Source organism: Cryptotermes secundus, unplaced genomic scaffold (assembly GCF_002891405.2).
Source record: "Cryptotermes secundus unplaced genomic scaffold, Csec_1.0 scaffold1277, whole genome shotgun sequence".
NCBI lineage: Eukaryota > Metazoa > Arthropoda > Insecta > Blattodea > Kalotermitidae > Cryptotermes > Cryptotermes secundus.
Window position 1 is genome coordinate 74,578 of NW_019741994.1, and position 68,017 is coordinate 142,594.

Genomic DNA, 68,017 nt, shown 5'->3' on the forward strand with positions numbered 1-68,017 from the left:
AAGTAAATCAGCTTGGCCTTTTTACAAACATAACAAAAACAAAGTACATGCGTCTTAATACAACTAAAGATGTAAATATAAGAGAGAGGAAATTATGTATTGGAGACAAAGAATTTGAAATGGTACAGAAGTTTAAATATCTAGGTGCAGTAATAGATGAGAAAAATAATATAACACACACCATACAAGAAAGAATACACACTGATATATTGGCTTTCTGGACTTTATCCATCGTCCTGGTTTTTAAGATAACAAATAAAAACACGACGTTTCGGAAACTGGATCTGTTTCCGTCCTCAAGTGAAGGAAAAGGGAAACACCTATTCTGTTGGGTCCGTTAGCCTCAATCACTGGACGATTCTGACGATGGTGTATAACACACTGATATATTGGGTTTCTGGACTTTATCCATCGNCTGTGTTATACACCATCGTCAAAATCCTATAGTAACTACTTAAGAAAGAATACAATCCAGCAATGAGGCATATTATGCCAACCTACAGTTATTAAAATCTAAGGATATAAATAGGAATACAAGCTACAAACTCCGCGGTTTTAGTCCGCAAGCAGACTATACTGACAAACTGAACAACCGCCACTTGTCAGCGAAGTTAATGCCAACTTTTGCAGATAGAGAGTGTTATGTGGTCAGTGCAACAGTTCCCCATGGCTGTTATTCTCGGTTTTCTAGACCGGAGTGGCTATTTCCGTAAAATAGCTCCTCAGTTATCCTCACGAGGCTGAGTGGACCCTGTTCCAGACCCACTACTTCTCTGAAAATCTGGTAGCGCCGGGAATCGAACCCGGATCTCTGGATATGTAGCTAGAAACTCTGACCACTAGATCACAAAGGCAGTCTGAAAATGAATATATATAAAACATTAACACACCCTATAGTAATATACAGCAGTGAGACATGGGTGTTAAAGGAAGAGGATGAAATTAATTTAAGAAGGTTTGAAAGAAAAAAGATTAGGAAAATATATGGGCCATTAGAACAAGAAGAGCAGTGGAGAATTAGATGAGATACTGAAGAAAGATGATATACAGTCAACTCTCGATTATCCGGGGACAGATTAACCGGTTTGCGGCTTAACCGGGGCTACTGAGACTTTTTTGAGGCTTATATGTTGTTTAATATTCATTCACTTTAGTTTCACATGGCGAGTTGTAACACTATTTTCGCACTAGTGTGAACCGAGCTCTGCATTCTTTGGTCCCGTTATGCTAACACAATGTTCTAGGGTAGGAGTGAAAGAATGCAAGGATTTGTGGAAAGTTTCAAGGACAGATAAATCGCCCCAGTTAGAATCTTTGTATCAATCTTCAAGTGTGTTAGCAAAATGTCAGGATGTAAAAGGAAGCGTGTTGTGTTAAGTATTCAACAGAAAAAGGAAAATGCCGCGAAAAAGTAAACAACAATATTAACTTTTTCTAAGTGTTAATATTCGTAAAAAGTGTTGGATGTTGTTGAAGACTGTGATTGAAATAACTAATTCATACTTCAGTGTAATGTAAAAAAAGTATTAAATAGGCCATGAGATGACATAAAAATGAGGTTGAATAAATTTAAATACAGGCAAGCCTACAATATTATGAAGGTACAGTATTACAGTACTACTTTTAATAAAATTTGTCTTAACCGGGTTTTCGATTAATCGTGATTTCCATCTCCACCATTATCCCGGATAATCGAGAGTTGACTGTAGTTAGATTTATAAAGGCAAGAAGAATCAACTGGCTGGGACATGTAGAAAGAATGGATGGTAAAACAGTGCCATGGAAAATATTGTATGAGAAGATCTATACTAAAAGAGTAAGAGGTAGACCAAAATTGAGGTGGTTTGATGATGTCAGAGAAGACCTTAGGATATTGAGAGTTAACGACTGGAGATCCATTGTGATGGACAGAGATGCTTGGAGCCTGCTGGTGCAGAGGCCAAGATCCACAAAGGGCTGTAAAGCCAGCTGGTGTGGTGTGTGTGGAGTGGACATACTTTGTTGGACCATAAAAAGAACAAAGAAATTATGAGAGAAGTACAAACCCATAAATCACAGAATTTACAGAATAATACAGATGAAACTAGGAGTATGCTGATAAACTCTGACAAGATTCCAAAATATCAATACAAGATTACAATATCAACCAAAAGGAAAAAGAAGTTTGGAAAGATCTCTGAAACAATGTACGAGTTCTGTTTCATAACATACATAACGGGTTTCAACAGACCTAATGCTAGAGATGATGATGATTGCTAGTACATAGTGATCTATACATTGACCTGCTCCGAACTTTTATGTTTCAAACCTCACTCTTACAAGCTGTAAATCAAACTTGAACAAAAATTAAAGAAAAATAAAGACATTCATTCTAGCAAATTATAAACTCCTGTCATCTGCTGTTCCTTATGTGAACTACCAGAAGTCATGTCAAAAAATGTAAAGAGCAAAGTTCTAACATTCAGCACACAATCATAAAGCGGTGGTAAATTTTTCAAGTTGGTAGCAAAAAGTTTCCACCAATTGGCTTGTACAGGAAACATTATGATGTTGGAATCCTTTGAACCCAGCCTTTGGATAATATGAATTCTTGTTTAACATGTTAACAGAACTTTTTTTATAGAATTAATTACACTACCGTATAAGGTTTGGATGATCCAACTGATGCATGGCTTGTACTTCCTTCACAAAGTCTTCAAACACTCCAGGCTGACTAAGAGCATCTTGCTTTAAAACTTTCACAGCTACAGGCTGTGATCGTCCACTTGGAGTTGTCCATTCACCTCTCCTTACCACACCAAATGAACCATCACCCAGCTTCACAGACAGGCTATAGAGAATAATGAAATAACTGAACTGACTTGAGATATGGCACTCCAACTACAATGGTTAGAAGAGAAGTCTTCTGGGCTCTAACGCCATGCAGTTCAACTTGTCACCTGATATTTATTTATTTTTTTTGGTTTCTTGGTTGCCTTACTCTTCAACCCTGAAGATTGAGGCACTACATCTCTATCATTGTATCAAAGTGGTATTTACTATACTGGTATTAAAATTTTTAATAAATTACCACTCGAATTAAAAGAGCTTGTACAGATGCCCAAAATTTTTAAGAGTTCCTTAAGAAGACATCTGGTGTTGCACTGTTTTTACAAACTGGAGGGATATTATTGTATAAATTGTTAATACGTTCTTCATTTGCATTCAATTTTTTGTAATCATATTCATTTTAAGGAGAAAGCTCTAGATCGCATTAAGTGGAGGAACTCGTTTTGGAAGAGACTGTGGACCTGTCGTCTTGACAGATTACAGATGAATGAATTTATTTATGTTCTATATCAATGTTATGTATATTTTACATTATGTTGCCTAGACTTGTTCCAACGATTAATTGGAACATTTGTTCTGATATGTGATTCATTCTATATCCAGTGGTTTGTGAATATACTTCTCAACCTGTATCTGGATCTGCTTGAATCTGAAATATATGAACAATGAACAATCCTTCAAGATGTCAGGCTCTCTTTGACTACATAGTGTTACAGCCCACAAGACTGTTTCTTCATAGCTACCATCATGAAAACTTCATTTTCTACAATGGATCCAGTTCAGTAATCAAAACAGTAATTTTAAATACATATTTGGTAAGCATGATTAACAGAGAAACAAGTGTAACTGTTGCACTTCTAGTGGAAATACAAATTTCCATAGTGTTTAAAATTAATCTGGATTCTTGCAAACTTCCAAATACATCACCATATTCATACACTTTTTAATTTTCCGTTCTGACCTGACATCTTTTTCCTGAATAAGACACGTCAGGCTTATAGAGGTGAGCCCATCATCACTGTGAATGCCTCTCCTGCTGGTTCCAGTCTTGCCTCCACCTGTACTTCCTGTTGCTGGGATCAGTTTTGTCAGGATATTTCGTTTCCACTGTTGTGTCCTGCGCTTCTTCACAGCCTCAATCAGACGCCTCACTCCAGGTTTACTCATACCAATTTTTTCTAAGTCTTCAGCTTGGACATAATCGAAATGGGTTAAACGAGTCACCTATTACAAAATAGAAAAAAACAAATTACTCTCAAATAATTCAAGAAATTAAAAATAAATTCCCATTCTCTTCCTTAACACAGCCATAAAAACAATATATCTTAGTGAGAGTTCTCACTCATACTTGGCATACTATAACTAGCCCCCTAACACCTCACGATGAACACAAAACCACTCTCTGAAACATGGTTTGGAAAAACTCAAAATGATGGACAATGTCCAACATAACAGCCACAGTTATAAGCACTAACAACATTCACTTCTCACAAATATGCATGGCCATTATGTTGCTGTTGATGGCATGGAGTTAAAATGTAATCTTCAAAGGCAAGATATTCGTACAAAGTTTCACAAAAATCAGTCAATCATTATCTATAATACTGTAGTCTGCAACTGAATCAGGGAAAAAACAAACAAATGAATAAAAAGATTTAGTTTGTTAAGAGGATTCTCAAGGAAGAAAACTGTTTCGCTGTTAGGACAACAATCATTTTTCACATTTAAACAAATTCTTCTTTCGCCAAGTGAAATCACCTGCAAATCATCTCTAATTCTTGTGAAGAACTGTTCCAATTGCACATCCTGCAGCAACTCGTACAGCCACTCAATGCCACCTTCATCAGCTGCCATTTTATAAAGTATGCATGTACACTTCTAAAACAAAAATAGAAATATACAGTATTAGAGCATCTGTTGTGTCTTTCCAACAGATTCAGAGGGGAAGTTCCACCGACACAACTATTGCATACAGCTGAACTGATATGAGAACACAGTATACAATTAATTCAGCTGTATATAACAGTGGCATTCCTGCAACCTCTCTATGCAAAATGAAATTATGATTACTTCTCAACTATACATCACTAGAACATCCTACAAAAAACATATCATACTGATAATACAAATAAATCCTGCCAACATAACTGGTCACTCATTGTTCCGTATTTCAAACACACCCATTTATGGCCAGATGTAAGTATATAATGTTTAATTTATGAACTTGTAGAAGTCTTTTGACTCTTTGTATGGCACACAGCACCTAGCTAAGCTGAAGACACCATTAAATTACACCATCAACTCCTAACACAATGATGAACTGGCTGGACATCAAATTGACATAATGACACTTGATTAGTTGCAGCACCCTGAATGAATGGAGACGTAAACTGCTGTACTATCACTGAGAACAGCCCACCAAGGTCAATTCTCACTGTATTCCAGCTAGCAGCAGCTTCCACATGCATAATCTGTTACTGAACTATAAAAATACCAGGTTATGGAATTGATTTGTCATACATATCAAATTCTAGGCAAGCATGCAACTAATAACTTCCCAACGTTTCTTACTTGAAAAGTACTAAAGTAAGGTGATCCAGTCAAGTTCCGTAATTCACTTCTTATTTATTACATCAACAGTAATTGCCCTTGATGCTAAAATGTTGAAGGAAAACATTGAAAAATGACATTCTATTTGCTTCAGTGTGAAACTGAGTCATTTCCTACACATGATGATAAATATCTGGCTTAAAACGTCAGACTACATAATGAAGTTTGACAGCAAGGAGTACAACTGGATATTTCATGGTACATGGAACATACGAAATCTCCTAGCACACATACAAAACGACGTTCCATATAACTTTCACTCAAACAAAAGCCACTTTAATGCACTCAGACACCCTTCTGTGCAAGGGTCTATACGCCATTCAAAATTTAAGTTTGCCATTTATAAAACGTTTAATGACGTTAATTCTGTCTCTTTCGATTTCCGAAAACCTCACTAACATCGTTAACCATCATTAACACACACTGCGATAATACAAAAAAAAAAACAGTTTCCCCTCTATGGTGCGCTCCGAAGGCTGCGAACCTCGTTACACTTCTGTCGTGGTACCCCTTCCCATCACATACGTCTCAGTATGCCTCATCCACTGCAATCTTTGACTACCTATACTGTTGCAATATCCGACTGACACATTTTGACCACAAACAAGCGATTATATACTCGTATTAGGAATAAATGAAAGCACTCCGATGTGTATCGATATGTGTATCCAGACATGTCAATCAGTTAGATGGATCATGTGGTTTCATGTCAATTATTCTTACATTTGTGTTAAACGCGAACGTGTTTCTCATATGTGCGAATTCTGAAATGTTACGTCAAATTTGCCGTTTTAAAAATTGTGCTTTCAGTATTGGATTTTTAGTTGGTGTGATAATAGCGTGCTTAGTTGTTAACAATGAAAATGAAACGTCTGTACAAACAGCTTGTAACGTTAGAGACGGTTCCAAAATTTCATACGAGAAATGGTTTTCGATGCAGAACTTGAAAAAGCGTTCCGTAAATTACTACGAATTAAGTCACGCAAAAACTTCTTCAGGTGGCCTAGTATCAGAAGCATCATATCTATATAGTGTAGTCCATGTGCATTGTGTCGTATTTGTGAAGAAAACAAGGAATGCCCTCACTATTGAAAATACATGGGCGAAACACTGCAACGAAGTAATATATTTCGGGTTAGAAAATAGCAGTGATATACCTGTTATCGTACTTCGGCCAAAATCGTCATGGCAATATTTATGTGACGCTATAAGACACTTATGGCAAAACAATAAAGAAAATCTTCATTGGGCTCTTTTTGTGCCTGATGACATATTTGCAATTCCAGAAAATCTGCGATATTATGTTGCATCGTTAGACTACAACGAACCCTATTATTTGGGCAATGATGTAACTTTCTGGGGAAAGGCGTATAATATCGGTGGTGCGGGGTACGTTCTAAGTAAAGGTGTAATTTATGCGTTACAAATGAAATTCAATTCAAGTGAGTCGTGCCTGGCAAGTGGAAAATACTGGAGGAACGAGGATTTTTACTTGGGTAAATAATATTATAACATGGATGGCCAAAACGTTGCTGGATAAACTGACCGTTAAACACCTCACGGCCGAATACACGCAAGGAAATATATACGTAATACATACATATATTTCACAAGTCCAAAATAATAGAAGTACAGCGCTTTCTATGCTGTCGGCGCTGAGACCGTCACTATGCAGTGTCGCGGTAAACATGCCTTTACAACAGTAGAGGCTGTTTTCCGTACGTGGTCAGTGCTGGGCTATATAACAACAGTTACCTAGCAACACTTTGGCCATCCATGTTACAATATTATGTTAGATATGTTAATGGTAACTAAATAATTCTATAATACAGTAACCACATATGTCAGTGTTCTGACCAAACTTTGACACTTCACTAGTGTATCAGCCCTCTTATTCACATTCATCAATTATTTTTTACATCTTACCATTTTCATTAATAATCTGATAGCTCTTTTTCTGTTTCCTTCCATGCAACAAAACATGAGATTATTCAGATCATTCAGTTCACGTTAATTTTATTCCTGTATGTTGCCTCTAGATTACAGCAGACAAATATATAAAACAGAAAAACTGAGCATGTTTCAAATGCTAAAGAAGCCACAGTGTGTGTACCTCCACATACATGTGGCAGTTAGAACCCTTGTGTCTTATAAGCATCAAGGTTCCAGCAGGTGCAACAATTTAATATTTGAAAAGCCTTCACATATTTCAGCTACTACTGGACATGGATGAATGAATGAATCATCAGAAGGCAAAACCAACACTATCAAGGAGCCACTTCAAACGTGTGGTAGATAAACACACCATATGATGGTTCTAAAGGGTTCTGCCAGTGGTGTATAACACTTAGAATTAATGGATTTTTGGACTTTGCCCATCATCCAGTATTCTAGAAACTAGAAAACACAGCATTTCAGAAACTATCTCTTTCCATCGTCAGGTGAGAGGGGGAAGACACCTAATCAGTTGGGTCCCTTAGAAAGAGCTAATCTCAATCACTGGACAACCCCTGTTGGGGTAGATTGAGGTTTGCTCCTTCTAAAGGACGCACCTCAGTAATTGATTGTACTGATATTGTCAGTCATTTTATAACTCTCTTAACTTAGGAACTGGGATAGCATAGTCGGTATAGCAACTAGCTACATGCTGGATGACAAAGGGGCCAGAGTTTGTAGGGTCAAGAATTTTTCTCTTCTCCATGTTTTCCAGACCAGCACTGTGGTACACCCAACCTCTTATCCAGTGGGTATCGGGATCTAAAGTGCCCAGGGCGTGAAGCTGACCACTCACCTCTAGCTAGTGCTGAAGTCAAGAAAATGTAGATCTTCATATCCACTCCCCCATATGCCTTCACGGCATAGTACTTAATTAGTTAAACACAGGGACAAACTTTCCTTACCTTATCTTAATTACATACATGTATATAAGTAAACACACTTTATGTTAGTGAATGATGATAAAGTGGGTAGATAAGCTGCCGGTTGCTTGATGGGTTGCATGACAATTTATTTACTGCAGACAATGTTTAGCAGAGTGTTAATATTTTGGATTTGACATACTGACCTAGGTGACTATGAGGAGTGCGATCTTCTGGGTTTTAACTCTCAGTAGTATGGAGAACATATCACCTCCATCTTCAGGGTAACAGAGTGTGGGATGTCATTGTATCAAAAGACAACCACTTGTTGAATTGTTCAGGAAATATTTATTATAGTTTCACAGTACACAGATGTACTTCGGTTTGAAGAATTGAAGGCCAGTAGTATAGTACCAACAATACTACTGCTTGAACACCCACACCTCTCTCTTCTTATATAACATTGCATAGAAAACGCTGTCCGTATTGTAGGCTTTGCCTATAAACAGTTGTTTATGTTGAGAATCGAGTAATGTAAAAATATTCAAGCTGGTAATAGTGATCTATATTCATTGGTTTTTGTTTTGTATTATAATAAAAAGTTTCTTCTCATCCAATATGGCTGTTAAGTGATATGTAAGCATGACACAAAGAAAATCAACAGGTTATGGGCCCAGATTTGCTCCAAAAAAAAAAAAGGAGAAGACAGAAGAAGAATAACGAAAAAATGGCAACTACAGAGACAGAAGAGGTAACTCATCTGCCAGAACTGAAGGATACTGACTCATTTCTATTGTGGGATTTTGAAATCAAGATTCTGATGCGTGCAAAAGAACTGATAAACATCGTTGATGGCAGCAACCTGTTAAGTGACCAAGGAAAAGACGAAAAAAATATAAGGAAATGGAAGATGCGAGATGCAAAGTGCCAGTACTACTTAGTGAGAACGATAGAGAAACACGTGAAGACCCACATTGTGACATGCACAGCCGCGAAAGAAATGTCCGACACCTTGAAGCAAATTTATCAGCGAGACACCTCTCAGCAGAAGTGCCTTCTGCTACAAGACTTCTACAACTTCAAGTATGACAAAACTAAGGATATGACGACGAATATAAGTCATGTGTAGAACATTGCCTTCGAGCTTCGTCAACTGAACCAAAACGTTGTTGAAAACATAATCATGACAAAAATAACGATTCTACCAGAAGACTAATAACACTTCAGCACCGCCTGGGACTAAACGGCGACCGTGGATGGAACCCTTGACAACCTGGTGGCCAGATTGATGTTGGGAGAAGTGAAGTGGAAGATGACAACTAAAGAAGAGGAAAGCATAGCTTTTAAGACAGTAACTAAAACCAAAAGTAAAACCCCTTTCAAGTGTTTCAATTGTAATCAAATAGGTCATGCCCAGATCAACTGCCCCAACAAAGGTAAGAGAATTTGCTCTGTCTGTAAAAGGAATAATCACTCTGAAAAGGACTGTTACTTTAGAAATAAGGACAGTGGTGCAAGAAAACAGTGTACAGTATGTAAGAAAACAAACCATGCCAAAAAGGACTTATTTTAAAGATAGGAATAAAAGAAGCAAGGTCAGTTTTATAGCTGAAGCAGCAGAAACCCACGTGAGTGATGCAAGTGCAAAAGACAGAATGTATGTAGTGGATAGTGGTAGCACATGTCATATGACAAATGTGAAGACTGATTTGATACATACTAAGCAGTATACTCAGTGTATAAAGGTAGCAAAGAAAAATCAAAGTATGACTGCAAAAGAAATAGGCAATTTGGAATTTAAAGAGTGTAGTTTGAAAAACGTTTCATATGTTCCAGAACTCAGCAAAAACTTGCTGTCATTGCACTGTATTACAGAAAATGATGGAGAAGTGTTGTTTACAAAAGAGAAAGTCCAGATACTCAAGGAGAAAAATGTTGTAATCAAAAGAAAAAAGGATGAAAATGGATTGTTTGTAATTAACTTTAGCGCGAGGAATGAAGCTATGATGACTCAGCAAGATATAAGTGTAGAGTGGCATAGAAACCTAGGTCACATAAGTTATGCGAATCTTAGGAAACTACAAGAGATATGCCGAGGGATACCAGAAAGTGTGAGCAAGTGTAAAAATTTTGATACATGTTCAGTTTGTATGCAGGCCAAACAAGTGAGACTCCCATTTGATACAGAAAGAAGTAGGGCTGGAAAGCCATTAGAGATAATTCATAGTGACGTGTGTGGATGACTATACGCATTTTTGTAAGATATACCTGTTACAAAATAAGAGTGAAGTGTATACCTTTTTCAGGGAATATGTAAATGAAGCTGAGTGTCACTTCAATACAAGAGTGAGAAGAATAAGATGTGACAATGGAGGGGAATATAAGAACAACACCTTGAGAGAGTGGTGTAAGAACAAGGGGATTGTAATGGAATTTACTACACCATATTCGCCACAGCTAAAGGGCACTGCCAGAAGGATGAACCGTACCATTGTGGAAAAGGCAAGAACATTGATTTTTGACTCAGGTTTAAGTAAGAGGATGTGGGGTGAAGCTGTACTCACTTCTGCACACCTGCTAAGCAGAAGTCCAACAGTGACAGTGAATGGAACATCAGCAGAAAATTGGTATGGTAAAAGATCAGATCTGGCTGGATTGAAGATTTTTGGTTCAGAAGTGTAGACTAAAATTCTCGAACCATTGAAAAAGTTGGACAGTTGTAGCAAGAAAGGAATATTCGTTGGATACAACACAAATGGCTACAGAATATGGGATCCAAATACCGAAAGGACCTATGTCTCCAGAGATGTGACATTCACAAGTCAACCTGTGACAACAAATAAACAAAAGGAAATGGAAGGAGTGATGGATCCAGAAGACAAGCCAGATACTCCAGATCAGGAAGATAGCGAAATGCAGCAAGAACCCAAAGCTGATGACAATGAAGAAGAACCAACAGATACTGAAGAGATGAAGAAAATGAAAATGCTGACCACAAGGATAATGGAGGGAAATACAATGGACAAAACGAACATGGATATACATTGAGACCAAGCAGAAACATTCAAATGCACCCAAAGTACCGAGACTATCACACAGAGAGTCAAAAGGAGGGTATGCTCACCTATACATATGACGAGTGCATGGAGAGTGAAGACAGCGAAAAGTGGAAGAAAGCCATTAAAGAGGAAAATGATTCGCTCTACCAAAACAAAACTTCGATATATGTAAACAGAGAGAAAGCAGTGGGCAAGAAAATTCTGACCAGTAAATGGGTTTTCAAAATAAAGGATGATGGAAAACACAAAGCCAGACTGGTTGTGAGAGGATGCCAACAAAAGGAAGGGGAAATAGATTTCAAGGATACCTTTAGCCCAGTTGTTGACATGAATTCTCTTAGAGTACTGTTTGCCATAGCAGCACGTAAGAATGTGAACATGCAAACCTTTGATGTGAAAACTGCCTTCCTGTATGGAGACCTTGAGGAGGAAAACTACATGGAGATACCAGAAGGATACAAGAACACTGGCAAGATATGTCTCCTGAAAAAGGCATCATATGGCCTAAGACAAGCACCATCGTAATGGAACAAGAAGTTGACAACCTTTCTAAAGGAAGAAGGTCTAAACCAACTAAATTCTGACCAATGCATTTTTAAGAATGAGGCCAATAGTTTGTTCATGGCCATTCATGTGGATGACGGGATAAGCATGGGAGAGGATGAAAGACAAATAGAGGAAATTTTGCTGAAACTGGAAAATCAATTCCAGATAACAAAAACCACAAATCCAAAAGTTTATTTAGGAATACAAATTGAGAGGCAACCAGATGGGATACATATCTCTCAAACCAACTATGCAAGCCAAGTGTTGGAAAAATACAACATGCAAGAAAGTCGAGAAATGAAAACACCCATGGCCACAACCCCACCAACAAATGACAAAGGAGAAATGACATAAGATTTCCTTACAGAGAAGCTGTAGGAAGCCTGCTATATATGGCATTCGCTGTAAATGTGGAAAGTCGAACCTTGGAAAATCCTGACAAAATAGCTGTTCAGAATGTGAAAAGGACCCTTAGGTATGTGAAAGGTATACGAGATTCAGGAATAAAATGTACCTCATCTGACTCCGAAACTGTGAAACTGGAAGCATTTAGTGATTGATTATGCAAGGGATGTAAAGGATAGGAAGAGTGTAACGGGATATGTAATTATGATGTCAGGACGCCCAATATCATGGTGCTCTAGGAAACAGAGTATTGTTGCATTATCAACCACTGAGGCCGAATATATTGCAGCAGCTGAGTGCTGTAAAGAATTGAAATATCTAAAGACGATGATAGAGGAGTTGACAGGAAAAAGGGTGGAAGCTGAACTGTGTGCTGACAATCAGAGTGCAATCAAGCTAATAGAATTGGGACAGGTAACCCGTAGGAGTAAGCGCATAGACGTTAGGTATCACTACATAAGTGAACAATTGAAAGGGAAACTGATCTCAGTCAAATATTGTAACACTGAAACTCAGGTGGCAGACATTTTAACAAAACCGCTATCACCAGAGAAATTTACCAAGTTTAGAGACATTGTACTTAAGAAGAAATAAGTCTGATTTTGATAAGACTGAGAAAATTTTAATTACATGTACTAATTTTGTAATCTGAAGACCAAAATTACTAAGTGTTATTCAATTTAACTTTGTAAAACAGCTAATAATGTTGGCAACATTTTGAAATTAAGGAGGAATGTTGAGAATCTAGTAATGTAAAAATGTTCAGGCTGGTAATAGTGATCTATATTCATTTGTTTTTGTTTTGTATTATAATAAAAAGTTTCTTCTCATCCAATATGGCTGTGATATGTAAGCACGACACAAAGAAAATCACCACTTTACTCACTTTGTCTAGCAATGGCTGTTTACTCGCTGTTGCTAAGCAATGATACTTGTGTTGTCACTGTAACATTTGTTTATGGGCAGTTCCCACAAGAGTAAGCCAAGCCAGATGCATGTACAGGTTTGCAGCAAGCTCAGCTAGCTGCAAGTTTCATACAGCATTTTAAATTTGTCAATATCCTAACAGATCATTGTATATGTTGTGCTGTACAATCAAATTGTAATGATGCTGAGTCAATTTATAGTAACCCAGCATGCCAGTAAAGCTCTGGTTGCTGCTAGTTGGTGGATCTGGCAGCAGTGATTTTTTGTCATCAGCTTTCATGATTTTCATGAAGAATATGTGTTTAGAAGAGCCTCTTGAAACATGTACCTTGTACTTATTCAATTTTTGGATATCACAGTGCTGTGATTGGGTTGTGAGTATGCAGAGTCTCAGTTACGTGCTAATATAATGTTACATCCAGTCCCTCATTTGTATTATTTTTGTTCTTACAATCCACATTATTGTACCAGTTTCTCCTCTCTCATGCTGTAGTTGTGTTTCCAAGTGTGGCAGCTTAACTCAAACTCTTTTCCCTTTTTTTCTTTTACTCCTTTACTTGTTTACAAATCCGCATGTTTGTATTTTTTACAAATAATTATCCTGCACTTAAAATGTAATTTAAATGTCATACGAAGCCCCTGTTAACACAAAATTGATAGAAGTCAAAATCACGTGGCTCTAAGGATAGCTGTACTTCATGACTATTAATCATTTTCATTTTACTGGCTTTACTCAGTTCCTTTAGGCAGATGCTTGCATAGTACCTTAATTAAGCCATGACACTTTTCTTCATCCTTTTCAGTTCACTATAATCCAATCATTCAGTGCTGTATGATCTGTGTTCCCAACAGTATCATTATGTAAACTATGAAGCAAAGAGTCTCCTTCGTTCTCCCATAATATAGGTGGCCTTCCAGGAGTGGTACATTACACACCAATGTGTATGTGTTGCAAATCCAGATTAGTGTTTGGAAATCCAGATTCTGAAACTCAGGAGAAGTGCAGCTTTGCTGTGATAATTGTAATCATGATGATTCAGTTCAATTTTGAAGAAAGTCGTCTTCTGGGTTTAGGCACCGTGTATTCTTCGTTTTGGCCGACGTTTCGGAGGAACGTAGCGCCTCCATCTTCAGAGCAGTTGAATGGCTTGGAATGCGGAGAGCAGTAGCTGTAGCAGTAGCAGTAGCTCTCCGCATTCCAAGCCATTCAACTGCTCTGAAGATGGAGGCGCTACGTTCCCGCGAAACGTCAGCCAAAACGAAGAATACACGGTGCCTAAACCCAGAAGACGACTTTCTTCATTGTCATCGCCGTGAAAACCTCAAAACTTACAGTTCAATTTTATTCATCCTTTTCAGTTAAACTATAATAAACCTAGATTAATGGCTGTTGGTATCCGTTGCGCTGACCACATAACACCCTCTATCCACAAAAGTTGGCACTAACTTTGCCGACAAGCAGCAGTCACTCAGTCAGTATAGTTTGCTTGTGGAATACAGGCCACAGAGTTTATTTTTTTAGTGACATGGGATAGTTATGTCTTGCATATGTGCATATACATCTGAAAGTAACATAAATATTTGAGGTGAATCAAGCTTTTTATGCCTTAAAACTGAAACTGTTATGGGGATAAATTACTACAAAATATTTGGGTTTTTCATGCTGGGGCTTTGCTGTGGACTAGCATGCCATATTTACAAAAAAAAAAATTAAACTGTGCCTTGTGCATGAGGAACAGCAGTTCCATATCCCCTAATAATTTGATTTCATATCTGTAAGTTTCCAGATGGAAGCCATGATGGGAAAAAGTCCAAAAACGCTCTGGTTAAACTTCAGTGAATGTCATGTACAAAAGTGGGGTAACTATGAAAGAGAAACAAACCCCAAGAAGAATAACAGAGCAACTATCATAACATGTTGAGTTCTGGACTATTTAGTAACATTATGATAAGTGAGAGTTATCAAATGATAAGTTGGTAAACATGGTATTTATCACAATTATCTTCATTAATGATTTTAAAGGTTTCTGAGAAATGAGACAAGTAACCACAGCAAGAACTGTACTTGTCGCTAGAAGCATTTACTGATAGTCATTCTTAGACCACGAAATACTGATATGTCCTTGGTACCATTGCTTATGTCAGAGAATACTATAGATTGATTTCCCATGCTCTCTTGTCACTTAATCCCCTTAAAATGAGGTAATCATTGCTGTAACCCAACATGATAGCTGCTGTTATGTATACAACTCTCATAAGTCATCACAAGCCAAGGTACATCCTGACTGAAGTTCAGTTAACCCGTTGCCGTGGTTCGTCGTGTATGGTTCGTCAGGGATTNAGACTGCAATTAGTGTTTATATGCGTTGTACGCATAAATTTTATGACCTGAATTTAAGTCATGTTTTGCACACTTTTAGTTGTTATTTACAAACTAGAGAAGAGTGCTCTGTGTCAAAGTTGTGTCTTGTTTGTCCATCTGTATCCTAGTATCAGGCCATAAATCACTGGACAGATCTATGAATGTTGTATGGGAAACATATACTAAATGTTGCTGTGCACTTCTGAATTTCAGCCATATTCATCCATAATAAAGGCTCCTGACTTTTCTTTATATCCCAGAACAGTTTCACAGATTTTGTTGAAATTTGGTATTGGTAGCTGTACATAAAAAAATGATTATATTTTAGCATCCCATTGCATTGAAGCATCATCCTTGTTATCAAAGTATCCGTCAATAATGCAACAATATAAAAGACATTAGGAATGTGTTTCACACTAAAAATGTATTTCAGTACTTGTTGATGTTGCTAAATTCATTACATGTCAGTAGGACACTAAAAGCATATTCTGTACATTAAAACTGATTATCCAATTTCTAAAATGTCTCTAGTCATATATTTGTTCTAGTTTATGACACGTTGCAGCCACATATGAGCCATCATTGGGTAATTTCTTTTCTTTTGGAGGAAACCACTGCACTGTACACTTGTTCACTGTGCTTCCATGCACATCAATATTTAGTTCTATCTCGTGATCAGAATGCTGTCGTTGTACTCTATTGTGGCTGTTGTAGTTTTTGTGTGTTGTATGTATCACTAGTGTGGTCTACGTTATGCAAAACTGCAAAGAATATATTTCAAAACTATGTGTACTTCACATTCTCATTAGGCTGTGGAGCCAGTCTGACCTCAGAAGTTTGAAGTTACAGGCAAACTGCATTATAGATCATTTTTCAAAACTACCACTGCTACTGCTGCCGCCACCCCCTCATCCTCCTCCTCCTCTGAAATTTTCATGTGGAGGGGGTTCCATCCCTTCATATAACCCCAAACATGGTGGACTAAAACTTAAATTTTGGGACATTTACTCTGTAGAAAAGCTTTTACTAAGACTATCAAGCCTCCTCTGTTCATTGTGGACTAATTTTCGCTTCAACTTGTAAACGTAATTAAGTATTAAAGAATTTCATTGTGATTTTTATTACAGGAAAACATTTGGGTGGAATGGGGATCACTCCTACAAACACAAAGGATAATTCTGGCTGTAACAGGTTTCAGCGCTACAATCTCAACAATGTAATGGGCCCAGACTCATACAGTGTTCCTTCATCTGGGCACAGTTTGTCCAGTCAGACTGTAAGTCCATCAATTCCTGTTTCACTCTACTTTCATTATTATTTAAGGATGTATAGGAGGTACTTAAAAGTGGTACAAAATGGATGAAAGTTATGCAAATAGTTCATTCCTTTATTTTAAAATCCCTAAAAAAAGTTTGGACTCAATTCACCAACCCATTCAAAAGTTATTGCACTTTTTAATTTTCACTGAATTTACATGTGATCTTATGGAAGTTCGTCACCTTGTACCTTATAGTAGATGAGAAATGTGTAAAAAATGGTACCATGAGTTTAAAAATTTTTAAACTTATAATTTCAACCTTTAAGAATAATGTTGTAAAATTATATTTGCTACACCATTTATTAGAAATTGAAACTCAGACTTTTACTCAGTTTGCAGGCTATTTACTGTAGAAGTGCAAAATGTTGGAAACAGCTACATAGTAGCATAGCAGAAACTATAGTTGAGTTTCTAGAAGATGTGCAATCACAGGGTGTACCTTTACTCGTTATTCTTCCTTTCCAATGACAAATTGCTTTTGGCATCATGATGCATGAAAAACACAATGTAACAAAGAGAATTGTAGCTACAGTTAACCTACAACTGTACAATGCATCAACTGGAGCTTCAGTTATAGTGTTGGTCCACTTATGTGGGGATACTGCACTGAGCAAGGCAGCCAACTTAATGAAAACTATTGTGTTGTCAAGTTTAATTCTTCTCAAAGAGTATTTCAATGATCAAAATGAATGAAATTAAATTTATAGTTCCCATAAATACAATAAATAACTACTTTATTTATATTAAAATGTAAGTTACTTGTATAAAAAAGTAATTTAAATTGAGCAATTTTTTTTTCCTGCAGTTCAATTCAGAGAGTATTTATTCACTCTCAGAAGTTTTATTATGATGAGTGATATAAATGATAAAAAAGCCACAAAGGTGATGAAATAGAAAAATACTCCCACGTTAAAATTTAGGACTCTAACCATCACTTGTGTCACTTCTGACTTTATTTAAGATATGCAAAGTGCCGAAATTAATTGAATTTGAATTTAAGCTACTTTTGCCTAAGATTATATCTCTTATGCATCCTAAAATCAGGTAATAGTGAAAGCAGGAGGAGTAAATCAAACATGAATTTTCATATGTGACCATGTAGTTCAGTACATGTCACCAGTGTACCAGACTACACAGTGTCATGTCTCCAAAAACTGTCATCTTGATAAACTTTCATACCTTACAATATCAAAAGGTGATTATATCAAGAAGTCTAGGATGGGGTCAAAATGACAAATGTTTCTCATGAAGACACCTCTTTATCATGTCAACCTCTTACACAATGTGTACTGGGGGCTCTTTCCCGGGGAAAAAAGCGGCCGGGTCATGAAGCTGACCACCACCTCCAACCAGTTCTGAGGTCAAGAAAATGTGGATCTATACATCCACTCCCCCATACTTCTTCATGGCCTCATGCTTAATTATTTAAGCACAGGAACAACTTTATCATGTAATTTCTAGCTGCTTATTCTCCATAGCATGGAGACTGGTTTTGGGGCCCACCCAGCCTCCTCTCCATTTTTTTTTTAATGCTAGTGGAGTGGGACTAAGTCCCTTGTACTGCAGCCACTTCTGGCCTATTGTACCAGCCCCAGATGATAGGTGAGGGTGATTGTGGAGCAGTTAGTGGAATGAAGATTAGTAGTTAGTTAGTTAGTTATTTAGAGAGGGTGGGTTTCCCCATGCACCACGACCAGTTTGATCTATTGTGCTTCCCTCTATGATATTCTACCAGTCTCTTTACCCTACCGATAAATGGTGCGTACCATCAGTCCCGCCGAGCAAGCGAGTTTGGCCACTTGCTTAGCAGTGTCTATAATGCTTCCCCCATGTATCAGAGGCCTTAGAGGCTATTGTTGGGCAGGAAACGTCCTGGAATTTGGCTCAGTGATCCCCTTTGGGGATATGAGGTTCTTTTACGTGCGGTAAAGTTACGACACGGGACACACAGCTTAAAGGCCCTCCCGGAGGACTTGTTCCCTGAATTTTTCCACCCTTAAAAATTCAACGACCTCCTCCGGGTATTTGAACCCGCGTACCACGAGTCATGAGGTGGGAACGTTACCTCTAGACTGTGGAGGCCGCTATGAAGATTAATAAGGGAAACCGAAGTACTCGGAGAAATCCTGCCCCAGCGCCACTTTGTCCACCACAAATCCCACATGACCAGACCCAGGATCGAACCCAGGCCGCCGCGGTGGGAAGCCATAACAACTTGAGCTATGGCGTGGCCCTCCTCTCCTTTACTGTGGGTAATGTGGCCAGGGTATGAAGCTGAGCACTCACCTCCGTCTAGTTCCAAGGTCAAGAAAGATGGGGTTATACTTCCACCCCCCTATAAATCATAATAGTAAGGTACTTAATTAGTTAAACACAGGGACAATTTTGCCTTTTACTGTTACGAATAAATATATTTTTATTAGTCAATTAATTAGTTATTGCTTTACAATATTTTGACAGATATATAAAAACGATATATTTAAAATATTTTTTACTTTTTTCTGTTCTTGTCATTACATAATTAATGACAATTTATGATGTTTCATGCACATAATCATGGGCTGCTACTGTGTTAAAAGTTAAAATCAATTGCGCCCAAATTTTTAAACACATGGAGGTAATGAAAGTTTATTGCAATTAACACTGTATTCTTCTGGGTTATGACACCAGAATAGTCTGATAGGTAGGCTGTAGCAATCCAAATTAGGGGAACCTTAAATTCATTTAGTATGATTATGTTCTTTGAAATTAATTAATTTTGGGTCACAATTAGTTCCTTTTGGGGGGGGGGGAGTTAAGCCCTTTCTTGGTTTAAGGAGTGTGGCTTACACCAAGCTTGAAGCCAGCTGTACATCAGTAAATCAGTCCAAGTTAATGGGAAACACGAGACCAGGCTCTTTTGAAATCCTAAACTTTGACTTGTGTAGAAGTCATAATTGTTGCTGATACTGTGACCTCACAGAATATTAAACTTTTCTCCTGGGAGACTATATGGTCCACACACACTAGCCAGTACAACATATGGACATAATGCACGTACACATTGCTCCAACGGTAAACAGAAGTAACCAAAACATGGCAAAGAAGTGCTCAGAAAGAATGTATATTTTCACTAGAACCCAGCTGTTTTTAAAAACTGAAACACTTTTTGATTTTTACATTTTGATTTATGCACAGGGAAGTGGTATATTGCATTGCACCAGTTTGACAAGTCATATATCCCTGATGATGGCCTCATATCATACAAAATTCATTCCTGCCAGTAGCTACGCTACCGCTGGTGTAGCCCTCAGGGTCCTCGGCATACTCAAACCCCCTCACCACGTTAAGGTGGAGACACCAACAAGGGGGATCATACAAAATACTGTGGCATAATTGCTCAGGGCAAGAACTGTGAAGCTAGCAGAGACAGCTGTTGCTAGGGAATGGCTCTGCAAACATACCTGTTGCTAAGCAACAGCTTCGTAACACAACACTGGAGTAACTGAGAAGCAGTGTTCTCTATGCAGTCCATACCAGTAGCTGCACAGTGCAACAATAGAACTGTTGGGAGAGGTGTTTTCTGTGCAGTCCATGTCGAGGCTACATAAGGATTCGATTGTATGTTGTGATTTAGTTCAGCTCAGGAGCTGCAGCTGAAACATGCCAGCCAGTGAGGACATGAGCTGTTGGACATAGAAGTCAAGGACACTACACTGTTGGAAGCTGCTACAAAGTAATGCGGAGAACATCGTTTCCAGTTACTCCATTGTTGCATGTTAAAAGATGTTGCCTAGCAGTGGACCTGTTTGCAATGCCACCCCCTAGCAATGGCTGTCTCTGCTGGCTTCACAGTTCTTGCCTTGAGCAAATATGCCACAATATATATGAAACATAGATAAGTGGTGGTTAACCAAGAATCTGCTAAGTTTTGCACTTAAAAGACTCTATTATGTATATTTTTCAAGTGCTCAAGTAACACAGTGGAATGCTCAGTTGTAATATTCACACAGTACTGTTGGTAATTTTGTTGTATTACATTATGGAGTATACCTCTGTCCAGTCATATATCGCAGTGCCTTTTAATGTATCTCTTTTATCTTTCCAGGCTCCAGGTTGTTATAGTGACCACATCATAACTTTCAATGGCATAGAACCTGACAAGTTCTATCTGTATGACTACCTGTTATATCATGTCAAAGTTTTCCCCCATGGAGTGACCCTTGACAGTCAGCCTCCACCAATGATGATATCTGAGGATCAGGTAAAGTCCAACCCTTATCATTGGTTTAGGATTTCACAGTGGTCAACTGTTGATGCTGATTTCATTCTTGGATTGTTCTGCTTTGTGGTTGTGGACATTGGTGCAGATGTTTCACAGATACATGCTGCTTCCAAAATGTTGGAAACATCTCTCACATCCACACAGTGTAACAACCCAACAGCAGGATCAACAGTCTTCCCTTACATTTTAATCTTCCATGCTATCATGTTTCATTAATGGAAGATTATGAGACATGAGAATTTCATAGTTTTGAGAATTCACATTTTGGTGTTCTAGTGCTCAGGTATGTTGGTACCAACATATAGAATCATATTGCCTCCTTTTTGAATTGGTCACTTGATGGCCCTCCAGATTCTTAAATCAGATTCAAGTACTCAGTGATCATAGTATGAAATCACAAACTAAATTTCGTGAGATTTTAAACACTATCCACAAATTTTATATGTAGTCTTTAGTATGTGTCCGTACATTTGTGGAAGTGTATCAGCTTTGTCAAGATTTTGGTCTGGGATGTGACACAGTGAAGTTTGATAGATGGGTGCCAACATTTCGGAGGAACCTGCTGCCTCCTTCCGGTTAGAAGTGTCTTCCTTTATTTTCTGCAACCAGTTGTATGTAACAATGTGGTTCTTTGGCTGTCAACAAAACAATTTTTTTTTTCCAGAAAAAACCAAATCGGTGTTACTGTACTAACATTGGTTTTATTTTAGTGTCTGCTACACGTTTTGAATCATCATGAGGCAGCTTCTTAAATGCATGACTTGTTACTGTATTGTCCTAAAATAGATCTATATTAGTATACTTCTTTAATTTGTTGAATTATAATTAATCTTAGTGCCAGAATTATTTAAATTAATATTTATGTCCTGTCTGTACAATGTGGGTTTCTGTAATGTGTTTCATATATTAGAGGGTGATAATGTCTTCTGGGATTGTTAACATTTGTTTTATATGCTATGGATGATTACTCACGTACTGTTATCATTAACCAGCTCTTTTTCTTATGTAGTATCATGATTGAAGTTTTATTCTCTTTGGAAAGTGTGTTTGTGTGTATGGATATTTCCTTCCTACTGTTGATGTTGTTAGTGTTGGAACAAAGTCATGTCTTCTGAAATTCCTTCTTTTTATAATCTGACTTTCCTGCGTCACCAGGTCTGGCGCGAGTTTGTACGAGAGGAAGGTTTGGGTGAGCTGGCAGATATCTCTCCTAAGCAGTATTTTGAATTATGGCAGCAGAAGATCCAGTCACCTGAAGTATTTAATGCTCTCCTGAGACGGCAGTCAGATGCCATGTTTAGCAGTGATGACATGACTGGCCCTCAAAGCCATGGATCCTGAGACACAGCATTATAATTTTAAATCTGGCAACCTGTTTGTTTCAATATAGTGAGTGTTCCGTTTTCTTGTAGATCCCAGCATGCTGTCCCACAATTTCAGGATTGTAAGGAAGTGAGAAGTACAAATAATTACAATGCACTGATAACATGAAATTGTTACGTCCGTCCCACATGTTGCATCATAATTTAGTAATAGTATTTGCATATTGGTAAAACAAAGGGTGGCCTTGTATGGTAGTAAGGTTATTATAGGGTGGGGGTTAGTGGTTGTCTGTTTGTCCCCCCCCCTATTTATGCATACCTCATAAGACAAGCAGAGCATGAAGCACACAGGAAGGAGATGGAAGCTTTAATAATTTGTAAGTTCTTCTTTATAAAAACAAGGTATGGTTTCAGTAGTCTTCCATTACTTTAGCAAATAAATTTGTACGAGTGACCCCGATGTGGCTGATGAGCATACTGTACGTACTCTGTCTGAAGGTGCTTTAAGTGGGTTGAGAGCCACATGCACCAGTATGAGCTTCTTGATACTAAGCAGAATTTGCGGCAAAGCTGCATGAATCATTCCGTCCATTTTATATATATATATATATATATACATGAAGCAAATATAAACTTTGTATGATTATTACTGCAATTTTGATCTGGTGCTTATATATGTGTTCAGGGGCACAACTGAATTTGCTTCATAGGAGGGAGCACAGTGTCACATTCTCAGTCATTATTAAGTTGAGTCTGTAATCTCTGAACCAGCATGTGGCTGGTTACAGAATGAGCAAGTTGGTTTTCAGAACTATAACCTCAGGATTGCCAAATGTAACTGTTTACGACCTTTATAGTGTCAAATTAATGAAACAGTTGTGCAGAATGAAACACACCTTTCGATGTTACTTATTGAATGTCCTCATTTCTATTCTGTAGAAATTCCCCTGGGTGGCAGTGTGAAAGATATATTTCTTTTGATCAGAAGTTTAAAGATTGTGTGATTATGTTCCTTTGTATATATATACAGGGTGTCCCAGGAGGAATGGACCAAACTTCGGGAGGGTGTTCCTTATATTAAAGTATGCCGATATAACCCAAAACACCTATGTCCAAAGTTGAACGGTTACGGAGATAATGGCCAGAGAAGTGTCAAACTTTGACCGGCGTTGCACACTTGTTGATTACAAAATACATATTAAAACTGGCAAGAATATGTGGATTCTGTAATGTTAATAATGTACGTAACATCAAACTAACTTGTGAGTGACATGAAGCCATAAAATTGAAGTACAAAATACACGCTCGCCATGTCATAATTGTCCTTAGGGTTTCCAAGCACTATACATGACACATGAATGGCAAGCGCTGACGTAACGTGCTGAGTGCGCGTTCTGGTATAAGCCAACTACATAAGCACGGCTAGGGTGAATCACGGCACTCAAGGACAAACATAGATAAGGCCTCTCAGCTGAGAGGTACAGTGCGTGGACCTGCCAGAAGACCACACTTTTCTTGGGCCATTATCTCCATAACCGTTCAACTTTGGACATAGGTGTTTTGGGTTATATCGGCATACTTTAACATAAGGAACACCCTCCCGAAGTTTGGTCCATTCCTCCTGGGACACCCTGTATAAGTTAGACACAGTGAGCCCCGATCATGAAAACAAAACAGAAGAGCTTAAACTTATCATCACAGTCGAGTGAATAACAATCTTAGTTCATATTAGGTGGGCCCAGGGTTCAAATCTTGGCCTAAACACTGGCAGTCTTGACTTAGGTTTATAATGTTTTCCATTAGTCCCTCCAAACAACAGCCAGGACAGTACATCAATTTAGGCTGTGGTTGCTTCATTCCACATCTTTCCAATTCGTTTGTCAGTTGTATCATTCAGTGTTGCATAATGTGAGTTACTGAAAGTGGCTCTATATAAGCCATAAATATGAGTAGATAAAGATGAACTTGGACTTGAAACCTAAAATAATACTTCTGTCTGAAGTGTGCAGCTCTTCAGAAAGCAAAACCAGAAGGTGATAGCAAATGACCACTTCATTATCATTCATTATTTTAAGAAGTAAGGATAAAATACAAGTATGATCAACAGTTTTGTATAATGGAATAGGGGTCCAGCACAATGACTGTAGAATGCAGAACACAAACAATCAGAGATCATCCTCTTCTGGTAGTTGTGGCATGAAAGAATGGCTGATATGTGTCAGTGAGTCTGTGGTTATGACAAAAGCCAATGATTTTATGACGTGTCTGAATTTAAAAAAGAAAATGTTTGCTTACTTACTTCCTTACTTACTCATGGAGCTGAACCCTTCTTGAGGAGCTGCCAATTCTGCAGCTACTCAAGAATTTCCCAGCATTTTATGGAACCCGAAGGTTCATTATCGTCTTCACAAGAGCCATCCCCTGTTCCCTATCCTGAGCCAGATCAATCCAATGCACACCATCCCATCCCATCTCTCTAAGATCCATTTTAATATTGTCCACCCACCTATGCCTTGGTCTTCCCAGTGGTCTCTTTCCTTCTGGCTTTTCCACCAATATCCCATATGCATTCCTCTTCTACCCCATTCGTGCTACATCTTCTAAATTAGAATTATGTGGGATTTCACTTCACTCCTTTCGTACTCCTCCACAGTAAGCATTACAGTAAAGTATAAACAGTGCAGTGTGGTGCAATGATGTTTGTGTATATACAGAGCCCCTTCAGGATTATCTAACACTGAACATCACAGTCAAGAGGGCAGAGGTCCTGGGTTCAGATCTTGGCCCAGAGACTGGTTCTCTGTTGAGGGTTTCTCATTATTTTCCTTGGTCATTCCAGGATAGAATTTCAAATTAGGCCACAATGGCTTCTATGTCCTTTCCAGTTCATTATTCAGTGTACTTTTGTTCAGCCAGTATGCATGCCAGCAAACTTGACAGAAGTCGGCAGTTGCCATTGTGTTACAAGTTTTGACCTTGAGGATGAAACCAAGAGTGAGAATACCGGCAAACCTATTTCTAGAAAAACAGCAGTGGTTATACACAAATCATCGTAGGATTCATAGCCATATTGTCTGAGCTGTTTCAGCATGATTAAAACTAAAAGCAAACTCCATGGTTTTAAAGAAGAAAGCCATCTTCTGGGATGTGGCGCCATGTCGATATTGTGGATGCTATTTTCAACCATATTCAACCGAATCAGCAGAGAGCTGTCCCAGCACAACATGAAATTAGTGGGCCTGCCTCCAAAGAAATCATCTAGTTTCCTCCAGCCGGTCAAAGATACCCTGGGTCTAAGAACACCAGTGTATACAGAATCCCCTGCGAGTGTGGCAGGCTATACCTTGGGCAGACGGGCCACCCAGTGGACACAAGGTTGATGGAGCATCAGTGGCACATCCTTCTCGAACATCTGTATAAGTCAGCTGTGGCTGAACACCGCATCCAGCTTCAGAATGCCTCCATCCTTGCCACCAAGACCCGATATATGGATCACATCATTAGGGAGGCCATTGAGATTGAACTCCATCCCGACAGTATGAACAGAGAGGTGGGGTTTTGTCTCAGCAAATCAAGGAAGCCTCTCATCTGTGTCCCCAGGAAACCCCTGGGACATGATGCCAGATCCACAAGGACACACAGGTGTATGCCCCACTCGCATCGTAGCCACGAAGCTTCTGGGTTAATGCCCTCCAATTAACCTTGCCCTTCTCCCCACCCTGACACAATATTCTATGCCTGCTCTGGCCGGCTACCTCTCTTGATTTCCCATGTAGCCCCTTTCCCTTCTCTTCCTGCTCTTATACAGCTGGGTTTGTTTGACTCGACATTAGTCTGTCAGCACCTGCTCACGGTAGTTTCTTGCTTGCGGATTTTCTTTTTTCTTCTACCCTGAAGATGGAGGCGATATGTTCCTCCAAAACATCGGTTAACACAATATCTACATGGCACCACATCCCAGAAGACAGCTCTCTTCATAATCACCGCTGTGAACACCACAAATCTTACATCTGTGGCTTTAGTCGTAAGTGAACTATACCAACCGAGCGACCACCGCTTGTCAATGAAGTTACTGCCCACTTTAGCAGATAGAGGGTGTCGCGTGTCAGTGCAACAAGTCCCCATGGCTGTTAATTTCAGTTTTCTAGACCAGAGCCGCTATTTCCTTGAAATAGCTCCTCAGTGAACCGTGTTCCAGACCCACTAATTACCAGAAAATCTGGTAGTGCTGGGAATCGAACTCAGGACCTGTGGATTTGTAGACAGGAACTCTGACCACTGTACCACAGAGGCAGTCTCAGCATGATTAAATGAATTGCTAAAGCATTCATAAGATAATGTGAAATAATTTTCAGGTATTATGAGTACTTTTGGAATGAGTATATTTCTTAAATCTGTAAATTCTTATTATATAAAGGTTGTAATGTGTAAGGATTGCTTATCGATAGGATCCAGCAGTCTCTCTTGCATCTGGCCCTCTCGTATTGGTCATGCTGTCAATCCTGGCATGAAACTTGAAGTGAAACTAATTTATTATCAAAAGAGTGTGATGAATCATTGTATATGTATGATCCTCATATGTTTATGACACATTTTGGAGTTTTAATGCTCTGTGTTTCAAAATGTTCCTGTGCTCCTTACTACTATGAAAGTTTATATAACTTTTATATTATATTATTTTATATTATACAAAATATTTGCATTTATTTGTATTTCATAGTACAGTATTTTTATAATAAATGCAATTTCTTTTGTGAAATACACTTCATGGAGAAAATATTTAATGGTAATCATCAGTGGTGGCATACCTGTAACCTAGTTTGCATAATAACCAGGAAGAGGAATGGTTGCTGCTTAGTATTTCCTTTCTATCTAACAAGGTGGAAACTTCTCAGATATTAATAGGCTGTAAAGAATGCCATCTTTTGGGATGTGGCACCATGTAGATGTTGTATAAACTGACATTTCTGAGGAATGTATTGCCTCCATCTTCAGGCTGTAGCCACCTACTCACACTGGTTCCTCGCTTGCGGACTCTTTTTTTTTTTTTCCTACCCTGAAGATGGAGGCAATACATTCCTCCTAAACTTCAGTTTATATAACATCTACATGGCACCACATGCCAGAAGACAGCATGCATCATAGTCAACGCCGTGAAAACCTCAAATCTTACATTAATAGGCAAAAAGGTAAAAATGTGAAGGTATCCCTGTAACAGGCCGTGGAGGCCTATAGGGTTGTGAGATGTTGAGGCTCCCACATTTTCTAGACAGTTGGCTCACAGATGGTGGTGAGGTTGTCAGCCTTACACACCGGCTACCCTTTACCCCCAGGAATATTTCTGGTAGTCATTTCTGTTAGAGGCTGAGTCAACCCCAGGGCCATAGTGTGGCTGGAAGGCTTAGGTAAATTGAAAAAATCCACCTCATTGGGATTCTATCCCATGACCTTCTGACTTGTAGCATAATGCCTCAACCAACTATGCTACCATGTGCCCCCTACATTAACAGGCTGTGTTCATAAATTACCATACTTTGAGGTGTATGAGATGCATAATGAATAATCTTCTGGGACCTGTATGCTCTGGTAGAAGTTCATTGACATTTAGTAGAAATATACCACCTCCATCTTCCAGGGATGAAGAGTAAGAGTTAGGAGTAGCCAGCCAGCAAGAAGCAAGCAGCAAGAGAAATCGGTGTCAGTAAAGTTCTACCTTACTGTCACGTGTTACCTATGTAATGCTGTTGCTAGTGTCCCTGGTAATCTACTTCTGAGAAACCAGTTGTCATGCGTCTCCTAGGTAACGCGACGAATAACTTCCACGTAGGTCTCGGATTCACTGAATAAATTTATTGAATGCTCACTTTTACACCAGTGAGTACAATTATTATCACATTCAGTATCACAATTTTTCTTGCACCATTAATCTCAGTGCTGTCTTGCTTCGCAGCTGTACTGCACACTGCACACTGCACACTTTATCTATATCTGTTCTCGGCGGCTGCTAGACTTCAACTGTCAACTAACTGTCTGGTCCCTTTGAAGCTGGACTTTTATAACATGGGCTCAGATGGAATAGAACATACCATCTAGGAGCCTTTGATCTTGGCCGTTGCCATGCAACGAACCTTCTGTTGTCCTTTCATCTCCTAGGAAACACGTTTGTTGTTTGGGTTATTCCCATGCAACGGCCCACCCTTATTGCATTTTCATGGACGTATCCCTTCCGGATTCATGACATGCGACATTGCTCCCTTCTAAAGGTTGTTCGTCCCTAACAGTCTTACCGTACTTCCCTTCGTTTCCTCCACCCCCTTCTTCGAGAGTGCTCGTCCCGAGGGGCTCTATGGTTCTGCGTTCATTTATCCCGTTGTATTACATTCATCCCTCATTTTCTCTCTCTCTCATTCACTCTCGCTGGGGAGGCCAGTGCCTCTATATTACCGATTCCTTCTCTGTGCGCTATTTAATTTTCTTCTGTTTCGGAGGTGGTCGACACCTCTACAGTGTCCAATTCTTGATTTTCTGTAACCCACTGGAAATCTCTACTGCTCGTTTCCCAATCTCCAGCCCCAGGGTCTTCCTAGATGGTTTTTTTAATTTCCTTTTGCTTCGTCGCGCTGTCTCAGCCCTCTGTTCCTCATCCCATTTATGTGTTCCTGTTTCGGCTGACACTTCCTCCCGAACGTCCGTTGTTTCTCAAGGTTCTTCGTACCATGTTGTCCCAGGTCCGATCTTTCCTGATGGTGATTTCTTTGCACCGTGCCACTTCCACGCAGTGTGTCGTCCCTCTTCGGGCAATGACCAGTCATCCCCGGAAGATGTGTCTCCCTCGCCTTGCCACTGCTGCATGACGGGACACCTTCCTGTCGCTTTGCATTTTCCATGCCACTTTCGCACAGCGGCTCGTTCCTCTGCGCTTGAGGCTACTCGTTTTAGACACCCATCCTGATTCTGGGGCCGTTTCTTCAGCTGGCAGCAGCGCTCTGCAGCCAGTTTTCAGTCCTTACGCCGCTTCCTCGGTCCTCTGACCAGCATCACTGCAGCGTCTTCCATAAGGACATCTCATGCCACCTCAGGTTTCTGAGGTCACCTTCTCTTTCAGCCAGGCCATCATCTATTCCTGGTTCGCCAGCAGTCGTTCTTGGCCGGCCATCATAATCTCATATCTGGCGTCAATTTCTTCTTGCATGGATTTCAAGAGTTCTAACATTTGTTCCATGTTTGCAGGCTGACAATACAATTGTCTATTGCAGTATTCAATCCAATTGATCACTGAACCCAATTGATCCCACTTCTGTCATCAGTGTTGCTTGTTACCTATGTAACATTGTTGCGCGTTTCCCTGGTAACCTACTTCTGAGAAACCAGTTGTCATGTGTCTCCTAGGTAACGCGACGAATAACTTCCATGTAGGTCTCGGATTCAGCGAATAAATTCATTGAACACTCACTTTTACACCAGTGAGTACAATTATTATCACGTTCAATATCACAATTCTTCCTGCACCGTTAATCTCGATGTCATCTTACTTCGCAGCTGTACTGCACACTGCACACTTTATCTACAAATCGTATAACTGTTCCCGGTGGTTGCTAGAGTTCAACTGTCAACTAACTGTTAATGTTCTCTTTACTTTTGTACTTTGTAATGCTTGAGGCACATGCTGAGATGAGTATCAAGCTTGTGATCTTCTGGTATATAACGCCATGTAGTTTGTTACTCATCTACCAAACGACATTGTGTCATATCCCATGAGATCCTAATCTTAATACTCTTACATCATGGATGAAAGCTGGAACAGCAAACCCAAAAAAGGCATCCGTTGCTAGACAATGGCATGCTAAACACGTTTCTGTGGTTACTGAATAACTACACAACAACAGAGCAATTGTTGGAAGCAGGTTTTATGTGTGGTCCATGCCGAGGCCATGTAAGAAGAACTAACTGGAGTTTTTAGTCAGTTAATAGATGTGAGATTTTCAATGGAGTTGCCAGCTAGTCAGGACAGGAGCCGTTGAATGTGGAAGGTGAGCTTTAACCTAGTAACAGCTAGTGAAGACAGATTGAGAAGAATCAACATGTGCAATAGTGAATTGTAAAATGAGCATTTCAGCAATAACAGTGAACCCCAGAGCACACTGCAGTAGCAATAAGACTTGAGACTCGCATTCGGGAGGTGTTCGGTTCGAAACTCGGCCCAGGACACCAGTTATTCTGACAGGACGTTTTGCATGTTTTCCTCAGGCCCTCCAGGAAAATGTCGCGTCTTCCTAACTCCAAATTTACGAGTCATCCAACAGTTCGAACCCATAAGTCCAAAATAATTACGGCCTGGTAAAAACAGCCAACAAAATGCAGGCCATTCGTGCCTAACCTACAAGATGCTCATTTACGTCTATAGTGTAATGCCTAGTCGTTCCAGTTAGTACCAAAACCAATAAATGCTATACCGTGGATGGACACAGCGTTGCTAGATAACTAACCGCGAAACACCCCGCGACCGAATACACGCAAGGCAACAATGGGAGTGCGGCGATTTCTATGGAGTCCGAACCGCGACCGTTGGTATGCAATAGGTCGGTCTGAGTCCCATTTTACGACCGACGATCAGTCGGCCAGTATAGCCATAAAGCACCCATCTGGGGCTTGCGACCAGATCTTTATTATTGTTTCTAGAGGACATTATAGGTGACAATAATTGGGATACGGTTAATTGTGTAAGTATAAAAGCGAGTGCCTAATAAACATTCACCAAATCCGAGACCTGCTTGAAGTTGTTTGTCGCGTTACGTAGGTAACTTGCGACTCTTGCGACGCTTGCGACTTGCGACAATACAAATCAAGAACGGAAAAGCTTCGGTGTATATTCAAACGGAGAAGTTTTAAACAGAAAGTTAAGTATATTGACGTAAGATGGCAGCACAGAATGAAGCGATCATTGCAAATCCTGCAGATCGCTGCAGATCGCGGCAGATACTTCCTGCCCCCTCTCAATTAGTGTACACATGATGAACTTTGTTGGGTGGGTAATTTGTTCGCTTTACGTAACATGGTGCGGCGTGTTGGAATTGGCGGAATGGGTCGAATGGGTAATAGATGAAGGGAGTTGCACTGCAATCATACGTTCGCCTAGTTGTTAACGAGAGTATGTTGCGAGTGGTCTGGAGTAACTTGGATACATTGTAGTAAGTGTTCGGCGTACTTAATTCTTTGTGTGTAGTGCAGACGTATTTATGTCATGCAGTAGTTTTGTTAAGTTTTCACATTTATTCCGACGATTCTGACCACTACCAATTAAATTTGACTCCAGAGCCAGTGAACGGTAAAGGCAGTCCACTGTAGAATGAGGGACTAGTCTGATATATTGTAAATGAAGAGAGCCCAATTTAATATGCCCGTTGCGAATGACAGTTATTCAGAGACAATTATAAAACAAATTAGGAAATGTACGTAATAATTTCGATTCGTTCATGCCTTTTGTTTAATTATCTATAAAACCGTAAGACTTAGGGAAAAGTACAATAGGTTATAAATGGGAATATCATTTTTTTTAACAGCATTTCTTTGAAACATTTTTCGCGTCGCCGTTACACTAGAGATGCCCGCAGAAACACATTTAGTGCACATTGCTTTTTCTGGATTTTACCCTTAACTGGAATATGTTGATAGATTTTAGAAAAATTTCCCAATATAGGCCCCGGTTGTAATGTACTGATAACACACAGGAGGAGGGAATGAGAGTTCACAAATAGCTTAAAAATCGTTGTTATCTCTACTTTCACTCAAGGTTACAAGTTAACAGGAGATAACGACAAAATTATGTCATAAAGGTAAAGTTGCCCTTCTACTTAATTAAATAAATACATACAACTTAGTGAGAGATATGGTGAAGTGGCATTACAGGTTCTAGCATATTTAATGTGGCACTAAATGGAGGAGAGTGGTCAGTTTCATGCCCTGGTATCGTTAGACAAGGGGAAGAGCTCACATTATTGGTCGGTTAGAAGTTCAGTGGTCCACATAACCAATATAGATTCTCTGGAGAAGTGCAGAATCTGTAATCCATGGTGGGAATTGAATCCTTGTTACCTTCTTAAAAACAAAAAGTAATATAAACAGATGTGGTCAGGAGCCGGTAAATGGCTCTGGTGTGGTCCACTGATGCGAGTAGGTGCACACCACTAAGCACCAGAATGCCACCTGTTAAATCAGGCTCTGTTGGCAAATCCTAGCTCCCCTGCCTCGTTGTGACCCCTGGGCGGCACATTCTGGGATGAGAGCTCAGATGTGGCAGACAGAGCAGGGTGAAAGGTGAGGATCTGGCTCCTTCAAATGGGACTCTCTGGCTAAGGGAAGAAAAACCCAGGGGGGGGAGGCTGTTTAGGCATGGTGAAGCCAACCCCCCTAAGGGATTACACCCTGACAGAAAAACATTGGTCCTACTAAGTTAATGGGGTTGGGTAAAATCTAACAACCTCTTCCCAGGAGTCATTACTTGTTCAGAATTCCAGCAAATCCTACCGGACTGTTTTAAGATGACAACCCTTTGAGAAAAGGAAATGCAATTGGATTATGGCTACTTGGCACATGAGAAGTTTAAACCAAGCTGGAGCAATGAGGAATTTGATTGGTGAGTTAGAGAAGTACAGCATTATGATTGCTGCCATACAAGAGGTAAAATGGAGAGGTAACAACATGTTTGTTAGTGAAGATTACACATTCTGTTATAGCAAGAGTACTGGGACAAGAAAAGTTTTTGGTACTGGAGTCTTTGTGCATAAGAAGCTAAAACAATATATAACGAAGTCTGAACCAGTGGATGAGTGATTATGCTACCTCCATGTGAAAGGAAAATTCTTTAACATCAGTTTAGTATGTACACACACGCCTACAGATGATAAAGATGAAGAAATTAAAAGTGCCTTTTATGACAAGCTATACCAGTTATACGTACGAGTTCCAAAACATGACATCAAAAGTATTACGGGGGATATAAATGTGAGATAAGGAAAGGTCATAGTGTACCATATGTGGGACACCATAGCATTCACAATGAATTTAATACCAACAGAATAATGATGACTGATTTTGCAGTCACCAGGAAATTGGTCATAAGTAGTATGATGCTTCCACATAAAAGTGTCCATAAGGAAACATGGATATCTCCTGATGTTCAAACAAGAAATCAAATGAACCATGTTGTGATAGATGCAAAACATGCAAGGAACATAATCAGTGTACGATTCCACAGAGGTGCCGATTGTAATTGAGGTCATTTTATGGTAATGGTAAAAATACAGTCCTAGAGTATAAATAGTTAACAGAACCCGTGGACAGAGCAAACTTAAATACAACATTGACAAACTTGAAAATGCCGCAACTGAATGGGAATATACAAGGTAACAGGAAATGAGGAACTGGGTAAAGTAAGCACGGATGGGGACATAAATGTTAACTCGCTGTGGAAGAAAATCACAGAAGATCTACAAACATCGGCTGAAAAAGTTCTAGGTTTTGAAGAGCAAAAGCAACGACCTTCATGGTTTGATGATGAATGTGAAGAAAAGATCACTATCAGGAATGAAGTTGTAAATAAAATCCTTGACAGAGCGACCCACAGAACATTGGAGGAATATAGGATAGCCAGAAATGAAGCAAAGAATATGTACCATAGGAAAAAGAAACTGTTTCAGGAAAACATACTACTAGATCGTCAAGATAAATTCAGAAGAAACGATACAAGAAAATACTACTAAAGCATTTGTAACATTAAACATAGCTTCCAACTGAGGACAAACATGTTCTGAGACAAGTTGGAAAATGTAGTTGCTGGTGAATCAGAGGTACAAAACAGATGGAAAGAATACTTTGAAGAACACCTGAACTCTAATGTAATTAGAACCTTAGAAGCCAGTGGTATGTATGTAAGGGGTAGGCCATAAAAACTGGCCCCCACACTGCGACCTTCAATGATCTATTGTGCTTCTAGAAGCCAGTGGTAACATTTATTATGGCCCAGAACTAGAAATATTAGAACTGACAACTAAGATGGTGTATGATGTGATCAGAAACCTTAAAAACAGGAGAGCCCCAGGTGAAGATGGCATAAGTTCAGAATTGATTAAGAGTGGAGGGTAAATAATGTGGAAAGAAATTTATGAGTTGATCCAAATAATCTGTAACACTGAACACTGAAGACTGGAGAACAGCCAGTATGTGTTTTATACACAAGAAGGGTAGCAAGTAAATATGCAACAACAATACAAGTCCTGGAAAAATGTTATGAGCAAAATATGAATATCCATCAGCTCTATGTAGATTTTAGACGAGCTTTCGATAGTATTAATAGACAGTTTATTTACGAGTCCGTGGCTGAATTTGGAATTCCATCCAAACTAATTTACTCATTACTTACTTACACATGGAGCTGAGGTCTTCTTGAGGAGCCGCCAAGTCTGCAGCCACTCGAGAATTTCCCAGCATTTTGTGGAACCCGAAGGTCCATTACTGTGTTCACAAGAGCCCTTCAATGGTCCCTATTCAATCCAATCCATATCATCCCATCCTATCTGTTTAAGATATCCAAACTAATTAGTCTCACTAAAATGACCCTTGAAATGACATACAAAAAATTTAAAATTCAAAACAAACTCTCAGACAGCTTCGTGACTAATACAGGCATGAGACAGGGAGACTCCCTCTCCACTGTCCTTTTTACTATCACTTCGAAGTTCTTAGAGAAATACATGTGAACCCAGGTGGCAGAATTCTCAATAGCACATGGCAGATACTGGCATGTATGGATGATACAGCCATCCTTACCTGCAATACAAATGCTTTAAATGAAGTCCTTGAAGAAATGCAGGCAACATCATCTGCTGCTGGGTTAATCAATACTGAGAAAACCAACTACAGGCAAGGTTGTGGAAGGAGTGGAGTGGTGGTAAATGTCATTGCAGTAGGCCAGAAAAGCTTTGAAGAGGTCTCCTCTTTCAAGTATCTCGGACCTCTCATAATGGGTAGCAGTGAGTCAGCTATAGATATAAAGGAAAAAGTTGCTGTAGGCAGATGTTTCTATGCCCTTGGAAGCATCCTCAGAGTAATTTTATTTATATAGATATATATCCAGGCAGATCAAAACAAATATATATAAATAAATATAAAACAATTATTTAACCTGCTGTCCTTTTCAATAGTGAAACCTGGACACTTACAGAGAAATCAACAGCAACTATCACGTCATGTTCTTGACATGAATTCTTTTCTTTGCTGCCACATCAAGACTAGCTTTGGGGCTTATACTTCACCCCATGTAAAAATTACTGGGGGTAGAAAGCAGACTGTAGAGTTTCCCACTCACCCCTATCTTCTTAGAGGGCTGCAGTCCAGAATGTCCTAATTTCTGATGCATGTTCATATTGTAGTTCAGACACGGGCATCTTTACCCTTACTTTTATATGGACAGACATGTCATTAATCCTGCATTCAAATGTTTTTTGGTGAACTGCATTTTTTTTATTTAGGGCCATAAGTATGTGAGATCTCTTTGTTAATCACAAGAACTTTTTTTAGTTTCATTAACCATTTTTCCTACCTAATACCTTTTTTTAATTTGCTCATTTTTGTACAGGTTTAAGAAACAATGGCATTGGAAGATTATAAAGAAATTGTTGCCATGGCAGCAAGCTTTATGACAATTGCTCAGTTTTTTGCAGGAATGTGAGTACAAGTTTCATATTTGTCCTTCTTAGTGTGAGTCCTAAGAGGTCTGATAAGTATTATGAATCCCATCTGGATTCCCATTATCGCAGCAGAACTAAGAAAACTACAGCTCTGTCCAGTGTATATTAAGTGGCAAAATTGCATTTTTTATGTTGGTATGTCTTCTATTCTGATAGGACTCTGGTGGTGCTAGGCCTCATGTGTGGGGATTTTTCTTTAAGTGTTCATAATATTTGACTTAACTCTTGCTGATGGTGTGTGCTGTGCTTGATATATATAGACCTTGCCGTGTGTTTGTGCTCGTGTCGGTAGAAAAGGACTAGTTCTGTCAGTTGGGCCCAAGTGAGGTTCTACCTTAGGATGGAGATTATCCAGTCTTTGAAACGTTGTGCCTTAAATAAAAACAGGATGATGAATAATGTCCAGAAACACAGTATTTTGTTATCGTGGATCTTGTCCATCTTTGTAGTAGTTTTCCAGACAGTCTTCTTTTAAATTAATACTTTTTTGAGTATGTTTCCTATTAGAGCTCATTATTTCACTGTCTTTCCAATTTTATGTATGTCACAGTTTTGAACCCCAAAGCCTCTCACTATACCACCCTCACTAACACGCACAGAATATTACATGCCATTATTTTACAGGATGGTATCTGGACATCAGAGTAAATATGTTACAGCTATTCTAATTTTTAGCTTTATGGTCACATCTTAAATGATCCAGATATAATGAATTGCGTATAAGGAGAAAACAAACAGAAAAGCTTTTAATAACTTCCTTATTCTTACAAGAGGTGGGCAACATGGCTGCCATGTTCACAGGCACACAGTTCAAGTGTGTGTGAGGAAGAAACTGGAAGCATCTGAAGATCCAAGATATACCCTTTCTTTCATTTACATATTGTTGAATTCAACACCACAGTTCCTCTCTAGTTTCAGCTGTAATGGCGTAGACCTATGTTTTGAATGTTGCAACAGAAAAGATCTAGAAGACTCAAAGTCAGGTGAACACACAGGCCAGGAAACAGGAACTTCACATCTATGACCATTTCAGAATCCAGAATAATTTTTGAACAGCCAGTGGCGGTCTTCGTGACTGCAGTGTAGTGGAGCACCATCATGTTGAGACCACATGTGAAGGCGCATACTGAAGTACACATCTAATACAAGGGATATCCGGAAAGTAAAGATACAAGTCCAGTAAAAATGCAAGGGAATTTTTTTCTTTGTAAATTGCAGTGTGACCATGCCATGCTGTCATGGCAAGATTATGCTTGCATTGTGTTTAAAATGGCCATGTCAATTCAAAATCCCACCAAATGTGAGGTTCGTGCAGTAATCTGATTTCTTCACGCTAAAGGAGAAACTGCTGCTGAAATTCATCACCAGTTTGTTCTGTTTACGGCAAAGATGTTATGAACAGGCAAAACATGGCAAAATAGTGCCGTGAATTTGAAGTGGCTAGAAGTGATGTTCATAATGATATAAGGAGTGGAAAGCCATCTGTTATCACTGATGAAATCATTCATGCTGACCATCAATGAACTTCATTAACAATGTCCATAAGAGTCAAGAACTGTTCTCCATGGCTAAGAGAGCAGGCAGGAAATTTCTGTGATGCTGGAATAAAAGAACTCGTTCCCAGGCTCACTGAGTGCACTGTGATCCATGGTGACTATGTTGAAAAGTAAATAAACTTATGTGGTAAAAGTGCTACAAGTGAATAAAAAGAATGCTTTACAAATATTTTCTGGAGTTTGTATCTTTGCTGTCCGGATATCCATCATAGTGTACTTAAATCTGTTCAAAGAAAATTAAGGTAGTCATAGCCACTAACTCATGCTAGTAAAATGTGACGCCCTGTGGGGCAGTCATCCACAGGTTAACGGGAAACTGTTGTTACTGACGACCTGTTTTTTTCAGAATGTGATGGCAGGATCAGAGATTTTCTAATGGTCACAACTTTTTGTGGAAGGCCGTCAGGGTACATATTCTGGTGAACTCTTTTACTTCGCTTAGGGGGGTGGGGGGTGGAGTGGTGGAGTGCAACTGGGTCCACTCAGCACAGCGACCACTGATTGGCCTATTGAAGCCTAACTTTTTTACTTACTCAGATGTCCAGAAACCACTCTGTAAAATATTACATTTAATAAAGGGACACTGTGTGCGTGTGTGAAATATATATATGTAGGTATAGATTCTATGGCCAAAAAGCATGTAACATCTTGTCTGCTGAATTTGTCTTAAAATTAATTTCAGCTGATAGTAATCTTCTATAATCAGTCATTATGATTAATGCTGTCCTGCCGTTATTGCTTTCAGTGTAATTTAAACAGATTAGACTAATCTGAATAGTTATCTAAAGTTCAGAGTCTTAAATTGATCATTAACTATGTTTTTTTAATACCTTCTTGGTGTAACATACACATTATTTGTTTGGTGCAAATGAAGGAAGGCACTCATCAACAAGTGCCCTAGGAAACCACCTAGATTGCGCCATCTGGGTACATTCACAATTTTTCCATAATAAAGCTCCAGTATATCAGGCCATGTACTTACCATGAAGACATTTTGTACATCCTTTAATGATATTACATACAGAACATGCAAAGTCATTGTATCAAACAGCCTTATTGATAAAGGTAATCACTAATAGAGATGTTAAGCTAGAGAGAGGCTTAATCGTTTTTTCCTTGTATTTTTTTAGTTCTGTCCACATATCATTCATTTTATCTCACTTAGAGGTGTTGAGGTCTGGATTTCTCCGGTGATGTTTAGGACTGTGAAAGAGATATGTGTTATCATGTTCCAAGAGTTGTAATGCCTGGCTTTACAACCATGGAGTCAGAATACTGCCATGTAAGTTTACTGGCACATTAAGGCTCTTTAAATATAAGCCTGTATGGAAAGAAGGTGACTTGTCTTCTGGGATGTAACACTGTGTATTGTGGCAGATCGTGAGGAACCTCTTGTTGCCTCCATGTCTCAGGGTAGAAGAGTAAGCTGAGGGTTGAAAGAAGGAAACGAAGGACCAGGAACAGGGTGCAGATTTCTCTGAAATGTTGATAACGTATCAGACTACATGACATTGCTTCCAGATAACAGTAATCATCACAGTCACCATCATAAAAGAATGAAATTTCACATCATAGAAACAGTTAAATATACACCATATCAAGAAGCTCTTTAAATAATTGTTATAAATCTTAAAAAACATTCCTTTTTCTTTTCTCTCTGTCACTCACTCTTGCACAAAAAAACTGTGGTTTTAGTCCACAAGCAAACTATACCAACTGAGTGATTGCCACTTGTCGGCGAAGTTAGTGCCAACTTTAGTGGATAGAGGGCGTCGCATGGTCAGCACAACGAATCCCACGGCCATTAATTTCAGTTTTCTAGACCGGAGACGCTGTTTCCTTGTGATAGCTCTCTCAATTATCCTCATGAGGTTGAGTGGACCCCATTCCAGAACCACTACTTCTAAGAAAATCTGGTAGCACCAGGAATCGAACCCAGACCTCTCGATCTGTAGCCAGGAACTCTGATCACTAGACCACAGAGGCGGTCACTCACTCATGCACAGATCCAATTTGATTTAAACTTAACATAAAGAATGGCATAGCCTGTAATGTCATGCAGTTTCAGTGTAGAGCACACATATCAAGCAGGTTGGCATGTCAGTAGCCAAGTAGATTGATATTCAGGGGGTGTTTTGTTCAGATCTTATCCAGGACACTGGCTTCAAATTTTTTAAAGAAGGCTAAAAATTGTAATGTTAATGTTACCACTCTGGCTGCTATATTAATTTTGTTTGTAGGATAAACTCTCTTGGAATTTGTGGTAAGGAACTACATCATGATAAAAAAAGATTTATTGTTTCAGGTTCATTTGCAAAGATATTGTGAAGAAAGGATCTACAGAAAATGTGTCCGGTGTACCATTCATTGGTGGTACTGCAATGTAAGCAACTGAGTAATCAGCAGTAGTAAGACTTTCATTTGTGAAATAATAATGATTAAGCAATGTAATTAACACATCACATAATCATTTGTGCTACTTAAGCATAAAATTCTGTAGGTGGTGAAAAGTTTTGTTCTGCCTCCGTCCATCATTGCTTGAGAGCTGTGAAAAGAAGGTTCTAATGGTTATTTCATTTCCTACAGGGGAGTTCTCATGTTCCAGTACAGCATTATATTGAAAGATCCAGCCATGACACGTGTGAATGTTGTTGGCTTTTCCCTTAATTTATGTTACCTGCTCTGCTATTATATATATTCTGAGAATAAGGTAAGCACAGATTTCATTTTCTCATACATTTCTCTTTTAACTGTTCTGTTGTTTGAAGAGTGTTATCTTCTCACATGTAAAGTTGCTTTCTCTGATGTTTATCAGCATTTCTCAGGGAAGTACTCTTTCTGTCTCTAGGGGAAAAATATAAGCTGAGTGTGGAAGAAGTGAAATGGTAGTAATTTTGCCCTTCCACCCATCTACTCTGCCATTGAAACAGGGCCTTTGGAGCTGCTGTTCATTTCTCTCCCCCTCCATCAACCTTCCCATACCATTCATTTGTCACCCAGAACCATTTTTCTACTCCAGCAAAAGCAGCGCTTACAACCATGCAAATTCTTTCACTGTTCATCATATTTTGAACTATGTATACATCAGTTCTTGATGACATTTTTAAATAAACTGTAAACTTTAGAAAACGAAGGACTGCCTATATCTTCAGCGTAAAAGTGCTGAAGATGGAGGCAATGTGTTCCCCTAAACATTACTACCCACTTACCAGACTGTACAGTGTGTCATATTCCAGAAGACTGCAGTATGAAGCTTCACTGCTGTGAAAACCTTAAATAGTATTGTGATTAAATTATTGAACTTGACTTTTGATGCATTAAAAACATATGGAATTTGTAAGATGAAAATATTACATGTATTTGTGTATCTTCTACTTTCTCATGGACATCTCATACAGCAGAAAGTATTGTGATCATGGGGGAAAAAAGATTTAATTAACTAACACCCATTTATGGATACCATATCCCTAAATAAATCTGCAGAAGTCATATCTTCAGGAAAATAATGCTACGTGTACTAAGGGACCCAATGCGAAATATCAGAGTACACTAAACTGGATTTACCTTTTGTTTGGTACTTAGTAACCAACAGTGGTCTGCCAAGCAACATTTGCTTTCATTTCCAAGGTAATGTAGTTAGGTATGAGAAAGGCCATGCCATAGCTCAAGCAGTTAGTCGCTGGCTTCCAACCGCAGCAGCCCGGGTCTAGTCAAGTGGGATTCGTGGTGGACAAAGTGGTGCTGGGGCACGTTTCCTCAGAGTACTTCAGTTTCCCCTGCCAATCTTCATTCCACCAATTGCTCCACAATCACCCTCACCTATCACCTGAGGCTGGTACAATAGGCCAGAAGTGGCTGCAGTACAAGGGGCTTAGTCCCACCCCACTAGCAATAAAAAAAAATGAATAATAGGTATGAGAAAATAAGTGTAAATATCTTCACAGTGACTTTTTGGTATTATATTTATAATGATCATGTGTAATTCTCATGTTGATATTTTGATATTCCAGATATTAATGTTGAGAATTTTCCGGTCAGCTGATTGAATTAAAATACTTCCTTATTTTGTGTTTTACTTTTCAATTATTCTATTACAAGCAGATTGGCGTAGTGGTAATGCTTGAATTCAGGAGCTGGTTCATTTCAGTTTTGGCTGGCTGACTGAGGGCTTCCTCCCATCGCAGTCCTTGCAGCAAATGTCAGGATAGTATTCTGAATAGGCCATAACCACTTCCTTCCATATCCTTTCTCTTTCATTATTCAGCTGTCCAACAGTTCTATGCTGTATAGTATGAAATACTGGCACCATCATGAAGTGAATTCACATGCTATCTTTGTGTTCAGCCAACCATGCTAGTACAATATTGATAACAATATCACATATTATGACCACATTTTCTGAGAAAATTACACAGTACATACTTTTTCCATCAATCACTATGTTTTATGTACTTGGAATGAACTGATAATGAATTTTTGACAGCATAAGGTGATTAACCATGCAGAACACCTGATAGAGGTGTGCCAAACATCTTGGATAATCAAGTTGAACATGAGTACAAATAAGTTCTATCAGCATGAATTCAATTTAAAAATCATAAGGAGTTACTGCAGTTAGAAATTAAAATAAAGGTATACCACAAGTTCTTTTTAATGCAAAGTGGTACAGTAACTTGAATGTAAGGTTAGAATAAGTGTTATTTAATAATGAAACTTATTATAAAATCTGATCAAAATGCTATGTCAAAATATGCATTTGTTCAGTCTTCACGTTAATTAACAGATGAATGCCATATTGGTACTTAAAATTAGTCCACAACCACATCTTCCAAATCCTTCCCAATTATTAGGTGTAATCCAATCATTTGGTGCTATATAATCTGAGTTAACTGACAGTGTCATTAAATGAACTGCAATTAAATAAATATATAGGTGCAGTTAAATGCTGTTTCGCAAACTTTTCTTTCTTAAGGAAACGCTGTTGTGCAGTTTTCTCCAGTTTCCTGTTTCTTCATCTCTGGTCCAAATATTCTCCTCAGCACCCTGTTCTCCAACACCCTCAGTCTCTGTTCCTCCCTTATATGTGTGTATGGAGAAAAATACTGTAGCGTGCTTTGTGTGTCACGCTACAGATAGATTCACGTAGGCCTCAAATTAAGTAGAACCTTTATTGTTCTTCCGCTTACACAATCACGAGTACAACTACTATTCACTGTGACACCTCGACTATCCTCTGCGACACTCTACTTCGAAGGCTGGATAAAGGCTAGCTTCTCCGAAGGCTTGATGACGGCTGGCTTCCTTGACGGCTCGATGAAGACTGACTGTTTCTCGCTGAAGCTGGGCTATTTATAACTTAGCCGCTACTAGGCAAATGAATCTGTTATAACCATGGTGACGTTGCTTTGTTTGTTCAGCGTTTCCTACGCAATGACCCATTGTTATTGCGTTGTCTCTGTGGGAACGCTACGCTTGTTTGTCGTAACCGTGGAGATTCGATATTCTCGATACAACGGCTCACTGTTGGAATTACAGTGTCGCTATTGTTACTTCTTATGCAACGGTCTGTTCTAGCGTTTCCATAGAAGTGACTTCTGGATTCCAGGCACGTTACAATACCTTTGTGCACATGCAACATCTTTTTTTCTTGCTATAAAAACAATTTTTCTAAAGTACCTTCTCAGTAATTTGAAAGGCCTTGGAAAGACAGTTACATTTACACTTTATAGAATAACAGAATGCTATGAAGAGTGCTGCTGTCTAGAGGTAAGCCATGAAACTTTTTTCAGCACACATGAACACTGTAATTCTGACTCAAGCATGCCTTCCACTGCTGTTTGTTGCTCTCATTTTTTGCTCCTATTCAGAAGTCCTACAGCTGTGATGACTGCTAACATGCAATAAGAGAATAGCAAATGAACATTTGCCTTTTATCTTCTAGAACAGGGGTCTCCAAACTTTTTGAAACGCGGGCCACATTAGGTAATTCAGCATTTTCAACTGGCCGGATAAAATGAGAAATTAATAACTCTAGGTATATGAGTTTTATTGAAAGCACAGAATTTCATAAACTAAATACAAAGTACATGATAATAAATTATCATATATTAATGACAACAAACAGTAGCAGCAAATGCTCATATTTTCATCACAAATTATAATAAAACAATTAATGTGAATGATGGAACTCTTTTTGCATTCTTAAAATCTGATTAAATTGAGGTTCAAATTTTAGAACGCTTATCGCAGGTAGTCACTTTAAATGTTCATCGGATAAATTTGCCCTGTATTTTCACTTGATGTACTTCATCTGAGAAAAAGTTTGTTCACACAGATATGTCGTCCCAAAACTGGAGATAAATTTACAAGCAAATTTCTTTAAATTTGGAAATTGCTCAGAGTTCAGGAATTTATAAAATTTGATCAAATTTCCTTCCTTGTATTTGTCTTTAATATGATAATTTTCCTGAAGTTCAATAATTTCCATTTGAATTTGACTTGGGACATCTGCAGCATCACAGTCAAATGGATTTTGAAACAATCTAATTTCCTGAGCACTGGAATCCAAATCAGCAACTCGCTTCCGAAATTGTTCTTCAAACCTGAAATGACTAAATTTGCAAACGAGGGAGGAAATTCTGCTTCACCCTTTTTATGCAACTCTGCACAGTATAGCATATGAACAAAGTTACAATTTTTCACTTGGCTTTCCAGTAGTATCAACTTTGTAAGATTTGAGGCTTTGCTCTGAATGCCTTGATAAGTGCAAATAAATCACAGACTAAGTTATTTTCACCCTGCAACTTTAAATTCATATGGTTCACCAGATCAGCAAAAAATTCTAATTTCCAAAGCCACTCGGTATCTGATAAAAGTGGTTCGTGATGGTTTTTCTCGGTAAGATATATATCAATTTCATTTCTGAGCTGAAAGAAGCGCGAAAGAACCTTTCCATGGCTAAGCCATCGAACTGCAGTGTAATATGTCAGGTCAATAAGCTCGGAATCACATTTACCAATACTCACTGGAAAATTAGTTCAATTGGCGCATTTCTGCACAATTCTTTCACAGGCCGGATGTGGCCCGCGGGCCATAGTTTGGAGACCTTTGTTCTAGAATTATGTGACAGCTTCTCGGGTTTGTGATCTACAGAGGAATAATGAGTGGTACAATATTATTCTTATAGTCTCCAGTAAATTAAATTTATCACACCTTCTAATAGTGACATAGATACTGATTTCCTTCTCATGCGTGGACTGTTCTTTCAACAGAGAGAAGTTCAGAAGCAGGTATTCCATGCAACAGCATTTGTGGCTGCCTTAATTGCTTATGTATTTTGGGAGAATCCTGACTTGGTGGAAGTCCGCTATGGCATTATCATCACAACACTCCTCATGCTTTTAATTAGTTCTCCACTTCTTTCACTGGTAAGTTCTGTATTGAAGTTTGGTAGAAACAGTGGTTCTAGTTTTTCTTGGCTGCATTTTGTGAAACGGATTCTTTGTAGGACATCAGAATAAGAATTGAGTTGATAATGTAGGAAGAAAAGGTCTTTTTAGAATAGTATCCCAGCATCTGTCAGGAGAGATGGGTTCAAATCCAGACTACAAAACATGATCTCGTACCATTATACTGTGACGCTTGATGCACATTTTGATTTTGGAAACAAAATTATGCTCTTGTTATCCATCCCTATGAAACTGAAGATTAAGTTGAAGAGTTCTATCTTCTGGGAAGTAATTCCACATAATCCAGTAAAAGTCAACCAACATTTTCGAGGAACGTGTCACCTCCATCTTCAGGGTCAATCAGTAAGCCAAGAAAAAACCATTTCTGCAGCAGCAAATCTGTGCCTGCTGGCTTTTTACTCGGCTTACTTTTCAACCCTGAAGGTGCAGGCAATATGTTCCCCTGAAATGTTAGTTGACTTGTTCCAGATTACTCCATATTACATTGCAGATGACTGTGCGCTTCATGGTCACCACTGTGAGAACCTCAAATGCAACAAGGTAGAATTATCCATAAATACTTACTCTTTATATATTGCATCATGGTTACTCACAATTCCCCTACCAGTTTTCACTGTTGTATGGTTTGTGATGGTCTGATGGTGGTATCCCAGTTCTGAGGCATGTTGCCTATATTAATGTAACCCATGTTGATATAGGCTAAGACATAGTTTTCCCTGTACTTAACTAATTAAGCATTATGCCATGAAGGTAAATGGGGGGGGGGGGAGTGAATGTATAGATGCATGTGTTCTTGACCTCAGCACTGGTTGGAAGTGAGTGGTCAGCCTCACACTCCAGCTGCTTTACCCCACAGGAAAGAACCCCAGGTACCCATTATATATGAAGCTTAGTGGGCCCTAGAACCTGTCTGGATGGCGTGGAGAGGAGAAAAACCTCACCCCTCGGATTTCAAGCCTGTATCCAGTCACTGTACCGACTGCACTATCTCAGGTCTAGGTGATATAGACTGAAGCAAGAAGGTAGATTACAATGAAGCCTTTTAGGGTAATATTAATGTAACCCATGTTGATATAGGCCAAGACATAGTTTTCCCTGTACTTAACTAATTAAGCATTATGCCATGAAGGTAAATGGGGGGGTGGGGAGTGAATGTATAGATGCATGTGTTCTTGACCTCAGCACTGGTTGGAAGTGAGTGGTCAGCCTCACACTCCAGCTGCTTTACCCCACAGGAAAGAACCCCAGGTACCCATTATATATGAAGCTTAGTGGGCCCTAGAACCTGTCTGGATGGCGTGGAGAGGAGAAAAACCTCACCCCTCGGATTTCAAGCCTGTATCCAGTCACTGTACCGACTGCACTATCTCAGGTCTAGGTGATATAGACTGAAGCAAGAAGGTAGATTACAATGAAGCCTTTTAGGGTAATTGGGCGTTCCATTGTGGGCTTGATATCCAACATTTCACAGTGTTCCTCCCTCCATCAACAGTGTTTGATGCGATCAATGCGACATCTGCACAGTATGTTTGTGCAGTAGAGTATGATATGGAGAGGCCTAGCTGTTAGTAATCACAATCCACATAATGTGTATATATTAACTGTCTTTTAGTGCATATCATTTCACTTGTCACTTCACACTACATACTTCGGCATCATTCTGCCATCCTCAGGTGTATTAATCACTTTAAACCATTGCACTGCCTGCCATAAAGTGTCCATTTATAAAATGTGTGTTTATCGTTCAATAATAAAATTTATATGTTGTTGTTATTGGAGAGGGTGGGTTTCCGCATGCACTTAGACCAGATATTGGTCCATTGTGCGTCCCTCTATGATATTCTACCAGTCTCTATACCCTACCGGTACTGGTGCGTGCCATCAGTCCCAACTCAGCCAGCGAGTTCAGCCTCTACTGGCTCAGCGGTATCTCGATGCTTCCCCCATCTACCAGAGGCGTTAGAGACTACTGTTGGGCGGGAAATATCCTGAATTTGGCTCAGAGGTCCCCTTGGGACATGAGGTTCTTTTGCGTGCCGTAAAGCTACGACACGGGACCCACGGCTTAAAGTCCCTCCCGGAGGACTTGTTCCCTGAATTTTTCCACCCTTAAAAATTCCACGACCTCCGCCGCATTTGAACCCGCATACCTTGAGTCACGAGGTGGGAACGTTACCCCTAGACTACAGAGGCCGCTAAATTTATATTTTAATATATACAATGTTAACAATCCACATTGCTTCAAAAAACATCATCAGGAGGGCCTGACAACAAGTAACATGCATTGTGTTGACTTGCTGCCTATCTGTGCCTGCTGTTCCCACAGTGTTACATGCTGGGTCTGTTGAGATCATATTCTGTGGTATAAATACATTTCACAGATGTGACATTCATCACATCTGCCACTGATGATGGAGACAAGATGGTCTCCAAAGAGATGGATACTAACTCCACTCACCCCCATGTAGGGCAAAGGTCAAGAATGGTGGAGTTACACCTCCACTTCCCATATGTCTTCATGGCACAGTGCTTAACTAATTAAGCACCAGGACAACTTTACCTAACTAATTATTGTGTTTGAGGAAATTCATGTCTCATCAGTGCATACATATCAGTGGTTATGAATAAATATGAAACCTGGCTTTTGTAAGGATGTCTTTCTTGAGAAGCTTAACCACAGTATTTAATGGCTGATGATCAGTATCGGATCTCTGATAATGGTTAATTGCTTTGCCATTATTTTCACTGTGAATTTATTGTTTCCTGGTGAGTTTGCTGAGGCTGAGATTATGTTTCATATATATAGAACACAAGCCACTCACATGGCAGTTCTACAGATTTTGCAAATTGACAAGGAAGGTATACTTATAAACCACTAGAAAAATGTTTAAATGGGATCATACATAAATGACAGGGGGTATGAGGTAGAGTAGTTGGTTGAGGCACTATGCTACAAGCTAGAAGGTCGCAAGTTCAGTTCCCCACGAGGTAAATGGATTTTTCAATTAACCAAATCCTTGCCACTCTGTGCCCCTGGGGTCAGCTCAGCCCCCAACAGAAATGAGTACCAGGAATCTTCCTGAGGGAAAAGGCCGGCCGGTACATAAGACTGACTGCTGCTTTGCCATTTATAAGCCAATTGTCTAGCAAATATGGGAAGCTCGACATCTCACAACCGTATGGGCCTCCATGCCTTTTCTTTCTGTAATTTAAATGATGTCTTTAGTGAACTACAAAACGCAGTCTGTACATAATCTCAGATATAAAAAGTACTTCATCTATTTTAGCCAGTAGAACAGCCTAACATATCAACATGACAGCAAGTTTTTAATACATTGTTACTAGTTACAAGACTGTGTAATTAATGTATGCATCAACATTATAGTTAATAAAAGAACTTTTATTGCTATAAGGTAAGGAGTAACATTTACCTTGGTCATCAGTAATTAAACATCATGCCATGGAGCCATATGCACTAGTAGAGGTTTAGGTCCATCATTAACCTCAGCACTACATGGAGGTGAGCGGTCAGCTTCACTCATCTGCCAGTTTATCCCCACAGATACTGAAGCGCCAGTAGCATGTGCTTTAAAATGATCACTGCCTCACCATCATACAGATTTTATTTTCTCACTCAGCAGTGTCTTCCACTTCACATTGCAGCCACAAAGTTGGCCACCACCATGTGGGAATAACACACAAAATTAATAGAACAGCAGAACTATAGAAATGCAATTTTGTGAGTTTATTATGATGTTTTATATCAAGTTGGACACATCTTGCAGCTGAATTTGGTAAAATAAATCATTACCCACACACACACATGTATGTATAAATCCGTATGTTAAAGTTAGGCAGTAAGGTGATAGGTAACCATGCACATGTATCCCATCAAGCCTTGATGAATCCCTCACTCTTTGGTGAAGTGTTTATGCTAATTATGATGGCGTAACATTGGTATGTGAGCTCATAACCAGGATGCAACGTTACAAAAAAGAAGGATATACACTCTTACGGAGCAAACTGTATAAGCAGAACACAGTGAAACTCAATTTTAAGATTTCCTTGGGAAGGAGTGGATTTCAAATCCTAAGTGAAGGAAATGTAACACTGAAATTGTTGACTTCAGATTATTCAAATTAAATGTTAGATAAAGGAAATCCTTAATTTTGGGGAACATCAAAATGGCAGTTCCACTGTGTGTAACCAAATGAGATGATAATGATCACCAGTTCGTTATATATGTTGTACCAAATACAGAAATCCTAGTTGATGAATAATGTTTATTTTCAGGGAGATATTATTCGGACGAAGAGCACTGAGACGTTGCCATTTCCTTTGATTTTGTCAGGATTCATTGTTACATTTTTATGGCTTCTTTATGGTGTAATAATTAAGAATCCATTCATTCAGGTGAGTCTCCAGTATGACTGTTTTCCTCCTTTCTGTTTCAGTTTTTAACCTTTTATATCGATAAGCATACTGTGTAATCTCATGCTACATGCCACAGTCACTACAGGCTTTCCATTGTGCAAAACGGGAAGGATTTCTTGAAGTGGTACAACTTCTGTTTCTGAGTTTTGTTATGCTACTGAATGGATTAGTGATCGTGTAAGGTGTAAGTGATGTCTAGAGATCGTATGTGCTTCTAGTGATTCATAGGTGAGAAATGTCAGTTATCGCTTTCCCTGTGTGATCCGTTAGGGCTGTGGATGCTTGAAGTTGGGAAGAACATGAGTACATTAAGAGAAATTTTTAGTGTTACAGTCTCACAATTGAGATTCTGAGGAATGTAAATGCATGTATTAAATTTTTCAGCATGCAGAAAGATCTGGAATTTGACACCATGTGTTTTGGTAGATGATTATCACCTTAGAGGAATTATCTGTCTCCATCATCAATGTAGGACAGTGAAGATGGGGGTAGTACATACACTTGAAATGTTGGTGAACATATACCAGAATACATAGTGTCACATCTGAGAAGGTAATATTCTTCAAAAGATATCATCTCCAGCAGCTTTAGTGTATGTTATTTCTGAATGAATATTCTGATAAGGAAATGATTCATTACTGGCAAGTGAAATAGAATGTAGTTTTAATTTCCTTAAGATTAAGAGACTTTATCATCATATAGCTTTATGACATACAATTTTACAGAGCAGCATTTCAGAAAATAAAGTGCCACTAGTTGGCAGCATAATCTTTCAGTGTTGTGTGTGATGACAAGATATTTGGTGAAGTTTCTTCTTCAGGGCTGCAAATTGAGCATTCTGCTTGCTTCATAGATGTGTCCTCTGTTCAATCAGCATGTACATATTGTGTGTTTCTAGGCTTTTGTAATAGCTGCTTATAATTCCTTTTAATATTATCATGTTAATTGTTAAAAATGTTCCATAATACCTTGTTTTCAAAACGAAGTTCTTTGTACATGATGGGGGTCTGTCTTCTGGAATGTAGTGTAAGGTAGTCTATACACTCCTCCAACTTTATGCTTAAAGATTACATGCAGCAAGCAGAATAAAGCTTGCTTCATGCTTTCCCAACTTGCTCTTCATCTAGGGAAACTGAGTCAGGATAGTCCTCCAAATTATTTGTGAAATTTACCACACTATACATGATCATTGTGTCCTAGAAGGTACTCTTTTTAATCATTTTCATGAGAACTGCAAGTCTCACATTCTCTGTACATATCCAGAGCCCTAAATCTCGTATTATTCATACATCTTTTTATGTATCCTAATTCTCTGCCTCCATTTCCATAATATTTTTCTTTCTTCTTTGTGTTTATCTTTCATATAGTAAATTATGTCACAGTCTCAGTTTTATAAAGTAACACTTTCTATATCAGTGTCCGCTTTATGTATGTCTTCTGGTTTGATTTGTACTTTATTTAAATTAAGTTATGCAAAGTGTTTTGCTGTTGCATTATGTCATTTTTCTTTTGTGTCTGGTAGAATATAACCATTTGTTTTCCAAAGTAGATAACTTTCAGTCCAGTATGACATACAGGTTTACAACACTTCAGTCTTTATTCACCTTACATGTTTCGATTCAAAGGAATCATCTTCAGAGGCGCACCACTACGAGCAGGAAACACTGTCACATATGATGTTTTAACATTATGCACTTAGGTTATATATCACAGTTTGCCCTATGCAGCCAAGTTGACATGTAGATTTACGTATGATGTTTCCTTTAAGCATATTTACTGGGTATTCGTTTGGGGTTTCCCACTGCACGCAATGTAATGTTCACTTTTCCATAAAATAGCTTTCCTATGTATTTAAAATTGTATTAAAAATCTTCTGTATGTAAAAAATTAGTTATTATGTTAAAAATCATNTTGGTTCATGATTTTTAACATAATAACTAATTTTTTACATACAGAAGATTTTTAATACAATTTTAAATACATAGGGAAGCTATTTTATGCGTGCAGTGGGAAACCCCAGTCGAATACCCAGTAAATACGCTTAAACGAAACATCATATGTAAATCTACACGTCAACGTGGCTGCATAGGGCAAACCGTGATATAGTGAGCACTATTCATGACCTAAGTGCATAATGTTAAGACATCTTATGTGACAGTGTTTCCTGCTCAGAGTGGTGCGTCTCTGAAGATGATTCTTTTGAATCGAAACATGTAAGTCGAATAAAGACTGAAGTGTTGTAAACCTGTATGTCATACTGGACTGAAAGTTATCTACTTTGTAATTAATAGTGTGACGGACCAGAATGAGACAAATCAAACCATTTGTTTTCCTAACTTATTGTCACATGTATGAGTGAATACAGACGGGGTTTGAATTGGTAAGTGGATTTATTGAACACTCACAGATCGTAACTACAAGTAACAGTGGCACTATTGCTAATTCACTACAGCATGCACCAAGTCTTCTCAGTCTGCTGTATCTTCATCGTTTATCGCCCAGTAATGGCTTCCAATGCCATAGCTTCCTCAGCTTCCGTGTTCATGCCGTTACTGGCTGGAGACTCTAGAGACTAATAATTAAGTCTAGACACTTCTGCTTATAACACCACAGTACAGACCACATACAAACCACCACTCCTTGTTATTGTAATTCAGTTGTTGCCATGGGAACATGTTTGTTTGCAAAGCTGTTACTCAGTAACAGCTATCATATATTTGCTTATTCCACAATCATTGCATAGCAACATGTCTGTGTGCTGTAATATTATAGCAGAAATTATATCCTTTGTAGGTTGTACACTTTAATTTGTATATCTATATACAGTGTGATTGTCTTAGAGCTTCCCATAAATCATTGAGGCATTCAGGTGGATGAGCCGAGTGCTCGTCTCATTCAACGAGGCCACTGGGATTCACACTGGTAGTGGAGTTCACAACTTCCACAGATTACAGGAGGGGTATGGAGGAACATGCTTCCTACATATTCAAGGTCAGCCTTGAAAACAAAGGCAGCATTTTCCTCTGGAATGTTTGTATCTGTCTACAAGACTACTTGATGTCACAGCCCAGAAAACCATGCTCTTGTTTTCTGTAAACCTCTCACCATTTCTTGCACGATGCAATAGAAACCAAATCACTTATACCATGAAAAAGTCTGCATCACAAATAACAAGAAACTTCTGGTATTCTTCATTACAGTTCCAGAATGTAGTGGCCTTTGCACTCTTTGCAGTACAGTTATCTCTGTTTGCCATCTATCCCAGCAGACCTAAAGAGAAGGAGAAGAAGAGAGAGTAATGCTTGTTTTGGGACTAGCTCTTCCAGATTTTACTGAAGGCTGCAATAAAAAAGAAGAAAGAGTTTTACTGTTCCCATACAGTCACCATAGGATTGATAAGCTGTGAAGCTACAAGCATGAGAACAATAATGGGGAGATGTTTTTATCAGTTAATATTTTATTATCCAGTGAATTAAAAATAAAACAATTATTTCTTTGACCTTTAAGCAACTTTGTACATTGTTATAATAATTTTATCATGTCCTGAATATGAATAATATTATATCATTCTAAGTGTGAAACTCGTTATTACTCTGAATATGAGACACCCTTGAATTGATGATGCATTCAGTTTTTGAATGTGGGGTTTATGAAAAAAATTAGAAAGATGCACATTCTAAGAATTTTAGATGCACCTCAATTTTTCAACAGGAAAAAATTGCAAATGTGTCTTATTTTTAAGTAATGTGGTATTTAATGTTATTTATGACCTATTTTAGTGAAATGTCAGATTGAAAAATAAATTTTCCATGTGTATCATAGAATAATATACATACAACAGTCAGAACAGTGTTTCCCATACTTTTTTCTTTTGGCTGTGTGAATTTCTTAACTGAAAGAGCAGTAATGTTATCTGCCATGGAAACTACATAGTAAGGTACACAGTCAAAAATGATACATGAAGCATTTGTATGTGCATTTCATTTCTACAGGAGCACATTTTAGCATTAACTTAGCCATCTCTTTTGTTGCTTGTAATGACTGAACTTCAGAAGAGTCAGTTTTATTACTTGATATTGAGTCTTTATCCATGTACTTGTATATGATATGTTAAAGCTTCCTATTCTGTCATTATGTATGTTGGCAACAATAGTTGGTAGTAGTCATAAATTGGATCAGAAGATGGCAGCAGGCTCTTGCCATTCTGTTGTTATGTATGCCGTTCATGAGTTGCTAGCAGAAGATGACAGCTAGAGCTAGTAGTAGTTAAGAACAGGAACTGAAAATGGCAGTAATAAATGGCAAAGGAAGTTATGTTATAGTTGCCATTGTTTCAATGTGTTTGGTGTTTTGATATGCCTGTAGATCACTTTAGTGAGGTTAGGTATTTTTGACAGATTTAATTTTATAGGAAATACAGTATGCGCCAAAAGATGCAGTACTGAAACTCACGCATCTCGAACGCGCTTGTGTGTTTGTCGATAGGGCATAGCTGCAGCCGCACGTGTTCCCAGTGGTGAAAAGGAAGTTGTGTTATGCAGTTGTTGGAAATGGGTCTCTCAACGGAGGAAAAAGTATTCATAGTTGAGTATTATTTCCGCTCGTATGGAAGTGGTCACCAGACAACTCGCTTCCTTGGTTTTGAGCGGCCAGATGTTATTGTCCAGGAACCGCTACATAGTACCCTGTGACGATATGGTGTGCCATCTCAGCACACGGTATATTAGGCCCGTATTTCATTGAGGATGAGAAAGGCAATGCTCTTACTGTCACTCAAGAATGCTACAGGTACAAGATGATCGGACCATTTTCCCAGGATTTGAAAAGGTTCTGTCATGCAAGGTGCCTTCACATGAAGAGACAGTGGTATCAACAGGACATCTTTTCATTTCAGTACTGCATATTTTGGCACATACTGTAAATGTTACATATGCACAGAAATTGTTTGTTCAATAGATGCCATGCTGTCATTGACTATATGGCTTTTTACTAGTTAAAACATAATTGAAGCCCTATGTAGGTATATGTGCACACATGCATGTTTATTATTTACTAGATACATTTTTTATGTTAAATGCATGTTTCAGCTAATGAGAATCAGGTACTAAATTGGATTGTTATGAATGTATGAGTAGGTGCACAGTTAATAGCATTCTGCACCCAACTGCTTTCAGAGATAAGTTGAGATTATTGAGATACATTATTGCCTCTTTGTTACACAGTTCTGTTTACATTAGGAGCAAGCCAGAGATAAACCTTATGCAGTACATAATATAATTTATATTGCTGTTGCTTCATACTTACAAAACAATTAGCACTTTCTTGTTAACCATTTACGGATTATATAGCGTGACTCTTTAATTTCATGGGCAATAACAATAACTGGAATTTCACATGTTCGTAGCCACATGATTGACAGTGAAGGTTAGCCTGCATTGCAAGTATCGGTTCTTTATTTCTTATAAGCTTTGCATCTGTCACGCTGAGTAGATGCAGTGAAACTTACGTGGGTAGTCACCTATGTCAAGACAGAATAAACGAGTGGGTTGGTGTAGCTGTAATGCTCCAGACTTTTATCATGACCTGATTTGTGTGAACTGGGACATTGGCTATCCTGACTGAGAATCTTTGTTGTATGCTGACTATCCGTGCAAATGCCGGGATGGTACCTCAATTAGGCCATGACTGCTTCCTTCCAAATCTTTCCAATTCATCATTTGTCAGTCATCCCATCATTCAGTGTTACAGGGCCTAAGATACTTATAGCGTTGTAAAGTAAGACACAAAAATAAATATGTTGAATAGATATCCACTTCAAAAAATGTCACTGACTCAGGAAGTGATGTGGGCATGCACTGTTTATCACTGCAGTTTCTGATAATAGAGTTTCCAAAGCAGAAATATGATCCATTTTGACACCACTGACTGACCAAGAAGACTTCATTGCACTTTTTTCTTTAGTTTTTAGTATTTGATTTTCATTTTGAAATTTGTTTCTCATTCAGCTAGAAGTTCACCACAATATCAACCTATTATCACAACAGATTGTCTCTAAAAATGGCATTAGGAAAAATGAACAGTATTAAGTTAATGAAAAATCTACTAGCTTACATGTATGGTAGTGCATCTTAGAATATCAAAGCTTCTTTTAGCCTGATGATGGCCATTAAGTCTCATCTGTTATAAGTGTTACCTGACACCTGTTCAGCAGAATCCATCTTTGGTCAGATGTATATAAACCCAGTATAAAATAACTACCTTGCTACTTTATTACTTCAGACGATAAATGATTGCCTGAGAATAAAGACAATTTTTGAAATTACGGATGTTAGCGAGGTAATCCTTTTATGCTATCCGTCATAATAAAATATGCCTTTAGAGAAATAGAAGCCTTCAAAACTTCTCACACAGTCCCAGAATTGTTTACAGCACACTTTGGGAAGCACTGGTCTACATGTATGTGCAGAGATGATATACTGTTTGCATAGTCTGCAGAATTGAGAACATTAAATTTCTCAGTCTTATAAATACATTTAGAATATAATGATCAAAGGAACTGATTGTTAATATACAGTTTTATAGCAATAAATTTATTTCATTGATTTTATCCTATCAGATTATTGGTATCTTTTTGTATTCCCAGATAGACGTTACCACTTCTATTTCACAAATAGGAGTTGATCTAAAGCAATGAACACAATAGCAAACAGTTATAATGGGAAGTATACTGTATTCAGTTAAAAATATAATTTGTACAAATCATTCAGTATTGCAGTGTTTTTGACAAGTTTCTAGAAGTCTTCAGTGTTACAAAACAATTTAGATCTTGTAAGATTTCAGGTTTCGAAGGTCGTGATGGAGAGTGGCGTAAATAATGTACATGTTAGAAACATATGCCTTAACAGGGATGATAAAAATAAACATGGAGTTTTGAATCAATTTTTATATTGCAGAATCGTGTTGTACTGCATAGATCTGCCAGATTTAAATCAAAATTTGGAACCTAGGTTTGAGAATGTGTTTTGTTAATAGTTAGCAATTAATATACTTTGGGAAGTACCAATTCTTTGCCAAGGATATGGTTGTTTCCTTTTGTAGTATGACAGTATACATTTGCTAACGCTTTAAGGAATAAATAGCATTCAAATTAAATTAAAGTTTACTGATGTAATTAAAAAACAAAATTTGAAATGAACTGAATCATCCAGAAACAGTTAAATTACTTTCACATTGCTATAAGAGCTGTAGTGACTACCATACACATTTGTAAGATTGTGGGGTAAATTTCATAATATCTTTGGGTTTTCTTGTTTAGGTTCACAGCAGGAAATAGAAACCACAGTTACATTTCCATATGCATAGAAAGACAGAACTCAAGTAAAGGGAGCCTAAAACATGTATATGATTCAGGCTTCCATTAATGAATTCTTTACATTCCATTTGCCCGTACTGTTTATTGCAAGTTATAATTAATTTAACTAGATGCCTGCAAGTGGTTTCTTCCACTGGTTTTATATGACATTTTATCTTTCCATAATCCATACAGAACAGTTTATAAATAATTGCTCTTAATATTATTTTTTAATTTTGGTGCCATATTGTTTTAATGACAGGGTGGTATATAATGTAATAAAAATAGGGTGTAACTGTTCTATTTTTAAGCATATTTAATCTTGATAGCAAACTTCTCTTTTGTTTTCACGATTTTTTCTTTATATTCATGGAATAGTTTTATTTTACTGTTTGGTAAACATTTCAAACAGTGAAAGGGTTAAATGTGAAAAATTTGTTAACATTTTTAAATTAAGATAAGTTAACTTCTGGCATTTTTATATGAAGTTGCATATCACCAATCACACATAAAATGAGAATACTGTGTCAAAATATGTCACTAGTTGTTTGGGTAGAATTACATTCCATTAAAAGCAGGTTTTACCATTTCATGTCAGTGATCAGTGACACCTCATTATTTCAAGTGCCTTTTATATTTGTTTAAGTAATATTGACATTTCATTGGATTAGATCATTTTGTTATAATACTCTTGAAATATTTTTTAATAGGATGAATAGACAGAAATGTTTGTGCACTTCACATTAGTGTGTGTTGCTTGTTCTCTCTGTTTTGTTGTCAGAAATTAGATTTGTTTGGGGGTAGTCTGCTGTTGTAACAGAAGATCTGTCAGCTGCAAGGAAAGGACAAGGGATATTTAGAAATAAAAACAGTTAATGTGTCCTAAGATTATGGTCTTCTGGAGTATGATTGTGTGATTTTATGGGTAGGTGGCAACATTTTGGATGAACTTATGGCCTCCATTTTCAGGATAGAAGAAATTAAATGAGGAGAAAATAGGGAAGGAGGAGGGGTTAAGGCTGTGAATTAGTCAGTGAGAATCAGTACACTGAAAGAGGCTGTTGACTCAAGAAGAGAGGAGGGGGAAGGAAATGGGAAGTTCATAATCTTAATATTCACCTCTGTGAGAATATCAGATTTCATGTGGTGTAGCTTAGTTAAACAAACAAGGCTCAAGTGACCAAGTGACCCCATTACATGATACATATGGGAAGTACACTACCAAGATTTTAGGTGAGTTGGTTTGATGTATAGCTCTAAGTTTTAAGAAGATTACGGTTAGGCTGTGACACCTTGTAGTTTTGTAGAAAATTTGGTAAAGTTTTACGACATTCAGTCTTGGACAGATGGAAATAGCTCATAAACGTCCTAATTCTTTTAATCATCATGTGTGACAAAGTTATTGTATTCATCAGATGCAGATGTTCTGCATTAAATGTTAAACACGCCTTCCCATAAAAATAGCATAGCCATGAACATGGATATCTGTAAGTATTTTGTATTACATCATGCCATACATATTTGGAACCTGGAGATTTTTGATCCACTAAAACTCTCTAATGCAGAAAACATACGTCACAATATTTTGTTAAATGTTAATGTTACAGTTCTCTTTTTAGAGACCTTAATAGTACAGGTGTATTAACATCGTGTTCTAACTGTATGGAGTTTAACGGTATGCTTGTTTGCTCTTCTGTGATGAGATTACTTTGTGTTGAATTTGTTTCCTGCAGAATTCATAATCTTGACAAATAATTTGAGCAACTGAGAAGCCTTGTGTTAATTTGACTGGAGAAGTAAATCACGATTATTAAGCTAATTGTTTTATGTATATAAAACTGAAGTTTAGTTACAGCTTATGCACATACGTAAGAATGTGCTTTGTTTTGTGGCAGGGATAAATATTCTTCAAAACTAGATACAACCAAGTAATGGAAAAGAAAGAACAGTATATATTAACCCCAACAAAGAAATTGAAGTAAGTGAATGATGCCTTTTTTAATATATGATATGAAAATATTCTGCATTAATTGAAAGAGCCAAGCCTGTATTTAATGTCATGACTTAAGCTGTGCTATGCTGCTTCATCAGCAAGCACTGCAAGTGCAGCAGGACTACACAACCTGCAAAACCAGTTGACTGTATTGCTGTCTTCCTTGTAAATGAAAGTAAAAGAAGAAACAGACACGTGTCCAAAATATCAGTGTGATTACTGGGTAGGGTTTAAATGGAATTTCACATGTATTTTATAAGCCTTTTAATATCTTCACTCACTCATGGAGCTAAGCCCTTCTTGAGAAGCTGCCAATTGTGCAGCTACTCAAGAACTTCCCAGCATTTTATGGAACCCAAAGGTTCATTACAGTATTCACAAGAGCCCTCCACTGGTCCCTATCCTGAGCAAGACCAATCCAGTCCATAACATCCCATCTTATCTCTCTAAGATCCACTTTAATATTGTCCACCCACCTATGTCTTGGTCTTCAGTGGTCTCTTTCCTTCTGGCTTTCCCACCAATATCCTATATGCATTCCTCTTCCCCCCCTTTGTGCTGTATGCCCTGCCCATCTCATCCTCTTTGACTTGATCATTCTCATTATACTTGGAGAAGGGTACAAGTTATGAAGCTCCTCATTATGCAGTTTTCTCCAACCACCTGTCACTTCATCCCTCTTTGGTCCAATATTCTCCTCAATGCCCTGTTTTCAAACACCCTCAGTCTGTTCCTCCCTTAATGTCAGAGGCTAATTTCACACCAATACAGAACCACAGGAGTCTCTGAATATATACTAATGCTAATTTATAATAGGCTTTTCAGTATCGTCTGAGTGTGCATTACACTCATATTTATTATGTGATGTGGAGATTCAAAACAGCAAGAAATAACACATGGACATTCTATGCCTCCATATAAACATGATACTGTCAGTTAAGACATTTATCCCAGCAATACGCAACATGTCCATTTCCTACAAAGAAGCAGCTCTTCATGTTTGCACTCACCAACACATGTCAGAATTCATCCCATCTTTGTGTCAGAACTGTTTTCCTTTTATGTACTTCTTGAGTGTTTAACAAAAGTGGAAATTACTGAACTTATATCTGCTATATACCGGTAGTATAGCTACTAAAAGTGTAATTTGTTAACGCACAAGTAAATTAATAAATAAAGTTCAAGGCCTGGGCTGAATGGTGGCATGATGGTCCCAACAGTCTGTAGTGAAGTTGTTGATGGCATTTTGGGACACAGTGCATTCTCCTTCATTTCCTAGACAATACATGAATAGTGAATGTATACCACTGCAGTATCTGTAGGTAGCCAAGGTGCACCAGTGGTTTCAAACACAGCCTTTATTTATTCTCCACTGGAATCAAAGAAATGATATATTGCTGGGATGAATATCTGTGTTTGCCAGTTCTGTGCAGAAATAGAGGGCCTGTCCATTATTGTTTGACATCAGTGTTGAAGTGTTCAGGGCTGCAAGTGGAACACATCCTCATATTTTTTGTGCACAGTATGTATGGTATGGTTTTGTAGTATGTGAATGTAAGAATGTAATTATGATTTAAATATACAGTTTGAGTCACAAGCATGTAGTCAGCAATAATGTATATTTTGTAACATTTTATTCAAGTGGCATGATTGACATGGATAATTGTCAGAAATGGTATGTGACGTGTGCTCTGAAAAAAATTTAATGCTTGTACAATAATACTGTTATACCATATTATGAAAGAATTTATTACTTCTGTTGAGAATTTGCATATTTTTATGCATTTTGTTGTAATCATGGAAGGTTATTATGCTACATGCCCTTAATGAAGTAGGTATTCATCATGTCTGTTTTGAAAAGGGAAAATGAAATTATGACAAGCTCTGTGAATGCTATGAAAATATATTCACAAATTATAAACATGCAATAAGCATAATTATCGATTAACATTGTAGTCTTCTGGTACCTGATATCATTTAGTCTGGTAGATGGTATTCAGTGTTTTTGAGGAACATCCAACCTCCAGCTTCATACCTTAAAGGTAAAGGCAGAGTGTTGTTAACCATCTACCAGACTAAATGGCACCAAACCTAGAAGATGAGTCTCAGTATTCACCATAGTGAGTACCTCATATCAGATAATTATGCAGTTATGAACAAAATACTGAAACCTGAATTTTTCCTGAAATTCCTGTAAGTACATTTGCTCTTCATAATAAAATGTTCACCTATAAATTTAAGGAGCAGTTTCTGTTCTAAAAATATGTAGATCCCTACATCTTGACTTCATTTTCTGTGTACATAAATTAGTATATCTGAAACAATTTTTTGACAAGCAACGGCATGGGTTAAGATAGAAATTGTATAATACAATGTGGAAATGGTGAACTTGAAGAAGCAAGCAAATTGGTTTGAGAAGTAATGCTTGTGAATTGATAACCCATTTGAATCATGGCTGGGATGCAGCTATCCTGACTGAGGGCTTTCATTATTTTCTTCAGTTCCACCAGGCACATGCCAGGATACAGTACCACAAATTAGGCCATGCCCATTTCCTTCTACTTCCTTTCCAGTTCCTTAATACCTATGGTCTTGGCCACTAATAATGTCATTACACAAACCATAATGAATAAATAACTTGAAAGGAAATTACATGCATGCCATATGACAGTAAGTACATGAGTCATTTAAACTTTATGTGACCAGTTTCTGTTTTCATTTTTGTGCAAATTGGTTTGGTGACATTTCAGAGAATCTCTCTGCTTCCATCTTCAGATTGAAATGAGTAAATAACCCAGTGCTTTAATATCTCCAAACCTAGATGTAACAAATATAGTATTATTCTGTTGCCTTGCTTCCTGTCACAAAAGGTTGTTTATGTATATGATGACAGAGGCAATAAATTTGTTAATCTACTGTACAATTGTATTTAGAACTGACAGTCCTCCGACACAGAGTAGGAGAGGTATTGGTAGTGGCGGGGAGAGCTCCAGCATTCTGACAGTGTGGAGGGGAATCCAGTACAGGCGTTCTCAAAAGGAAATTATTTCTTACCTCATTGTGTTGCATAGCGTTGGCTGTTTAGTCTCGATGATGTTCACACATCCGATGTTAAGTTTTAAGTTCCGAATGGCAGACTATCATACACTATACACTATTATACACTTTTCACTGTTATATACATGAAGAGTTTATTTACATATTACACACGCCTGTTCTAAAAGGGCAACACCGGCAATGTCCGCATAGACATCACCTCACACATGCCTGTCCTTCCTCGTCACCACCAGATGAATCGGAGCTATCATCAGAACTGCCATCACTATCACCGCCAACATGGAAGACGAACTCCCGTGCTGCGTCCAAAAGGCCTTCCCATGCCATTTATTGTTGCTCAGTGTTCGTTACATGTTGGCACCTACGTTGCCATTCTTCTGCAGTTATGGAAGCCATTTTTTGGTCTGCCAGTTTAAAGACATCATCCATCTTAAATGTGGTATTGTTTTGAGCATCCCAATTTTTACGGTGGCCCATATTAACTCAATTGGGTTGAGTTCTGGGTGATAAGGAGGGAGTCATAAAATATTGTGATTGTGGTCTGCAAAGATGCCATCTGTTTTATAGGAAAGGTATTTCGGTTTGAGTGGTAGGATTATATATATGTCTGGATTCCGCAATGATGAAAAATCAGTGTTATTAACGGTAATAGGTGGAAGGTGATATTTTAGCCAGGATATCATAAAATCTCTTCTTGAATTTGAATTAGGAGCTATGTTTAGTTGTACATTATGGTATTGAGCATTATCAATGACCAGGACAGAATCTGGGGGAAGGTTAGGAATAAGTCGCTCCTTTAACCATTTTTCATAATTGGTGTAGTTCATGTCACTGTAGTAGTCTCCTGTTTTTTGGTGGGATTTGAAGCGGACATAGGCATTAGGGATGAAGCCTTGCTCTCCCCGTGCATCGATAACAATGAGTGGTTGTCCTTTGGACACGGGAAAATAATCCCTGGATGGATCCACCACTCCATGCATATGGGGTGGTGTGCGATGAATGAATATAGGTTTCATCCATACAGATGATTGGGCGGTCCTCTTCCCTGTATTCTTTAATTTGCCGCAAATACTGAAGACGTTTGGCTCTGATATTATATCGTTCCACCAGTGTCTGCCGATTATTTTTTGCTTTCTTCCAGCGGAACCCCAGTTTCAAAATAATTTTCTTTAATGTCGAGATGCATCCCTGAAAATCTAACGCTTTCTTCAACTTTTCGTGAACTTTTTTCAGGGTAGGTCTCCGTTTTAGACTATGTAGCAATCATTAATTGTTCTTTGCACCACAGACTCGTTAAAGTCGTCCAAAGTGGCTAGTGGAGATTTCCTGTGTCTTTCTTTATGGGGTGTCAAAAAGGAAGTGGAAGCCCCAGATTCGATATTTTTGGTTTCTCTTATTACTCTTCTGACACTATTTTCCGATACACCTGTTGCCTTTGGTACTTCCACTCCTGTGTTCTTCACTGTAATTGTTGGGCCAGCGTCTTTCATATACTTATATACATTACTAACAATTTCTCTTGATTGTGTATGCAACACTTTTCCACTCAATTTACTTCGTGTAGGTGGAATGTGTTAAAGGAGATAGAAAAAATGTACAAATATAAATAAAAAAGAAAATAAATGAATAAAAATAAAATATTAATACAGTAAATAGAAAATAATACACTCAAATATGACTCCATGAGTCAAAACTTTTTTAATTTGACTGTACAAGGAAGACTGCTTTTAACTGAACTTCAGATGTCTGCTCGCACTGAATACAGACGAATGACTAATCACAACACCCCTCAACTTTCACGAATGGACCTGCCCATACACTGCACATCTTTTCCTGCACTGTCACTTCTAAACACTACAACTTTACTAAGGAAATGGGGGTTTGAAATCAGCATGCCCTTTTGTGTGTGTGCGTGCGTGTATGTCACTTCTGAGTTTTTGAACAACTGCTTTTGAATTTCCTCAGTCTGTAGTAACATGGAGCAGATGCCGCGGTGCAAGGGCCCATAAGGCCCACCCCTCATAGATTCATTCATTCATTCAACATGGATCTGACGGGAGAATATATGAGGTGGCTGCATCAATTGATTTAGGACTCTGAAATATGTGGTAATAGATAGTTGAAAAATATGTAACTCTTATTGAGATCCTCTCAAAGAATTTAGACTAATGTGGCTGTGAAAAGATTTACTCTTGCTTTGGTTTGATGATAATGAACTATATGAAATGTGATGGATGAAGTATTCTTTAAATTGACACTGTACAGTCATGTACATCTGAGGTTGTATCTGACAAATTTAACATAGAAATAGTACATAAATAATAGGTTCTTTCCAAAAATAAAATGAAACAGTATATCCTCAAGTTGATCTCCTTGGTAGGGGCGTTGGCTCTATGGGCCTTGCTTGAAACTTCTTGGCATATCTTGTTAAATCGTTGCTATCATAGATGCAGTGGTGATGGGTCTCTTATCCTGTGTCTGACAATGTTCTGGCTATAACAGTGATGTAAGTAGATGCATATTTCTATGGAGCAGGCTTAGGTATGGACAAACATGCTCCTCCTGAGGAAATTGTGGGATTTTTATGACTTGTACTGTACTGTAATCTCATTGCATTTCTGTAATGCTGGAAGAATAGAGATCAGTACTTTATTTATTTCACCAAAATCAACAAGGATAATGTCCGATCATGTCCATCTTAGAAGAATAATTCCATGAGCAGAGTTCTTGAGAAGCTAATAGCCATTTCAGTAGTCAACAAATAACCCGCCTTTAATAGAGCTCAAAGGCCCACTACCATGTTCAGTTTATCCTCATAGTTCTTCAAAATCAGTTTTAATATAATCCTCTGATTTATGCCTACATGTTCTAAGTGACCTCTTACTGATACACACGAAAATTCTGAAAGGAGATTTCAATGCCAAATTAGGTAGGGAAAACATTTTCAAACGAATGATTGGGAATGAGAGTTGGCACAAAATTAGTAATGATAGGGAGTTAGAGTAGCAAACTCTTGTCACATCGAAAAATCTTTCTGTCAAAAGTACAGTGTTAACAAGTTGATGACTTAAGCAACCAGGCAGAGGGCCACAAAGAGGAAGATTAAGATACTGACACATCAGTAAGTCAGTAGGAAAGTAATGGTTCTTCATCTTTGTCTTGTAATATCCTGCCCATACCAGCCCTGGAAATCAGCAGAGAGCAGTTACTATATTACTGGAATAATATATGCCAACTTCTCACATGAGCATCAATAGATGTTTCATAAGTTGGAGAAAGTAACCCTGGTGACAAGCAACTGCAACTACCATGCCTTCACATGCTCTTGTCTCAAACCTCTGGTATTGAGTAATTTGTTGATAGCATTGTCACCTACAGTCAGACTGCATACAAGAAACCTATTCTGATTTTGAGCTCAATCTCTTCCTTGCTTTGGAGACCTGTTTCCTTCTTCCCAGTATATTAGAACATCATTGTCAGAAGATTGTCAGAGTTCATTCTGCCCTCTATCTGAAAATAATTATATTCAAATCAAGAATTGTTTGGGAAATTCTTTTCTAACACACATGGTTCTTGTTTATGTGTGGGTAAGAATGAAGTGGCATTATTTTATAATTGACTTGCAATCTTCAGGTTACCTGATTCAGCGTGAAACACCGAGGAGCAGAATCAATGTCAGGATTCACTGTATATTTTGTAATTAAATTTGTTAACTACTTCCTAGGTAGGAAGTTTCACTTATTAGTGTCTACATACTTTATTCATCTGATTTGTTATTATGGGTATATCCCTTCAGTCATTGCATTATTTTGGCCATATTGTTGTGTTCAGCATTGAACCTGTGAACATGTATATATTTAAGATTCTCAAGGTTCATTATATTCCTACAGTAATTTCATTATGTTGGCCATATTATTGAGTTCAGCATTGAACTTGTTGACATTTATATATTTAAGATTTTCAAGGTTCATTATATTGCTTCAGATATGTTATTATGCTGGCCATATTATTGTGTTCAGCATTGAACTTATCAACATATACATAATACATATATATATATATATCAGACTTTCAAGGTTCATTGTATTTGTTCAGTTATTTTATTATTTTTGCCACATTATTATGTTTAGTATTGAATTTGGAAACATGAGCATGTTTCAGATCATGAGGTTTGTCAGAGTTCTGCATTTATTTTAATTCTTTTCATATATAGTTAAATGCAATCTTGAGCTTGTTAACAAGACTGTATATCAGATTCCCGAGTTTCATTATAGTACTGAAATTAATAACAAATGGAAACCGCTGTATTGTTGCTCCCTATACATGATTTATAACACATTAATGTAACTGAAAACTATGTTCTGTGTAGATTTCAAGTGTAAGTTGTAAGCAAAGTCATGAAGTTGAATACAAGTTCTCTTATAGAGAATGAATTTTCTTTCAAGTTTACACACCATCAGCTTTCCCAAACACAAGACTTCTATGTAGATTATAGTTCAAATGTCCGTGGCATTTCAGTAAGAGGGTGTTGAATTGATGTAAATGAAATGTTCATACTTTACAGGAACCGGTAAAAAACTCTCTCCCAATAAATAATGTTGCAACCTGATCTCTTGTACTGCAGAGGTTCTTACTTCTTGTGTGTTTTCTGTTTTCAAACTGAGTTTGATATCACTTAGCTCATGCCCCTCCAGAAGGTTTTGAGTGAAGCCATATTAAACTCTGTTTGAAAACAAAAAACACTCAATGGAGTAAGAACCTCTGCAGTACAAGGGGCCATGGTTGCAGATTATTTATGGCTATTCAAGTGAACTGGTGGTTATTTGGGAGGGAGCAATACACAAAGGCTGGTGGTGTGATAGCGTACGCTATTACCGATTGAGCTCTCGGCATTGGCAACAGCCATTTTGTGTCGATAGATTTGCCTCCGGACACTGCCAGTAGTGATGTTTCATGACGTCACGGTTGGCCACGGTGGCTATGTTGCCCGCCATAACTTAGGAGACGTAGGATGCAGGGGGTGGAATCTTGAATAGGGGAAAGGGCAACACGGTAACTACTGCCTCTATGAATGTCTGCAGTAACTACACGCAGTTCTCGACCAATCAGAGAGCCTAAACAATCCAATTTGAATACCCATAATTACTTGCGGTTATCGTGGTGCATAATATGGAAATTGATAAGTATGAATGTTTATTTGATGTGGTTGCGAAACGAAAGTAGACATTTGCGAACGAAATTACAGCTCCATATTAAACATATTATTTGTGTATATGAATGTTATGCTTATTAGCACAAATATAATGAAAAACATAGAATTCTTTCAAGCCTAAATTTTTTTAGGTTATCATGTACTGTCATCTAAATGATATTTTTTTGATATGTTCCGCAATTTTCGGTTTATCCCAGAGATTGTCTGTTGAATGTGAAGGAGTTCTAAGAGTACCGTGACGGTGTTATAATTTTTGTATTGCTTCTTGCAGCATAAAAGTGACAAAAACTTGTGTTGCTGCTGCGTGCTTGTCATCCAGCAAGGAAGGCATAAGATTCTTCAGTTTTCCAAGGGATCCAGCACGGTATGTCTGTTTTAATTCATGGTGTAATCACTATGTGTTGCTTAATCCAATGTCTTGGAAAATACATATAGAACAAACTATACCTAAATTAAGTGCAGCTTGCTATGCAATGAGGACGATTAAGCCCTTTATGCCACAGGAAACACTGAAGATGGTTTACCATGCCTACTTTCATTCTATTATGAACTATGGATGAATATTCTGGGGGAACTCTTGACATAGTGTAAAATTTTTTAAGATACAAAAGAATATAATTAGCATCATTACAGGACATAGAAATAGAGGTTCATGTAGAGATTTATTTAAGAAATTAAAAATTCTACCTCTTCAATCACA

General features: G+C 38.2%; 3 protein-coding genes across 6 annotated transcripts in view; 2 read left to right on the forward strand and 1 right to left on the reverse strand.

Annotated features, from left to right (window-relative positions):
* LOC111872982 overlaps positions 1-5,863 on the reverse strand; it is a 62,435-nt gene extending 56,572 nt beyond the window's left edge. For all 4 annotated transcript variants that reach the window (XM_023867323.2, XM_023867324.2, XM_023867322.2 and 1 more), the window contains exons 1-4: positions 5,401-5,863; positions 4,588-4,707; positions 3,791-4,053; positions 2,639-2,830 (exon numbers count right to left, since the gene is read on the reverse strand). In XM_023867323.2, the coding sequence (XP_023723091.1) occupies positions 2,639-2,830; positions 3,791-4,053; positions 4,588-4,683 (551 nt within the window). In that variant the 5' untranslated portion in view covers positions 4,684-4,707; positions 5,401-5,863. The remainder of the gene's footprint in view (positions 1-2,638; positions 2,831-3,790; positions 4,054-4,587; positions 4,708-5,400) is intronic.
* Positions 5,864-5,993: 130 nt separating this feature from the next.
* On the forward strand, positions 5,994-23,582 carry LOC111872983 (C1GALT1-specific chaperone 1-like protein). Its single transcript, XM_023867328.2, has 4 exons — positions 5,994-6,935; positions 16,724-16,872; positions 21,002-21,157; positions 22,334-23,582. Exons 1-4 carry the CDS (start codon positions 6,074-6,076, stop codon positions 22,517-22,519), a joined length of 1,353 nt encoding a protein of 450 aa, XP_023723096.1. The 5' UTR covers positions 5,994-6,073; the 3' UTR covers positions 22,520-23,582.
* A 7,915-nt stretch (positions 23,583-31,497) lies between these two features.
* LOC111872981 (sugar transporter SWEET1) lies at positions 31,498-53,489 on the forward strand. The gene is made up of 7 exons (XM_023867321.2): positions 31,498-31,688; positions 36,134-36,222; positions 40,107-40,184; positions 40,388-40,511; positions 45,073-45,228; positions 49,564-49,683; positions 52,905-53,489. Exons 2-7 carry the CDS (start codon positions 36,146-36,148, stop codon positions 53,001-53,003), a joined length of 654 nt encoding a protein of 217 aa, XP_023723089.1. The 5' UTR covers positions 31,498-31,688; positions 36,134-36,145; the 3' UTR covers positions 53,004-53,489.
* Positions 53,490-68,017: the final 14,528 nt, after the last annotated feature.

What these genes read in the sequence shown, in the direction of transcription:
- LOC111872983 (XM_023867328.2), top strand. Translation starts at nt 6,074, where the DNA reads ATGAAAGCACTCCGATGTGTATCGATATGTGTATCCAGACATGTCAAT. An exon ending in ACAGTTTGTCCAGTCAGACT is followed by an intron (nt 16,873 to 21,001) that starts GTAAGTCCATCA and finishes TTATCTTTCCAG; the next exon opens with GCTCCAGGTTGTTATAGTGA. An exon ending in TGATGATATCTGAGGATCAG is followed by an intron (nt 21,158 to 22,333) that starts GTAAAGTCCAAC and finishes CTGCGTCACCAG; the next exon opens with GTCTGGCGCGAGTTTGTACG.
- LOC111872981 (XM_023867321.2), top strand. Translation starts at nt 36,146, where the DNA reads ATGGCATTGGAAGATTATAAAGAAATTGTTGCCATGGCAGCAAGCTTT. An exon ending in GCTCAGTTTTTTGCAGGAAT is followed by an intron (nt 36,223 to 40,106) that starts GTGAGTACAAGT and finishes TTATTGTTTCAG; the next exon opens with GTTCATTTGCAAAGATATTG. An exon ending in GTTCTCCACTTCTTTCACTG is followed by an intron (nt 45,229 to 49,563) that starts GTAAGTTCTGTA and finishes GTTTATTTTCAG; the next exon opens with GGAGATATTATTCGGACGAA.